Source organism: Melozone crissalis, unplaced genomic scaffold, assembly GCF_028551555.1.
Source record: "Melozone crissalis strain CALT ecotype California unplaced genomic scaffold, PUWL_Pcris_2 ptg000039l_1, whole genome shotgun sequence".
Lineage (NCBI taxonomy): Eukaryota > Metazoa > Chordata > Aves > Passeriformes > Passerellidae > Melozone > Melozone crissalis.
In genome coordinates, this window is record NW_026535817.1 from 8,483,912 (window position 1) to 8,554,088 (window position 70,177).

Consider the following 70,177-nt stretch of genomic DNA (forward strand, 5'->3'; position numbering starts at 1 on the left):
GTCACCTCAGGGATGACATTTTCCATTCTCATTAGACAGTTGGGAGAGATTTGGAAGCTTTTAGACTTCCCTTGACACATCCAATGTATTGGCTCTGATAACACATCGAAAACCAGCTTGTATTATTCAGTGGTGAATCCAGCTCTGGTTAGCAAGAATGAGACAGATCAAGCCCTGTTCTTGCCTGCTTTGTGTTGCTTGTTGAGGTTTCTAGTTAGTCTTTCATGTAAAGGATGCCATTGTGTATCTTCATTATGACATCTGCTTCAAAGTTCCGGGGTTTTTTTTCAGAAATGAAATGCTTTGGGCAGTTTGTTTTGAGCTCACAGCCATTACTGAGGTATAGCTGTAGGTAAACTGTTTAGTACTTTCAGAAGACTTAGTAAGGTTGTAGAACGAGGATAGGAAAGCCTCTGGAGCCTGAATTCCAGATACACATGAGTTATCAGCTGTTGTGGTGTGATCCTTGGGGCTGTCCTGTGCAGGGCCAGGAGCTGGATTTTGATGATCCTTGTGGGTCCCTTCTAATTCAGGATATTCTGTGATTCTTTGAGTGATTGCTTTTTTTTCATCTGCCAGTCTGCTTTTATTTTACCTTAACACAATTATGTTTATTTGTGATCGGGAAGAAAAGTGGCTTTACAAATACATCTTCCTCATGTTACTTCCAATCTCTCTCATGTTACTCCCATGTTTCTACTTTGTTAATTAGAAAAACATTACCTATCCTGTAACCAAGGCAGCATTTTTAAATGCACTTGGACAGTAATTAAAACCAGAGTATGCAAACAGGTAAAGTACCTGCATCATATTTCACTGGAGATATTCAGGTGGCATAATTTTACATGCAGATATGCAAGATATATATGTGTAAAATGTAGTTGTAAATATACATATATACATCTTCGACCAGGCAGCTGGCCACAGGATGAAAGGATACAGTCTTAAGCTGCTCCTGGGGGGGTTTAAGTTGGCCATGAGGAAGAATTTCTGCCAGGATGGATAATCAGCCATTGGAATGGGCTGCCCGGGGAGGCGGTGCCGTCACCGTCCCTGGAGGCGTTTCAGGAAAGCCCGGACGTGGCACCGAGGGACATGGTTTAGTTGACGTGGTGCCGTTCGGTCATAGGTCGGACTCGACGACCTCAGAGGTCTTTTCCAACCTGATTCCGTTTTTTAAGCACATAACGAAGAAAAACGAGTATCCCTTTAGTAACCGGGCTCCGTGTTTGGAGCGGGATGGATCCCCCGGGCCGAAGGAAGCTCCGTGCCAGGCTGACCGCCCCGGGCCGCCTTTCGTCCCCGCCGGGAGGGCACGGCCCGGCCGCGGGCGCGGCCTCGCTGCCCGCACTGCGCAGGCGCGGCCCGCGCCGGGCGGCCTCAGACGTGGCACTCGGGCGCGTGAGGCGGCGGGCGCGCGGCCGCAGGTAACGGTCCCAACCGGCCCCGGCGGCTGAGGGCACGGCGCGGGGACAGCGCGGGAGGCGGCGGGGCGGGCACGGGGCTGCGGCCGCCCTCAGCAGCGCCGGGCCCGGGGGTTGCGCCCGGCCGCCAGCGGCGGAGCCCGGCCCCGGGCAGGCACAGGTACCGACTGCCGCGGGGCGGGCGGTGGCTCCGAGCGCGGGGCCGGACCTGTTGCGAGCTTACGGCGGCGGAAAGCTCCTAGGCGATGGGGATAGAAAAGTTACACGCGTGCAAAGATGTAGTAAAGCTCGGCAGGCTTGGCAGGGAACGGAAAAAATTAAATTTTGCTTTCCTAGCTTGGTTGGCGATGTGGTACCGGAGAAGAGCCCAGAAGTAGGTGTGTGGCTGTGCTGCATGCGGTGTGTGCGTGCAGCGATGCTCGCCCTGCCTGTGTGAGCCCCTGCAGATGGAGGCGCACCCCGGGACGGGCACCGCGCCGACCCTGCCCGGGGAGGGACTGCACCGACCCTGCCTGGGACGGGCACCGCACCGCTGCCCCAGGACGTGCTGGGGAGCGCAGTGTCTCCGAACAAATACAAAGTTGATACTTCTCCTTCGGGGAGCCAAGGACTCGAGCCTGGTTTTGTTTCTGTTGTCCTACTTCTGCTTGCGCGTAGTTAACTTTTACATCTTCCCAGAGAGAGCAGAGCGTTGCATAGGTGCAGCGATCCTCTGAAAAAGGTGACAGCCTATTCGGTAATAGAGGCCAGTTAAATTCTGCAGCTGTTCCTCAATGCTGGTGTTGTTCCCCAGGTTATGGGATATAAGGTAAACTAGTGTTGAAACAGGGAGGGAAAAGTCTTCATGACCTTCTGTATGAGCTCTTCATGGTGTATTCACACCCCCACGGTATAATTTCTGAAATGCTCACAGTCCTTCAGGCAACCTTAAAACACTCATTTGTGATAGTTGGTATATATACCTATCCTGAGAGGAGAATAAGTATCCTTGGTGCTAAATAGAGTCTGGAACTGTGTTGAGGAACTTGTATTATTTCATCTGTGCTTAGAGCTTCTGTCTCACTTCAGCACAACCTCTCTATGTTTATACTGTCTGTGGGAAGTTTGACGTGGCAAGATTTTTTTTTCTTGTGTGTGTGTGAGTAAGCTGTGGAGGAAGTAATTTCCTCTGAATGCTCTTGCATCTTAAGGTGCAGCTGCCTCTAAGTGAAAGTCTCTTCCTTTACGTAGATATGAAGTATGTATACGTCTGTGCTGGTGTGTAGGTAATTTAATGCTAATTTAGTGTCTTTTGGAACAACTAAAGCTCTCACTGCCACGTCTTTTCTGATGGAGATGGGGGAGGGAAGAAGTTGCAGCTGGCCTCAGCAAGCCTCTGATTAAACATTTTTCTTTCTTCTCCCTGTGTTTACCTGGTTAGCCCATAAATAGGAGAAAACTCCATAGGATTAACTCCTGGGAGCAGTTAACCACTGCAACTGAGAAATCTTGCGCTGCAGTGGGGAGTGTGGAGAGGGCTAGGCCCTGTAACCTGCTCAGAGGGATTTCTTGTCTGATGTGGATGATCAGTAAAACTGTTGAGGTTTTTTTCTTCAGAAATAATCTGTTTAATTTGGGAAGCCTAGAAATGGGCTTTCTGGTAGGGGTAACTTTTCTCTACTGACATGTGCCAGTGCAGCATAAATTCATCGGTGTGTTCTTGGAGCTGTAATTTCAAGGTGCCTTTTTATTCTGAAACCCAATTCGAACCCAATTCATGTTTTATTTTCATCCAGTTTCCATGTTTAAAGATGACTCCATGGCTTGAGTTTAAGAATGTCAAGTACAGGTGGTTGGGAAAGCTGTTTCAAAGGAACACTCAACACCTGAAATGCTAATTTATGTTGTGTAGTTCTTTGGGATGACTGGCTTTTGTGCTTGGGACACTGCAGGAGTAGTAAATGCTTGTTCAGGTTGTATCCTCAGCATTTCTCATAACAGTTTAATTTGGGCCTCAAGAAAGTAGAATTCTGTTATTGTCAAATTAAGTCTGCTGTCAAAATGGAAGCTCTCATGGAAAAGAGGAATCTTGTTGTCAAGGCTGCGGAGTGTACAACTTTAATAACTTCTCAGATCCTTGGAGGCAAGGGCACTGTATCTGAAAACTAATCTGGTGAAATACAATCATATGGTTTGTCAATGCAGGATTCTTCAGATTTTTTGCTTCTAAAAATGAAGGCAATTACCAGGACACTCTTTCCTGAAATTTTTCTAAAATGTTACTCTGTCCTGTTAAACGAAATCTGACTCCATGAAAGAAATTACATATCTTGTGAATGCTCTCACCATTAAAAAAACTTTCTGAATTGCTGTCTATCAGACTTTAGGGGTTGCTTGTTTCATTTATTTAACAACAGCAGGATCAAGATGTGAAACATGTGGAGAAGATGCCTGCTACCAGCAAGGGCAGCATGCAGTGCTGTTGAGGCCATGGTGCCTCAGCTGTCCCTCAGGGAATGCCTTGTGCTCAGTTCTGGCACACTGGCAAGTTCTGCAGTAAAAACTAACTGCTCGGGCCTGGGCCACTAATGCAGAAGACAACCAGAATTAGGAACTCTCTGTATCCTGTACTTTATTCTCTGCTTCACCAGCATCAAAAGCAAGGAGTCTTCCATCACTTGCTTGGAGTGGGGTTGATGCAGAAGGTTTGTAAAAGGTTTGGTGGAAAACTGGTGTTGTATTCCACACCTCCTGTACAATAAGGTGTGCTAGCACAGGAGAAGCATTTACTAGGGGGAGTTTTTTGCTCTGGTCACTCTGCCTTTCCTGACTTCAGATCATTTTTTGCCTTCAAATGTGTCTTGTGTCTTTTTTGGGGGGCCAATACAATTCACAGCCTTTTAAAATACAGAGAGTGATGAATATGAGTGAATGTCATTTTCATTTTTGCAGGTTGCTGTAGAGGACACAATACTTGGAATGAGAAAATTGCCATCATGAGTCAACAAGGTTATGTTGCAGCTCCTCCATATTCCCAATCCCAGCCAGGAATAGGAGGTTTTGGACCACCCAGTTCTTCAATTCATTATGGACATTATGGGGACCCTAACTCTTCATACTCAGCACCTCCACCAGGTATTATTTTGGCTTTAGTTTTTTTTTCAGACTCTACCTTTGTATCCTGGTGTTTTGCATCTCTTTCTACCATGTGTAAATTTTACACTGATACTGCAAGTGGAAACAGAAAAAAAGTTTTACCCAGTTTCTCTAAAAAGACAGCAGGACTTGTGTTCCTCTAATCAATTGCTGAATATAGTGAGAATTCTGATAGAGATGCTTCTGGTAATTGACTTACTAGAATACTTGGGGTATTAGAGTACTTGGGGTAAGTACTGGTTTTCATACCAGATGATTTTTTTTTAATGTTAGAGTAATTTAAGGGAAAGCAGTTCAAGAAATACAGTTCCTTGAAAGATTGCTCATTCCACACTGCTGTTTACATAAATCACAGTTTCTCCACAGTCACTATAGTAGGTCTGAATTAGGAACAGTTTTCAGCACAGAGAGAGATTCTACATATGGAAGCTCTTTTTGTTTTTACTCTAACAAGTTGTTTTAAGTTTCTATTCTTACCTTGGCCTCTGAAATCAAAGGGACCTCTTGTTTCTGCCTTGAAATATAACTGGGTGACAAGGAATTAGCACTGCCCCAAACTGGCAATTGCTGTGTCTGTTTATTCATTGTTTTTTTCTTACTGTTCCTCTTGGGTTCTTTGCTGGAAAGTTATGAACTGCTGTTTGTTTGTTTGCTTTTTACTCTCTCTTAGTTTTTTGTATCTGCTTTAATAACTGAGCAGAAATCTGTGCTTTCCAACAGAATCACTGAGATTGGAAGGGACCTCTGGTCCAACCCCTTTACTTAAGCAGGGTGACCCAAACCTGTTATTCTTAATGCCAGAGCAGAGCTGCACACTTGCATTTCTTGCCCATCTTGTTCTTTTTTACAGGGTTTTACATAAAAGTGCTTAATCTTTTGCAGGTGTGTCCAAATCAACTGTGCCTTTTGGATCTCCAGCTGCTGTTGGGCCTCCCCCACCTGGTGCACAGCAATTCAGTTTCCAGAATGGCTCTGGTACACCAGGACAGCAGCCACACAGGTGACTGGGAAGGATCAACACTTGAGCTGTTTGACCTCTGTTACCTCTCTGTGAAGGAGGCAGGAATGGGCAGGGGAGAAAACAGGGACAGGTGAAAGCTGTAGAAAGAAATCTTTGCAAAAAGGTTGTGTGAGGGGGTAGCCAAGCTGTATTACACAATATTTGTGTTGCAGGTAAATATGAGTCAATATTTGTGTCAATATGCAGCTCTTTTATTTAATTCTGTCAAATATTAGTTATTTTCCACATTTCCCAGGAGTGGCAAAATTAGTTTGTGTACCCATAGCTCCTTCAGTTTTAGTGGACTTTACACCATTTAACAACATTCTTCTTGTAGTTGGTTGAAATCCTAATCTCCTTCTGTGGTTCTTAGTTTTTGTGTAGTTATTTCATTTTCTCTGTGGGAAGGAGGACCCAAAAAGACTGGTGGTCAGTTGTTCAAGATGATGTACTCATGCATAGGGAGAAGTGGTGGTTGTCCTGAAGATGACAAAACAGGGTGAATAGAGTCAGGTTGACATGACCTAGCAAAATACTGCTTCTCTACTGTAGCTTCCCATCATTGCCCTGACAGCTGCACATCTCCTGTTCTTCACCTGATCTTGGTTTTTTTTCAGAATTGCTCAGAGCTGCTGTTCTAGGCCAGGAAGTATCTAGACAAATTTTCGAGTACAGCAAGCTCTACTTCTCTTGAAATAGCTGGGCTCATCCTCAGTTTTACGTGGAAAATCCATGGTGATTGTCTCTGGGACATAGCCTGGGATCTTATTTTACCAGAGTGAAATAGTCTGGTAGAAAATGCCTTTGTAAGCCATGTGTGTGTCACTGCTTTCTTTTCTTTGATTATTTTTCCTGCATTCATGTTTTCCGTGTCTGATAGTCATGAAGTTTTTCTCTACCCACATCATCTTTTTTGCTCTACTACAGAGATTCCTCACTTCCTTTTCTTCTCTTCACAGATTTTTCTCCTAATCTTCTTCATCCATCCCTGGTAGGGAGTCTTTCTTTATAAGCTTGGAAAGGCAATGAAGTGCTGTGGTATGTTCAGAAGCTTGTGTTTCTTAATCTTCAGGCTTACAGTTATTACTGCTCTCACTTTGCCATGCAATACCACTCTGCTTCATTTCTAACAAGTGCAGACAAACATGGACTGCCTGGTTTTATTAAACAAGTGTGCAATCTCTGTGTCCTTTGTGTATTTTAATACAAGTGTACATTGTCTGAGCAGAATGTGGGCATACTCCATTAGAGTTTTGACCTAATTGTTTCAGCACCATCTTGAGGAGATATGAGATCTTTGAGAGTTGTGATTGTTTGATGTAATTTTTTTGCAAAACTGCACTGATTTTTTTTCCTTTAGGTTTCAAGGCCCTTCACCTCCAAGTAACACAGGACCTTCCTATCCTCCCTACAATCATCAGTCCCCAGCAGCCTTCCCAAGTACTGCACCTGCTTCCCCTCCAGCACAACTTGCTGACCAGCTCAGCAGCATGCAGATAAACAGCTACGGTAATTGGTTTATCTGATTGACTTCTTCTCAGTTACAGCATTAACACTATGATCATTAAAACTCACTGAGCTTCTCTATAAACAGAAAATGAGACCTTTGACCACCATCATTGGCTTAAGTTCTTAGCATTTTATCTCATCCAGTTCCTTAAATGAGTAGTATTGGGTTAAGTCTCAATGATGTTTGATGTTTGACAAACCTTCCATTAAATTCTGATAGTCCAAAAGTAGTTTCTCAAAATACTCAGTGAATGTGTCAATAGCAGCCAAGGCATGAGCAATAATATGCAGACAGGATTTAATTTTTCTCAATTTTTTATGGGTTCTCTAGTTACAAAAAGATTTTCTTTTCTTGTCTAAACGTTTTTGGGTTTTAATCTAAATTTATCTACATTTATTTTGATGTTATACCATCTCAAACCTAGGCCATAAAGATGTGATCATATGATGCTTCCATGTAAATGACTTCCAGCAATGAATGCTGATATGTATTTAAATTATGCAAAATATGTTATATAAACAATTTTAAAACAATTGTATAAAATACAGTGTTCTTATGGTATGTACTGGGAGGCTTGAATTTTACATGTAAAGATTTTTTTCAGTTAACATATGTGACAGAAGATGTATTTCAGTGTTTGTATATGAACACATTGTTCTTTTGCTTCAAACTTAATATTGGTTATTCTTCTATCTCTCTTTAAAGTTGTGTTGTCTTTGGGGGAAAATCTGATTTTAAAATGTAGGTTTTGTAAAGTAATAAGTGTTTACAGATTGTAAATCTCAAAAAATTTCTCTTTTCAGAGTTCTCTTAATTCACATTGAAATCTGAATCTTATAAACAACAAACAATTCCTTGCCAGTGTCTACAAAATAATTCCCACATGTTTCATCTTTTAATATCAAGTGGGTTTATTTTCCATCAAACCTGTAATGGTGAAATACAAATAGCAGACTAGCAAAAACATGCCACATAAGAGAAATGGATTATTGAGCAAAAAGAATGTTGTTTCACATTCTGAAATGAAGTAGTATTTTGAAAGTTGAGTGACCTATGTGTGTTCTAGTGAAGAACTGTCCAACTCTGGCTTCTCTCACTCTTTGCCCATGTACCCCAGCTGCAGGGTTTTATTGCAAGTAGAGCCAAAAGAGATGAAATGACTGAATCAGCTGAGGCCTAAAGCACGATTTGTCCTGTGGTCAGACACACAGAGTCCCATAAGGCAGCGCTGTCAGCATGGGATCCAGTATTGCCTGTATGCCATAGAAATGTGCTGAGCAGAACCAGAGCACCTTTGCCCCAGGTTTGGGAGGTTTTCATTCCTGACTCACCCGATGTCATCTCTCTCTCAGGTCCCGGTGCTGCTCCGAGCTCTGCCGTGTCTCCCGGGCACCCGGCGCCTTTCCAGGGCCCGCGGCTGCTGCCCCCAGGCCAGCAGCAGATGGGTTTGCCTCCTGCAGCACAGCTGCCTCCTCCACCGGCAAACGGTGCCAATGGCCTTTGTGCCCAGCCAGTATTGCCTCCTGTGGCCAGACAGGGTGCAGTCCCTGGGCCTGTCCCTCCAAATCCCAACCTGCAGCACCTTCCGGGACAGCCTCCAGGGCCTGGATATCATCCTCAGCAAGGTAGGGAAGGATGTTTGTTATGTGGTTGAAAACAAAGTGTGCAGGAGCAATCACTGGTGTAACTGTGTCCATTCATGACTGAATCTTCAGCTGACTGGGGAAAATGAAATATGAGCTCCCTTTCTGTAGAAGGGAAGGATGTGCATTGTCAGTCAGTACACTTGAGACAGGCTCTGCTTTTGCTCACAAGTTTAGCACTCTGTTGAGACTGTACAAGAAAAAGGAGATTAATTAGGATCAGAATCAGAATTAGTGGTTAGTAATTGGTGAAGGCACACCACACTACAGGAAAGTGTTTTTCTTACACTCTGTAAAGGTATAGGCTGCTTTCTGTCTTGTAGTAGTGTCATAAGTAACTTTCAAAAATGCTTTGCTATAGCAATAATGGATTGTAACTGAATACAAAAAGCCAGCTAATGATATCAGTTTGCATTGGCTGATGTTAGTGGAGAGATTGTCTGAGGTAATGGCCTGGTGTGAGTAGCTGTGCTAATCTCTACTAACTGTCCTACTTGACATAAACCTGAAAACTTTTGGAGCCAAAGTTGTCACATCTGGTGTTGGTCTTACTTTTTAAAAACACAAAGTAAAGCCAAACTGAGCCACAGAAATCCAGTTCTTTTAGTTGCTGAGAACAGAGGGGAAAGAGGAGTTGCACTTAGCTGAGTAAGAATTAATTGCATGGCAGAAGTTGATGCTAACCATTGATAATGGAACTTGAATACTTCAAATGAATTATCATTTGTAACTCTGCAGCAAACTATGGTCCTCAGATGGCAGCATCTCAGCTGTCCTATCCTGGTGCTTTTCCTGGTGGTCCAGCACAGCTCTCAGGCCCACCACAGAAGAAGCTTGATCCTGACTCCATTCCAAGCCCAGTAAGTAATGTGGCTCTAATTTTTTATAAATGTAACTTGCTGCTGCATTTAAAATAAAGCAATGACAAATGCTAACATTGTGTTTGTTTTAGCTGGTCGGGTTTTGCGTAACATACTTTGGCACTTACATGTGACTTAAATGGCTTGGTTCTCAACATACCTTCTAATTCTTGCAGTTTCTAATTAATGCAGTTTTGTACTGTGCTGTCAGTTTTGGATCAATTAGTGTATGAAATTAGTTGGAGTACTGAAGAGGCTTTATAACTTTATCTAACATGGGATACTAGTACATGAGTATGTCCCAAATAGTTTGTAGGAAATACTTCACTAGGAATTCTCAACAGGATTCTTAATGAGACAGTGACCAGTACTGAAGAACTGCTTGTGTTCACTGCAGCTTATCACCTTTCCTTTTCATCTGAAAAGTTGGAAGCCTTGAACTTAGTACCAGATACCAGAAGTAGGATTTGTACACCATACACAGGTACATGAACTCTGGAAGTGCAGTCCTGGCAAGGCTGAGAAGTCATGTGCTCAGAAGCCGCTTTGCCTTTTGATTTCAAGAGTTTCTCAGGCAACTGGAATTATTTGCCTGAGCCATCATTTCAGTTGCTGCAGCCTGGTGAAGATTTCAGTAGCCTGGAGTATACCTGGTGCTTAAGCTTCATGCAGGCTGGAGAGGCTCAGCTGTTGGACACTGAGCACTGGTGGGACAGTGTCTCTTCTCAGGATGGTGCTAGAGAAAAGAAGGTTATGGTTGCATCCATCTTTCTGAAACAGTCTAATTGGTGTGCAGAGAAAGGGCTGCTCAGGCACAGGCAGCATTTAACTTCTTTATTGGAAACAGCTGATGGAAATGGAAAGCAATAGTGTGCTAAACTCGTGGAGAAAATGTTCTGGTGCCCACACTTGGGGGTGGTTCTAGCAATCACCTGGACGGCTCAGAGAGTCTTCAGAGTCAGAATTCTTGAAGCAGCTTCAACCTAGAACTTGGTACTTTAAAAAAATGTTTTCACCGCTGCACAGCAGGCTAGTCTGGGTGAAGGAATTTTACACTTCTCACTGAGGCAAGTTTGCTGTACAGGAGAAACATTTTTGCAAAAGCCTCATACTGTTTAGTATGAAACTATCTTGCTTCTTTACTTCTTTAAATTTGGGTGTTCTTTTGTCCTTCTAGAAAAGATTTTTTTTTCTTTTTTTTACCCAGTGATGAATTTGATGCAAACCCCATTTTTCCCCAAATGGAAAAATATTTGTTGATAATCCCTTAGGGGTTAATGTAACAACTGCAATTGCCTCGTTAAAGGCAATTTTTAACTGAAAAACACTGTGTAAAAAAACCCCTGAATCAAGTGTCTGTATAAATAACAAATGCCCTTAAGTCAATCATTCCTAGTGTTTCAGTGCAATGCTTTTTACAGTAGAGGGATAAAATGATCTTGTGTAATTAAAAAAAAAAAGGGCAGGGAGGGAAGGAGGTCTGGCATGAAAACATGGGCTGATGTCTTGTTTCAATTATGCACACAGTATAAACAGCCTTGACTGCAACAGCCATGTTAAAATAGGTTAAAAGATTTGTTTAAGCCTTACAGAGAGGATCAGAAGGAATGTTTGAAAGAAACATGATCTGGGTCAACGTCTGTAAAGGACAAAAAGCTAATTCAGAACGAGGAATAAGTATGACCATGTGTATTTCTGTTGTTATATTTACATTATGTAATTATAGTAGTGTTGCCAGATAAATTTACTTCTTATCTGTAGCCATTGTTGATTTATATTTCTCTTCTATATGTTAGAGGCTGATATGTACCCTGACAACATCTATGAAAACTTGCATCTGGACTTTGTCAACAATTATTTCCAAGAACAATGATATATTTAGGTCAGTTAGCTGCAGAATAGCGTGGCACATTGATCCTTTGCAGAGCCAAGTCTCAGAGTGATTTTCTTTCTTCAGCCAGTGGACCTTTTTAGAGCAAAACCTTTTTCTTTCTAATGCAAGAGTTAGCTATAAGTATACAAGCCAGGGAGGCAGGGAAAAGTAATCAGGCAGAAGATCTAACAAGCTCTCTGAGGAATGTCTTGTATATTTAAATTGCAGCACAGAAAACTTTATTGATAAAAAAAAAAATTATAGGCCCCAGACTATTTTCAGTGTGTTAGGAAATACCTCTTGGACATTGATCAGTAGACTCCATGCAACTAATTTAGTTTTTCTTCTCTGTTTGCTTTCCAAAAGAGGCTTCTGAAGTTCCCTAGCTATTATTAGAAGTTCATGTGCAGTGTAAAGACACGATTCCATGAGGTACCAGCAGCAGTGGCAAAGGCAGTTTGAGAAATTCCCTGTCTCGTTCCTCTTGCCTCCCACAGCTGTTGGGCTGCACTCTAAACCAGGTTGCTGAGGAGAGAGGAGGAGTGATGGTATCAGTGATTGGATTTCTGGTGTGGAACAAAATACAGCTTTACATAACTTTGATGGTATCCTGAAAAGTGCCAGCATTAAACCTGAGTGAGGGATGTGCACAAGTAACAGGGAGCAGCCTATGGGAAAGGAATTTGGGCAGCCAAGTCAGCTGCATAAATATTTCCTGACATTATATTGTAAATTGTTATAAATGAATCTTCAACCAGAGTCTTTGTTTGTGTAGATCTTAGCCTGTTCAGGAGTGTAGCTGAGTGACTTACCTTCCTCATGCTGTTCTTGCTTCTCACTCATCAGATCCAAGTGATTGAGAATGACAAGGCTGCCAGGGGAGGGCAGGTCTATGCCACAAACACGAGAGGACAGGTTCCTCCCCTCGTCACCACCAGCTGCGTGATCCAGGACCAAGGTAACTGTCCTGCTTACTGCTTTGGCAGCCTTCTAGGGGAAATCTAATATCATTCAATTTAAAAAAGGTTAAATTCGCACATTTCTCATCTGAAAATGATGGTATTTACTCTAAATTGTACATGAAATTGCAAACTTCATTTGAACAGGAAAAAAGGGGGGAGAAGGGAAGTGGGAGCTGAGTTCTTACACCTTAACACCTCCTCTACCCTTCCTGGCCTTTCAAAGAATATGAGTAATTGAGACAACTTTGCTTTTTAATTTAAATGTTTGAAGGTATTACATTTCAAGTTAAAAATCCTTTCTGAAAATTTGAAAGGTGGACATTAGAAGAAGCAGTAAGACTAGACTAGCACTGTTACCTTTTAGGATATTAATTTCTATTCAAGTGATAGAGGCAGTGTGCAAGCTGTCTAGTTGATGTACACTGGCCAAAGGAAAAATTTATCTGCCTTTGTTTCTGCCTGGAGCCTGGGATTGCAATCTTCCACATGCTGCTCTTGACAGCAGGCTCAATATTTTAATACAGGTTAAACTGGTGGTCTTACTCAGCCCAGCAGTAATTTATCAATGCTGAGATAAATTGAATAAAATGTACAAACACACTGAGATTTTTTGGCATTATCTGAGAATGGGATAAATCTATTCTGATGATCCAAGAAATTCCTTTCAACAAACTGAGCAGAGCTGCAGTTTGTTGGTTACAAAGGGAGCATCAGGAAGCTGATTCCTGAACTCCTTTCTATGCTCTTGCCTGCATCTCACAGCAGTTTCTCCTTGAGGGGCCTGTGCTGAGTGTCCTCTTGGAACTGTGGTGGTGACTTTGCACCCTGAATTTTGCAGTGTAGGTGAGCACAGTGATGTTAAGACAGACACAGTGTTTTCTGAATCAGAGGTAGCTCATGAGAGCAGTCTTAACAGTGGAGATCAGTCTGCCTCATCCCTTTGTGTGTACTGTTGTCACGTCCGCTGGGATAGCATCCACGTGTTCTTCTAAGATCATAGATACGGGATGTTTCCAAGTAATCTCTACTGAGATCGTTCTTGCAAGTAATTGTTGGCTTATTCTTGTCATGTTTAACTCTCTGCTTTAAACTCAGTAAGAAAAGATTGAACCACAGGGAGGGGCAATGGGCTGGGATATAAGGAGCAAAGATGGGTAAAGCCTGCACGGGAGGAAAAGAAGGAACGTGTTGAATGTAGCACGTGCACTTGTTGCTCTGCGTTCCGGTTGTCCTGCTGGGTGCTGGGCTGGGCAGGTTCCTCCCGGCAGCCTCTCAGCTCTCTGTGTGCTTGCAGGCCACGCCAGCCCGCGGTACCTGCGCTGCAGCACCTACTGCTTCCCGCTGACGGCAGACATGGCCCGGCAGGCCCGCATCCCCCTGGCGGCCGTCATCCAGCCCTTCGCTGCCGTGCCCCCGAGCGAGGTACGGGCACTGCACTCACTCCGCGGGCTCTGGGCTGGTGGGGAGGGTGTTCTAGCCACGCTGGGAATTGGTACCACCAGTTCCTAAAGAGGTGTGCTGGGGTCACGGTCTAACTTCAAAGGACAAAAGTTTTCATTTGGAAAAGGTGCAGTAGTGATGACTCCCCTGGATTCCTGGTGTTTCCCCAACTGCCTCTTGTTCATGCCGGCTTTGTCAGTTGCTTACTCTGCTGGAAACTCTGTAGTTTTAGGCAAAGGTATTAAAAGAGGATGACCACAAACTGCATGAAGTTAATTTTAAGATGTGGAGAGTTGGATTTGATGAAATGCATTTTTCCGTTGAGATCTTTAGAAAATAATTTCACAATAGACCAAGAAGATAATTGGGGTTTCTGCTTGGATGAGCTGAGTCATAGAAAGAAGACAAATGTAACCAGCCATTTTTAGCACTCATTTGAAGGCACTAACCTTTTCTCACATAACCATCTCTAATGACCCTCTGTATTCAAAACATATCCCTAGTTCTTCTGCAGATCTGTTCTGCAGTATTCTCTGGTCTTCAAACAATTACCCAGGTTTCCTGGCACCCCAGAGGGTTCTATCAGTGGCAGGGATAAATCCATTTTTCTACTGCAGCATTTACCTACATCGTCTGTGGGATTATCTTGCTTGGTCTTCATCTGCTGTGTTCTCCATTGCTTCTAAATTCTTCAGGTTCTAAATTGTGCAAGGTCTGCAGAACGCATTTCCTTTTTGTTCTTAAATCAATCTTACATTGATTTACTCCTGGGTGCTGTGTCATGAGGGAAAAAGCAGGGATTTCATCAAAGTTGTAGTATGCGATTGTGTCTTCAAAAACTCCTCATAAACTGCCTGCACAGGAAAGCCTAATTAAAATTGCTAAGACATTCAGTGCTTGGTTTTGCAGTCTGATTTTTCTTTAACTTTGTTTTATTGCTTATAAATTCTTGGTAGGTTTTTTTTTTTTTTAATATATGTTGGAAAAAAGCAGATGTTGCTCTTTATCAGGATGGATAACTGCCAGTCCAGCAGACCTCTGCAGTTTGAGTTGAGAGTATTATTTCAGCAGGGTAGATTGCAGTTATCTTCTCTGTGGTCCACAGGGAAATAGGATGTATTACTGATGGCTCTGCAGATACAAAGTCTCAGCGTTTGTCTGCTAGACAGCAACTTCGGGTTTCATTCCAGTTCTTGAGGGAAATGTGCACGCTTGGCCTGTTGCCCCCCCTCCTTGCATTTTCTCCTAGATGAAGCTCCTGCTGCTGCTTCTCCAACCCTGCACTTTATCAGGCAACCTTTGCTCTCTTCCACCCTTGATCCCAGATTCTGTGCCCAAGTGGCATTTACAAAATCCATTTTCACCTTGGCTCTTCATTTGTGCATCTTGCACTCAGAGTCTGCCTCTAGTCCTTTACATTTCCCACACATGGCTTCCCTATCTCCTGCATTGTATTTGGACAGGGTGATTAATGAGTTGCTGCAATCTAAATCTCTTCTGCATACATCAGTTTGCAGTATGCCCAAACATTTGTCCTTGGCCAGGTTCAGGGGGGTTTTCCTGGGGTTGCCAAGAAGATGTGCTCGGTGAGCCGCCTGTTGTGAAGTGGGAGTGCCCTCGAGCTGCTGCAAAGGTCAGTGGGGCTCATTCATCTGGAAGGAGCAGTGTGGTTTTCCCTAGCCTCTCCTTTGGAGGAGCCTGAAAAATGGCTCTCAAAATTGGCAAAAGCCCAGTGTGGAAAATTCTAGTCAGAACAATTCTAGCTTGGTAAAGTTGTAAGAACTAAGGAGATAGTGTTGGAGTGGGAAGAGCTGGGCAGTCTTAGCTGAGGCAGTTTTTCCATGGCTTTGCATGTGCCCTTTGTCTTCACTGCTGCTGCCAAAATAAGTTCTTACTCTTAAGATATCCTAATAAAAATGGTCTTCCATATGGGATTTATAACTACTTTAATTTTGAAAAGCCACTTAATTTGAAAGAACTGGGCTTTTTATAGAGGTAAAATACATTCAGGGGCTTATTTGTGTTTCTGAACTTCCTAGTATGGTGTGTTCTGCCTGAAACTGGTGACTGCAAGGCACAGGAAGTTCTTTGTTTCAGAATATCCACCCTAGTTTAGAGATACTGTTAAAAGGTACTATCTGCAGGTGATGCTCATCACGTGCTATTGGGTTACAAGGTGAAATTATGTCTTAATTTCTTTATTTCTTGATATGCAACATGTTTTACACAATAACTGCAGCAACATTTAGTTAAGATAAAAGAAATAGCTAAGTCTTCTGGCAGTAGCAGAATTAGGAATGTGTATGAAAGGGAGAGTCCAGTTGAACAAATCTTAACTCTCTTTCTTAATTGAACACTGTCACTGTTTGGGTGGATGACTTGTAAATGTAATGGATTTTGTTTTTAGAAAATAAACTGTCAATTGCCTTCATGGAGACAGTAACTCAGCTGGAAATTGAGTTCTGGGGATTTGCTTCCTTTCACTGAGGATACAAGAGGAGATGGAGATAAAAGATGCTGGGAGCTTTCAACTAAAAGGTTTCAATCTGTGGACTTGACAGTATTCTCACACTTTCAGTTGGAAGGTTTTCCAAAAGGGAGAAGGTGATTTGGGATTTCAACAAGTCTGAAAAGCAGATTTAAGTTCATTATTCACTGTGGGTTCTTTTTGGCCAAGTGGAATGTCTACACAGAGAGACTGGTGTCCTGCCTCCAAAAGTGAAATGGAAAAAAGTGAATATTAACATGCAAAGTGAATTTATTTTAGCTAAGATCTGATAAAAAATTGTCAGGAGCAAAAAATTGTCAAAAAATTGAACAGGGATGTCTTTTTAAGAGGTGTACACCAGTTATCTCCATTTCTAGTAAGGAATGGGATACAAGTTATCTCTGTAGGAGAAAATAAGAGCAGAAAGTGAAATCATAATGTTGGTAGATAAGGATGGTAAATGGAAGGACGTCATGCATGTCTTGGAATAAATGTAATGTGTTTCAAGTGATCCCCCAAACAAACAGGGTTTGCCCCTGCAGTGAGAAAGAAAAAAATGAAAAATGTAACCTGGTAAAGCTGCACAATGAAAGTGTTGTGGAGAAGCCATCATTAAAATTGAGACAGTAAAAGGTCACACTGAGGAAAAGGTCACAAATGAAGCTTTACTTGAAAAGTGTGAAATCACACATGAGAATGAATTTAAGGCATTAGTGGGGACCACTGGGTAAAGATGGTTGTAGGGTTGTGTTTGATACCCCAAGAACAGGTGAGGTAGCAGCACTTGGCATGCAGGCACTGAGCCTCAGAAGGGCAGGTGAAAGGGATTTATTCAGAAAAACCCTCAAGCTGAAAGTTAGTGGGGGAAAATCCATGGAGAGCACAGAGTCTTTTAGAGGTGCTACAAAAAACCTGCAGCCAATCTAGAAAATCATGAACCAGTGAACATTGCCTGTGCACTATTTATCACTGGAAACAAAGGCTATTAAAACTTTCATGCCTTCCCTCCTCTGCCAGTGTCTTAAAAGCACCACAAATTTCACAGTCTTATCTTTCCAAGCCCATATTTATTATTTCTCAAATGTAACAGTTCATTTTCACTCTCCTGATTTGGATGATCTATGGAAAGTATTTGTTTGTTATAGATTGAGAGTACAGTATCATTGTTTGACAGAACTTATTTTTAGTCCACCAGTGCTTTAGCAACAGTCTGTAAAAATAAACTAACTCTCACAGTTATCATCCTAGACCAAGCCCTGCATGAATTTGTTTTGGAGATGGATGAATGTTTCCACAGCCTGAATAAACCATGTGATCTTGATTTAGCATTAATACTACTTGATAGCAAAAGTTAGTTAAAAGAGTATTTCATGTTGTAAAATCCAAAATAAACAATTCAAAATACTTATCTCTAGCTTTAGTTATTTGCCTTCTTTGCTCCTTAGTAGTTTTGTGTCATTGTGTTTTGCCATGTTCTTTCTTATTTATTTAAATTTATTAGCTTTTAGAAATATTTACTGGTGGGAATCTAATACATCACTTCCATTTTCTCCTCAGTTAATTAATTAGTTAAGAGAATGGAATTGCTTCTCAGAAATGCTGGTTCATGAGCTAAAAGCCATTTTACCTTTTCAGAATAGTGAAATTTGATGAGGCTCAGTGCAGCTGAGCTGTTTGGAAAGCCATGATTTTTACAGAGATGATCGTATGGGTTCCAGGATGGAGCTGTAAGGTCGGCAGCAGCTAAAATTGAGTAAGGTGGATAACTAAAAATGTGATTGACTCTGTGGGACCCAGGTTCTGTTGTCCCTGGTTTTACAGCTAGTGAGCAGGGCAGGCAGGCTGTGGCTGCAGTTTGAGGCACAGCTTTGCACAGACACACACATTCATTAGCAACCCTGTGCTTGTGCAGAACCTGGATTTGAAAAGAGTGAGGAATGCTTAGTCTGCAAGGTGAAACGATTGCACCTAAACATCCTGCTGAGGGCTCCTTTCTGTAAGGAATGTGTTGATAAGCTGGCTCTGAGGAGCAGAGGTGCTTGCTGATAACACCTCTGCACTGTAAAAAGCCATCATTTGGGGTTTACCCTTTGATTTGTGTCTTTTATTTGGTTACTGATTCACAGGAGGCTGTTACTGCTTAGAGCATGGGAGCTGGGCTCATTGAAGAGCTTTTAAGGAGGGATTCTGTTTGAAGGTTCTTCCTTCAGAAGGGTTACATTGTATCAACCAGGTCACGCGTATCTGCGTGGTGGCTGGCTTGACACAAATGAGGACATCTGACGTCATGACACCCCTCCATAAGAGCAGAGTTAGGCAGTAAAATTGTCCATAGGGCTAGTAAGATGATAGTTCTAAGGAAATTGAAGAAAAGAGCTGCTGTTGACACTTCTATCGTGTTGTCAGAATGGATTATTTTGCATGTTCTGGTGTCTGGATTGTCCAAGATCCAACAGGGAATGATTTTGTCATTGTGTTTGGGTGGTTGTGTTTGCTCTAAAACATGGTGGGAGTAGAAGCCCTGCATATGCGATGTACTTAATACATGTTGCTGCATACCATGCTGGTGTGAGCCTAAACACACATTTTCCAGGTATTAAAGTAAAACCATTTCCAATGAATCCTTGGTGGTGGTCTCGTTTGGGAGAGGACTGAGACTTTGGGCTCATAGTTTTCAGTCTGCTTGGGGCAGGGCCATCTTTGTTGCTCTGTCAAAGCTGTTTTATTTTCATTTTTTCAGCTAACAAGTGACAGGTTAATGTCTGGGGGTTTTGCTAAGCTCCTCTGAGGCGCCTGACTCTGCCATTCATGGTGTGAAAAGCCCAGAACTCTGAAGCACCTGCAGGTGCTTCACCCAGAAAGTGTTACACCCCACTGGAGATGAGTGCCTGTAAGCTTGGTTTCACAATGCCTAATTTAGAGGTGCATAAATCCTGTATTAGATGAGGCTTTCTTTATGGAGTATGCCCTGTGCTAGTGTGCACTTGGTAGTAAATCATTTGGAACTGGATTGCTTCCCAAGACTTCATCATCAAGGAGAAAGTTTTCTGTTAGCTTGTAACTGCACTCTGTAACTAGAATGAGCATTCAGAGGCAGGTTTAGCAATGGCTTTTGCAGCAGAGCTTCTTCTAATTGAAGCAAATTTTCTCATTTACTTTCTTCTGTCTTTAGGTTTTTAATGTACATTAAAAAGTAGTCCTAAAATGTACCATTTAAAATACTTCTGTGGTATGTTGGTCCCTGCACCACTGGTGTGATGGTAAGGATGTAATTCTGATAGAGATGAGAGCAGTGACCTGAAAATGTGACATTTATATAAATTTTATTTGTGTTCCAATCGGAGTTCCTGACTGATTTTATACAAATCTGAAATTTAAACCAAGAAGAAGCCTTTATAAGGATGATGTAATACAGTTTCTGGTAAGTCAGAAACTGTGACTGTCCTTCAGAATTGTAATGGCAGAAGAAAAGTGTGATTGTACAGCAGTACATATAAAAGGGAAATAAAAGTAATAGTTATATCTATTTAATTAACTGGCCAATAATACTGATCATTTGTTTTGCCAACAAAAATGATGCTCAAGTTAAAAATCATTTGGACCATTGATCTATTCCTTGAACTTGAAAGAGTCAGAACACACTGGTATTGAGTAAGTTCCAGAGGAATAGTTTGTATTTTGCTTTTTAAACTGGAGTTCTTCTTGCATATTTTATTTATCTATGCATATTATGCAACGTTGTATTTTGGATGCACCATGTAAAGGGTGTTATTGCATGGAAGTTGTGTGCTTGCTAAATAGAGGCACAGACCATGTCCTCAGTAGGGCAGCTCTGTGTCCTTCACAGGATTGCTTTCCTCATGTCATGGTTTAACCCCAGGCAGTTCACTCCCCCACCAGTGGGATCAGGGGGAGAATGGGAAGGGTAAAAGTTGGAAAACTCAAATCTTGAGACAAAGCTGGAGAAAGCAAAAGCCGCACATGTCAGCAAATCAAATCAAGGAAATGATCACACTTCCCATGGGCAGCCAGGTGTTCAGGCATCCCCAGGAGAGCAGGGCCCCATCACAGTAATGGTGCCTTGGGAAGACAAACAGCAGCATTCCAAGTGTCTCTTTTCCTCCTTGTTCCCCCCTTTTATTTACTGACCATGAAGTGTGGAATATCCCTGTGGTCAGCAGGATCAGCTCTCCTGGCTGTCTCCCCTCTCAGTCTCCTCCCAGTGTGGCACTGTGGAAAGCAGGAAGGGCCTTGGCCCTGGGTGAGCCCTGCTGAGCAGGAGCAGAACCATCTCTGTGTTATCTCCCATGTTCAGCACATGTCCATAACACAGCCCCATTCCAGGCACTGTGAGGAAAACAAACTGGAACTGAAACTGAACTGGAACTGCAGAGTAACTGTACCCCAGCCCAAAGCAGCACACTGCCAGAACTCAGTTCCACCCAGTTGTGACACTCAGCTGTGCTAATAAAAGAGGGGAAGGTTGCAGGTCCCATACAAATATTATTAATGTTTGAAGGTTCTGGAGTCTGCTTGAAGCATCCCAGTTACTGTAGTAGCAAAAATATTCATGAGAGAGAGACTCAGAGTGGGAACATTGTGACCTGATGTGGCATTTGTGAAGTAACAGTTAGTTTTACTGTTGACCTTCAAAACCACCATCCTAGAAAGGACTTGACTTTTTTATAAAGGCCATTAAACTCATCCCAAATGTCCTTGCTACAGAGGTGAAATTGTTCATTGCTGCTTTTTGTTCACATAGCAAAAATTCTCCTTGTACTTTCTAAGTTCTCCTGTGGCAATTGGCTAGCTCTGGTTGGCTTGGGAATGCAGCATGATGCTTTAACTATGCCCAGTTCTTACTGATCTCTGTGGAAATAAATTAATTAGCCTTAGAGGTATTTTCACTAATAAATATCGTCCAGGAAAGGCTGCACATAAGAAGAACTGTTCTTTCCATCTCTAATTCAAATAATTATAAACATTTCTATGCTTTTTTTCCTAATTAAAGTTTCTTTAATATATTTGGCAAAGATAGGAACCATACAGTTCCTGTTGTGAAAGTTCTCAGGAATGCAAACATGAATAGTCAGTTTAAAAAGTCAAAGTAATGTCTTCTAACAAAAGAGAAACAGCCTCGGTTTTGAGAAAGGGGGAAACCTTCACTCATTAGATTCTCATGCATGATCTCAGCTCAGCAATTGCTCTTCTCTCATATGCTGATAAAATACATTATGTCTATGGATACACATCTGTCTGTCCATCCGTGTGTGAATAAAAAGGAAAAATTCCCAACACCTGATTGGTCCCTCAAGTTTGCTGGCCAAAATGGATCTGAAATCCAACGTGGAGTTTTGGTTTTGTTGTTGCTGTGAAGATATGAACAACATTGATAATGTTCTGGCACAGAATTTTTCTAGGAGAGTGCTGCTTCAGAGGTCACTATAGCACACTTAGATTCATGTATAAACTGAAATAGTTGTTTTGTAAACCTAGAGCTGCATGTTCCATGAGTGCTGTTTGCAGTATTGCTTCATTGCCTGTCCTAAGGATGTAGAAATAGTCACAGCTTTGTATGCATTAAATGGTCTTGGACTTTTTAAAACAGAATTGATGTGCCAAGTAAGCAATTATCTTTGTATTTTACAGGCTGTGCCTGTGTTTTAAACTGTGCTGTTGACCTGATAATTTATTTAGCTAGCTTAAAAAAAATTATGAGAGGACAAACTCACCTTGATAAATCAGCACCATACAGTAAGAGACTGGTTCTGTCCAGAAATCAGTATTTCATGCCCAAATTCAGTCTGACATTTTGAAGATTCTCTAGAACTCTGCAGCAGTGATTTGCAGAAAAACAGAAATCATACCTGAATGAGGTGTCTTTAAGAGTTCTGTTTGGTTATCATGTCACTGAAAATCCTACTTCAATTTTAATGTGAAAATCTTATGACAAGTAAAGCTAATCCCTTGTAATTACTGCTTAGCATTTCTGTAGAGAAGCTCTGTGAGCCTTGCTGCCTTACTTGTCAGTGGTTTTACAGCTGGTGTAACAATCCTGCCTTAGAGCCTCGGAGCAGGAGTGCGGTGCTGCACCACCTGTGGTACTGATAAGGGGGGAGGTGGAGCTGTGGATTGGCACAGCCCTGAGCCTCAGCCCTGGCTCATGATAGAACCTGTGCTTATCCCCCAGGGGTGCTAACAGCAGTAGCAGTGATGTCCTGGGGCACTTCGGTCGGGCCCTTGTTCTTGCCCCGGGTTTGTGCCTCTGCAGCAGCTCTCCCCTGCTGGCTTGAGGTGCCCTGGGCTGAGGCAGCTCTGGCTGAGCTGATGGCTTCCAAGTGCTAACTTTGGAAGTGTGTTGTGCAGCACCGTCTCTGGGTTAGCAATTCCACGCTCCTGCTTCTGTCACCAGTTAATCCTGGCTGCTGGCCCTGCCTCCAGGCACAGCCTGTGCCTGCATCCTGAGAGCACTCAGCACTGCAAAGCTGAGAGGGGCTGCAGAGCACTGACCTTATAGTGCTTGGGGCTCCCAGCCTGGGATCATGACTGCAGAACTTGGGGTGCCTCTCAGGCATGGATAATGAACTTCTGTCCTTTTTCTTTTCTCTCCTTCTGTCCCCTGTATGATACATGTATCATTATTACGTGTATTTTCCCCCATCCCCAAACTTGCACAAATCCCTCTCATGCTGAATAGAGTGCGGTCTGTGTTTACACTCTTCACACTGCCAACTCTGTTCAGTTAATTGCCATATTCCCCTTAAAAAGGGAATGCTGAGTAAGGATTTCAGGGCTAGGCTGAGGTATGATACACCTCAGAAAGTGATAAATGGTTTTCTGGGTTTCTTCCTACATACTGGATCATATCCCATGTGCAGGGTCCACTTGAAATTCAGCTCCTATGCCATGGTGTGTTTTGCAGTGCTGTGTATGCAGAGGAATGTGCAGCCTGGGCCTGGAGGGACTTTGAGCAAGGAGGTTTGAACATGCTTTTGGCTTTTTTATGTGGTCTTGCAAGCAAACAAGGAAATCAATGGAAAAGAAGTGTGGTACAATAAGTAGTTGAACCTTTCAGATGAGATAGTCCAAACTGGCCTGAATCATCAGCTGAGGAGGCTGAGCATGTTCAACATCTGAAAACCAAGAGTAGGCAGAATAACTGATGCCTTCAGAGGGAATGGCTGCTGATAAAACACAGTGGGAACATCACAAAGGGAAATGCTTTCTTGACGTTTTAATGTGAATCAGTAAAGCAACTCAAAACCAAGGGATTATTTGTAGACTGGTTAATCTTTCTCAAAAGCAATCTATGATGATAGGAAAAAAGAAAACAAACCCCTTCAACAGTGCTAGGAGACAGAGACACTTTGGTTCATGACCTAGTTTTTTTCCAAAAACATCAGTGTTACATTTCAGAATTCTCTTTGATTATCCAGTGGAGGTTTTTGTCATCTTTTCACTGTGCTAATTAAACCCAACATTTTCCTGGAGCAGCAGTGCCATGCTTGGACAAAGCCTTCTCCTTTGTTCATTAGAAGGTTATGTTGTACGGCATATATTGACATTTTCCTAGGAATACTTTAGTGACCAGATTTTCATCAATGTAACAGTCAGTAACAACTCTAGAATCACTGCTTACACTGTAAGGGTGTCATAGAGACACTGATATGTTTATTTTGTTGTCTGAGAAATGGGTCATTTTCTTCAGTGTCTGTATGTGCCTCTTGTTCTCCAGAGGATCTCTCCCTTAGGACTTTTTCTCTTTCCAATGCTTTCCCAGAGATGTGCCATGATGATCTGGAGCTTCAGCACAGTCCTTATTCTTACACTTAAAATTTGCAGCTGTGGTCCACATCCTGCAGTAAGAATATGGTGATAGTTTGCAGGCATCACCCTCAGGAGCATGTCAGGACTTCATTTTTATAGCAAGCAATAGAAATTCAGCTTTCTCAGACTTTAAAGTGCAGGTTCAAGTCCCTTTGGAAATTTTTATGGATGTGTTTTATCTTGGAGCTGTGCCACCAATGTCTGTCTGTTGCTTTGTGATATTTTTCTGACTCCTGAGAGATGGTCTTCCTGAAATATTTCCAAAATGAAACTCCTCTTATTGCAGCTATATTTGGGGTTAAGTTATGGTTTATCAGATCAACACTCAGGGCTTGCACTTCAGTGAGGCCTCAAGGTTCCAGAGAAATATAAGTTTGTGCAGGTCCCTTGCAGCATTTTCCATCTTCTGCCCAATCCTCCTTTGCTTTAACATAAAATTACAATGTTGTGCCTCCCAGCAAAACTGGGAGATTCCTTCTGAGACAAGAGAGAGAAAATGCTGATACTTTGTTGGTGGAAAGGCAAAAGAAACAGGAGTATTGCATTTACTGAAAAAAAAACCCAACAAAAAAAACCCCAAAACAAAACAAAAACAAAACCCCACCAAAACAAAACAAAACCCCACCAAAAACAAAAGAAAACCAGCCCCCCCCCCCCCCCCCCAATATAAAAAACTCTCATTAAATTTTACCCCATTCCCCTGCTGCTATGAGAGTTTGCCACTGATTTTGATGGGAGCATAAAGAGATCTCTCTGCTTTTTCCTCTGGTGTACAGTGACATCTACAGAGAGTGGAGCACACCAAACAAGACTTTCCCATTCTGTATCACTTTTTTTTTTCACTCTTTTTCTTTCATGTATCCTTAATTTAAACTCGTGACTTTTTACATGCACAGTATTACTTACCTCTGTACGTTCCCACAGAAATGGACTTTATTTTAAAAGTTGTTTTACTATGACAGAAATGACTTTGATGTTTGGAAGTGCAATAGCAGTTTGCACACAGAAATAGAAATCCTTTCTCATCTGGGTGGTGGGGTGCTTGGCTCTGCAGTGCAGTGCACTGAAAGGCAGCTTTTTGGAGATGAAGTTTCTTTCCCAACTTCATTGTTATCATCAAGAAGTGGATTTTGAGTGCTTTTGGTCTGAGTTATCATGCAGATAGCTTTTCCATTAAATATTTTAATTATTGAAGTAATGTTTGGAAGTGTTAAAGAAAACACTTCAGATTTAAAGATGTAAATTTCATTTAATTTCTAAAAATTCTGATTAATAAATTATTTTAGGAGGCAAATAGGGCTGCTTTAAAAAAAATGGTTTTTAGACAAACTCCTTAATTCTGTCATGTACGTTTTTAGTTGTCATTTCTTGTTTTTTTTTTTTTCTCTTAATTTTTTGTCTTCAAGAAGGAAATTTATTACATGTGTGTAAGAATGTAAATACTTGGGCTCTGAACTTCATGGCATTTATTTTTTAATTGTTCTTGTTTATGCCTTTTATGTAAAAGTCTTAATTTTGATATATCAAAATGTGAACATTTTTGGGGAGTAATTTTTTCTTGGATATTAAATATTAAATATATCAAACCAAGGTTGAAAGTTACTGCATCAATATGTATAAATACATCAGGAGTTGGTTTAGTCTTGTTTTTTTTCCCATACCAGGTCAGATGTTATGATAATATTAACTGCAAACCCGATCCAGGTCTCATTAAACTAATACAGCAGAATGATAATCAGAAAATTGCCAAGTAATGAACAAAACCCAGAACTTTTAAACCTTATTAAGCCATTGTGGCTGATGAGCAAGTTTCATGGCCAAGGCTTTCATGTCTGAAAAATGACCCTGATGTTTGCCAGCTGGCATTATTGGTTAATTTGGGTTAAACTCAATTTACAAAGAGGAAAGAACACAAAGTAAAAGAATATCTCAGTGGAGCAGGAGGGAGCACTTAAAACCCATGTAGTAAAAATCTACTTGTATGTAGAAAATCCTTGGCAAAATGCATCCTTATGCAGCAGTAAAAAATAAATTGTATAATAGATGAAATACACCCATTCCTTAAGAAGAGACAGAATAATTATTTTAAAGAAAAAAAGAAGGTGATAGTGTGATGTGTTAGCATTGAAAAGCATTGTCAGCATTTTTCTTCTTGTAGGGGTCTGCTGTGTCCAAACTCTGGACATTTCTTATTCCTGCCTCTTGAGATTTTTAGCTGGGGATGACAGGAGTAAGGAAAAAAAGATTAAAAAGTAGCATTTCACCAAAAATGGAGCAAACTTCCATTTCTGCAATGGTTGCAAGTATGACTTTTCTAACTCTAAGAATAATCACAGGAGTTTTTCAGTTGCTGCAGTTTTTATGGAAGGAGGCATCTGGAAAATGTCTTCCCTTAGCCGTGGGTTTTGGCAGGGGCTGTAAGTGAGTGTGGTCAGTGGAATTAAACTGAAAAGTTCTTGAGGTGCTGTACTTGTTTGCTGTATGTACTTTCCTTCAAGAAATGTTAGTGTTTCTCCTAAATCTCCCCCTCTAGCTGGTGACCCTGACATCATTTCAACTGGAGTGTAGCATATAGCAAGGCAGCACGGGAAACAGCATTTAGGACAAAATATTAAGGGCTTTCTCAGCAAATACCCTTTTGCACCTGACAAGCAGCAGTAGATTTCTTCAGGAAAAGTTGCATCTAACAGAAGCCAAAAGACCTGACTCCAACAGATTTTTCTTAGTGAGCTGTAAAAATTACCCTTTGCTGGAGAAAATCAACCTGGAGCCCTAAACTTCCAATGCTTGCAAAACCTTGTGGGGTTTTAGTCTGAATCCTTGTTCTTTTTCAGATAAACATCAGAAATTTTTGTGAATTTAGCCCTGTCACAGACATGTTTTATGAAAAATCCTTTCCTTAGGATTTTTTCTCCTGAGGAGCTGAGAGGCCTCAGGAACAAAATGTAACCAATGGTTATCTGCTGCTGTGAAATGCAACAGGTGCATCTGGGATTGGTCTCTCATGTAGTTGTTTCTAATTAATGGCCACTCACAGTCAGCTGGGTCAGACTGTCTCAGTCACAAGCCTTTGTTATCATTCTTTTTCTATTCTTAGCCAGCCTTCTGATGAAACCCTTTCTTCTATTCTTTTAGTATAGTTTTAATATAATATATATCATAAAATAATAAATCAGCCTTCTGAAACATGGAGTCAAGGCTCTTGTCTCTTCTCTCATCCTCAGACCCCTGTGAACACCATCACATAGCCCCTGAGGGGATCTCTGGGGCTCAACAGCTTTTGTGTGAGTGCTGAACAATACATGATCTCTCAATCAGGTGGTCTCTAAGGAGTTAAATCTGAATTAACTCTTTGTAGCCCTCCTTGGTGTCATGTTGACATTGCTCTCTCTTCACCTCTTCCTCCACAGACCCCTCTTTATGTTGTAAACCACGGGGAGAGCGGCCCCATCCGGTGCAACCGCTGCAAAGCTTACATGTGTCCCTTCATGCAGTTCATTGAAGGGGGCAGGAGGTACCAGTGTGGCTTTTGTACCTGTATAAATGATGGTAAGTCATGTTTCTCTCAGCTGGGATTCATATCAATTCCATAAGACTAAAAAGAAACTGCATCTCTAAAATTATTTTCTTGACTTGCTGATTTAACAAAAAATAGTTCAGGGAGATGCAGTAACTAGGCTTATTTCAAAATAAAAAAAAAAACAATTCCCAAGAATAGTAGAGGGAAATATTTGTTCAGTACCGTTAAAAAAATATATGAAAAATAATGCTGACTCATGAAGTCCAGCCTGGTATGATCAAAACTTTATTTTAAAAATTTTGTGACAGCACAGGATACAGAACTGCTTGTGTTGTTAATTGAAAGCAATTTTTGTGCTGAAAGAAAACATTAATTTCTTTAAGAAATGCAAATTTACAGCAAGAAGCAAATATTTAGACCCATGTTAGCTTCTTCCTGTGTATAGCTGTGGATGCAATGGTTAAATAATCTATTAATCTTGCTGTGACAAGTGTTGGTTTTCACAGAAGATACCATGCCATATTTGTTCAAGTGTGCTGCATGTGACTCATAACTGTTCTTGTGCTCCTGGCCAAATCCCAAATCTTGGCCAGAACGAGCCTTTCTAGACATTTGTATCAAGCTGCATTTCCTCAGCTGGATCACAGGGCTGTGGTGCTTTCCCTAATACAGTCATCTTTTCAACTCTGAAACGTGAACCTTGTCAGACTCCCTCCAACTGCTTTGCTGCCTGGAGCTCTAATGTTTGTGCAGGCATAGCAGATAATAAATTTCATCGTTTGCTAACAATTTAAACTCTCATAAAGGGAAATTTAGATGCACTGGAAGCACTTCAAGAAAGACATTTAAGTTGCAGTATCATTTTAAATCATGCTGGTATTACTACAGTGTCTTAGTCAGAAAGCACTTACCAAATACGAAATCATTGGTGAGGACTAAAAATGGCTAAGAAGGTAGCCCAATGGCTAAGAAACCAGGTTGATGTTCCTCTCACTCACACACACATGCACTTTTACAGGCAAAAATGTGAAAAATAAGCATTCTGAATATCTATTCATTGAGGAACCATAGGACTGGCTCTGTGTAAATTGTTGGTGCAAACCCACTTGATTTCTTCCTGCTTTGGAGTATATCACATCTGCTGGGAGGATTTGTTGTGTTGTTCCTCTCTTTGCCCAGTTTGAAATGTTTGTTCCTGTTCTTGTTTGGCTTGTAGTCCCCCCATTCTTCTTTCAACACCTGGACCACGTGGGCCGAAGGATAGACCACTATGAGAGGCCTGAGCTGTCCCTGGGGTCCTATGAGTACGTGGCTACCTTGGATTATTGCAGAGTGAGTATTGCCAGTGTGCAAACCACTGTACAGGGCTATGGCAAAACAAACAAGCTCCTCAGAGTAAATGCACTTGTGAGCTGCATATCAGTCTCCAGGAACAGTCTAGGAAATAGAGAGAGGTGTGGAGAATGCAATGGTTTGTTCTTTTGTGCTGCAGAACATGATACAAGCAAGAAAGAATAACAAGCAGTGCAACAAAATCATGGGTGACCAGTCTTTAAGCAAGATATGTGCATGTGTTCACCAGCATGTTGCACTGTTCAGGGGATAGCTTTGAAATTCTGGTGCATTGTTGCATTTTAGATGTATGTCTTCTACTGATTTGGAAGATCAACACGTCCCTCAATTGCCTTCCTAATACCCAAAACCTTAGCAAGGGAATTTGACCTTGGAGTCTGTTCCTGGCAAGAGTCCTCTTAGTATTCTGACCAATAAGTTACAGTGGAATTGGTTCTCTCTTTTAATATCAACTCACTGAACAACTCAATCCAGAGCCCACTCATGTTATTCTAAATATTTGTAGTTGGTTTTATTACAGAACTCTGTTTGATACTTCTGGAAGCATAAATTACTTAATCTTTTTAAACTTCAGCTCATTTTACAAAACTGCAAGTCTGACATCATCTGACCACAGCACGGACACATTTTTCTGTTCTTGCTGGAATCAGGCAGAATTTTTTCCTGTGAGTGGAGCTGAGGCCATCATAAGGTTAGAAAAGGCAACTGGGTCATACAAAATCTTGGAGTAGTTACCAGTATCTTCTTCAGACCATCACATTATTGCTGGGATGAAGAAAATGAAAAGGTTTGGGTCTGCTTGCTCACTTGAGTACTGCTCCAAAATCCAGTGAGATCTCTGAGCTAACCTATAAGATTTGATTGAAACCTGGGTTAAACCCCAAAGCAGGAGAGAATTTTGGTGAAACGCTGCAGAAATACAGTGTGGGACACTCAGTGTGCATCCAGTGAAGCTCCATCAAATTCTGAAGCCACAACTTCTGCCACCTATCTTAAACCAGGGAGTTTCCTCTACAGGTCATCCAGTGTGGTCTGCCTGCTTGCTACAAAGATGCATCATCAGACTTACTGCAATGTTACAAAACAGAAATCTCTTACAAAATAGCACTCTGGAAATGCTAAGTCATTAAATGTAGCATTATTTTGTAATGGAGTTTTCACGTGGCTCCAAGTTGCAGTGGTTCCCTTCTTTTATAAATCCAATACAAGACCAGAACTGAGAAGTCATTTCCTTTTGTGCTTATCAAATGACAAGGATGAAGAGCTACAAAGAATGTTAACAAATCCCAGCTGGTTTGCATTACTGCACTCCTGCTAAGCGGATGTGGTGAGAGTACAAGTCCATGTTTCTGCCATATATTTGTCAGAACTTAGAGATTCTTTCTAAATGCTGATCTGATACAAGAGTTTACAAGCAGCTTTTGGTGCAGTCTCTGTATCCAAGTACAGTAAACAGAACAGTTTTGAAAAATCCTGCCTGGTTTTGGTTCACTGGAATTAATCCTGATTTGCATGAGTCAAATGAGTGAGATCAAGGGTATAATGTTCAGTTCAGTTTAAAGTTTGCCAGGGACTAAGGATAAGTCATAATTCAATGGTTAGATTAATTTTTCTTAACTGGAATTTTTCTAGGGTTTAGTTTAACAAGTATAATTTGTATAAGAGGTCAGAACTCTATATGAAGGAAGTGAAACTGTAATGAAAAAGCTGTCCTGAATTTGACACCAAATAATGACAACTACTCATCTAATGGGAATTAAAGAAACCCATTTCAGGGAGTCTGATGTTCACTCTTGCTCTGTTCATTTTGTATTAACTTCCAAGGTACATCTCTTGGCATTACTTTTTTTTTTAGCAAACCTTCCTCTACTTTTTCTTACTAACAGAGACTTGTGTCAGCAGTGTAGGCACAATTTGTGTGCCACTTAGACTGTGGATAAGAGGAACTCCCCAAGGAAAGTAGGGGTACAGAAAAAAAAGCCAAAATACAAAATTTTTTAAACACTTGAGTTCCAGCAGAAAAGTTGGTGCTTCATCTTATCTGATGAACTGTTACCCTTTAGATATTTTATTCCATTAGGATGCTGTTTTCCAGTGATAGTGCTCTTTTCCAGGGCTGGACTTTACCCAATATGTGTCAGCTCTCTGCAGTAATTACTATTTATGATTCACAACCTTTTTCAAACAACTGAACACTATATTTGCATTGCCTTATGGTACCACCTCTAAATGTTTTCCTCATAACAGGACACTGTCTAATTTTCCCTGTGAATGGTCTTTTTTTTTCTGTGTAGGACAAGAAGCCTCCTAAGCCACCAGCTTTTATCTTCATGATTGATGTATCATACAGAAACATAAAGAGTGGCCTAGTGAAACTCATATGTGATGAACTGAAGACTCTGCTAGACAAACTTCCAAGGTAAAGAGGCATTAGTGTGCTTGGCTTGACTCACTGTGCTGCACTTCTCATGCAGCTTTGCAGGGTGAAAGGCAAAACCAAGCTGTGGAAAATGTCAGAATTCCCAGAACAGGAGTTTTTTTGAGTGATAGTGACCAAATGTTAGTTTTTAATGCTGCTGGCAATTGTTACACTTGGATATCTGGCCTTACTGTATGAACAGAAAGAATCTGCCATGCCTTCTGCACGTGGAGCTTGTATTCTTTTCCTTGCCTGCAGTGAACTCTAGTGGTGTTATCACTTCACTGGCAGCGGTTGTGTTTGCTGGGGCCCTGCTTTTCTCACTGAATTCAACAGGGAAACACCCAAACCAGAATCCTCAGGAGTAGCCAGTCTCTCTGAAGCCATAGTGCTGGTGGCTTGTGTCTTAGCTCTTACTGTTAATTAGCAAAACTTGTATAGCTTCTTGCTGCACTGTGAGACTTTTCTGTCCTGATTTGTATCTGAGAGAACAAATCTTGTAGGCAGCAACAATTTTGTGAAATAGAGCACATGTGCTTTGTGAGCATGAAACACACAGCAGTGTTACTGCTCATCAGTATTATTGATAGTGTATGATTTTAGTTTATTTTGGTGTAAATTTTCATGTATTAATGTAGTTTTCAATAGAGTTTAAATAGCACAGACACATAGGGATATGAGAGCAGTGAAAGACTGAAAAATGAAGCAGACAAGATGTTTCTTGTCTACATATAAAAGCATATTTAAAAAAATCCATAAAGAAAATGCTTTCTAAATAACAGTGCTTGCAGAGAGAGAACAGACTTAAGAAATTAAGAGATCACTTGAGGAAGGGTGGGAGATGACTTCCTTGGGACAATGTGGGATATGTTAAAAATCTTTTTTCTTATGGCCTTCTGGGATCCCTGTGCCGGAAAGAAATTCCAGTCCAGGGTGGGGGTTTATTTTATCAGATGCCCATGTAAGGCCATCTCTCAAGTAGTTTTTCACTGAAGATTACACTGGAGGCACAAGTGTTTGATATTATCCTGGGCATATCTCAGAGTTTTCCATCAGGAGTGGTCATGACTCTGAAGAGAATAAGAGGCATGAGTGGAGTAACAAAAACATTTGGCAGTTTGTAAATTTGAATGGGGCAAGCAGAAGAGGAATGAAAGCAAGTGTATCCGTATCACAAGAGAGACATACTCATCCTTCTCACCAGCACTCTGAGAGATTTGTTGTGAAATAATTTGGGCCAAAGTTTTCCTGTCTATTGAAAAAAGCAATTAAAAACAGAAAGCCAGGCCCTTCATTTTCCTCAGATTTTTCTGTCGGCTTAAGCAATATTAATTTAAAAGAAGACAAACATAAGGCATTCCACCAAAATGTATGGTGGAAATTTTACTGTGTTGCTTAGACACAGAGGTCACTGTGTGTTCGTTTTCTGTTGCTGGGCAAAGACACCAACAGAAATATTCTGCTGCTCCCACACGAGGGAAAAGCCCTCTGCAGGGAATTCACCTTGAGCTTGTATCTTTGAGAGGAAGGACTTGGGATACCAAAGAAATCTGTGCAGGAAAAGAATTGCTGAAATTTTAGAGCAGATGTTTTCAAACCTGTGTTCCAAACCAGAACGCCCTCCCTGACTGTATCTTGAGAAATACTGAGAAATGTGTTTGTAGAAATGTGCTTATGAGTTCAGAAAACCAGAGTAATGAGTTGCGCAATTATGATTTTTAGGTATATAATTAAAAATATAAAACAAAAAGTATTTTTATGCATTTCTGTGCATATGGGTCAGGTTTCTCCTTATGAGTCTTCTGAAATAACTAGAGTGTGAGCTGCAGAGACAATTGGCTGCTTAAAGCTAACCCTTAAAACAATGATGGAACTTGATGGTGGTGGGGCAGTGCAGATTGACACTGGTAAGATCAATATCTGGAATAAAGGTCCCAAACACCTGGTCTGTAACACCTTTGGGACGGGGCTGATGTGGATGCTTCTCTTTGAAGTAGCAAAGTGCTGTATGTACAGAAATTGAATAGCACTTTGTCCTCATCAAGCTCAGTAACTAATTGTGATGCTCTTTCTTTGCCATGTTATGATGTCAACCTGGTTTATTCTTTATCTTTGGGATTTTTGACTGTTTGAATGGGATGCACCATTGATAGGGTTGATGTAACTTTATTACCTTTTTTTAAAGAGTAAACAATAGAGGAATTGATTTTATTGAGGTGTTGGGATTTGACCTAAGGCCAAGATTGAGGCCATTACATCTGCTTGGTTGTTGTTTGCTTTGTTGTTCCCAGTACAGATAATGATCTCAGAGCAGCATTGGATGTCAAAGGGATGCTTTTATTGCAAGGTCAGGATTTCAGAATTAACCAGTTGGGTTTTCTTTTTCTTACAGAGAAGAGCAAGAAGAATCCTCAGCAATTCGAGTTGGTTTTGTCACTTATAACAAGGTCCTCCACTTCTTCAATGTAAAAAGCAGCTTAGCTCAGCCTCAGATGATGGTGGTCACAGATGTGGCAGAAGTTTTTGTTCCTTTGCTGGATGGCTTCCTGGTTGACTTTGAGGAATCCCGATCAGTTGTTACCAAGTAAAGTGCAATTATACTTCATGAGAGTAAGCTGTCAATGCTTATGATGTGCATTAGTTGGGTTTGGGAGCATACAGGTGACTGTTGAAATACTTCAGAAGCCTGCATATGCTTCAAGCCCTGTGTTTGCTCCTCTGAGGCAAAGAAAAAGCAATAGCCATGGCATTGCAGTGCCAAGCTGGAATGTAGGCCAGGTGTAAGGCACCTTTCAGCTGTGCTGCCCCAGAGCTGGGAGGGGCACGAGGCTCTGAGCCATGTGGTGTTTTCCCTCTTGCAATGCACATGATGTGCACCTGCATATGATGTTGGAGCTCTGGAGTCCTCACAGCACGGCAGAACTACTTTAATGGTTAGCTGTTCATTTATTGCGTGTTCCTTTAGGTTTCAGGCTTTAAACAGTGCATCTCATGGATATAAAAAATGCATATTTTCTTTTATTCTGGCTTAGATCCTAAGAAACTGAACAAGGAAAATTTGTATTATTTTTTGCACTATAAATTTTCATGATCAACATCTTCCTGTGTGAAGACAAGGTGTGTTTGTGGATTACCTTACACTGAGCAGCTGAGACACTGATCCTTTCTCTTTCATAGCTTGTTGGACCAGATCCCAGAGTTGTTTGCAGACACTAACGAGAGTGAGACCATCTTCGCTCCAGTTATCCAGGCTGGCATGGAGGCACTAAAGGTTAGAGCATTCCTCTCTGTCACAGAAGCAGCCTGAAATCAGGTTTGCTAAAAGCCAGACCCATCACAACTGGAAATTAGGGAGAAAAAGGTTGTTGAGTCTTTCCAGCTCTAATGTTCCGTTCTTCTAACAGTACCTTCCAACCACTGCAGTCAGAATAAGAACTGACAAGCATAACATCTGTTCCCAGATGTTCTTATTGAGGGAAACCAGTCCCCAGAGTCTGTTCTGTGTAGGAGAGATGTTTAGGAGAAGATGAGGAGCATGAGTCAGGTTCTTGTTCAGCGTTTAAGAAAAATAAAGACATGTTCAGTTACCACAGCAGAACAAATCCATACTCCTGTGTCTGCACAGGTACCCAGTCCTTGCACGTGTGAAGGGCAGGAAAGTAATAATCATAATAATAATAATAGTAGACTTCTACAAAACAAATGTAAATTGCCTTTGATGATGGCTATAAAAGAAAGCAGCTCTTAATTAAACATTTTATTTAGCTCAGGATTTTAAAGTTATAATTTCTAAGGATTTTCTCTCTGAATTATTAATCTGCAAATACCTTTGCTCAAGAAAACAGTTCTTGTCTAAAAAGAATAAATGGCTTCTGTTAAAAATATGTATTTTAGAAATTTTGTCAAACTGGTATCGCTAATTCATCTGCATATCAGGACAAACAGGTATTTGGGAAGTCTTTCAGCCTTCAGCAGAAGTCTTCTTCAAAGAAATTGAAGAAATTGTCATTGCTGATGAAAAGTAATGGTTCTTGAAATATCAGGGGTGAAATTTCAGCCCTTTGAAAAGTCAGGTGCTGCCTTCAGTTGTGTTTCTGCCTTAGCAGAGAGACTTCTGGTTTTGCCAGAATGCCACAGCTGATTTTGAAAGGTGGAATATTTTGTGAATATGCTGATTTATGATTTGTGCCTGCATCCTGGCAGTGTAGATTTCAATGTGGAACTTGCTACAGGGATGGAATTGTCACCCATTTATAAAAATGTATGGAACACCAGTGTGCCTGAACTGAATTTTTCTGCTCAGTTGCATTTCCTTTTAATTTGATCCAATCTGACTGTTTGTATTGTGGTGCCCATTGCATAATGCTTGTGTCCAATTGGAAAGTCTCCAAGAGAGGAGCTCCTCCTTTTGCCTCTGGAGAAAGTGCTGCTGGAATGGCTCAGGCAGCAAACCTGTGTGCTGGAGTGCTACCTCCTGAGAGAAAAGGCCCCGTTTCCCTGGGGGTTTATCCCATCAGGCTGTGAGCCTGGAGGTGAATTCCTGAGCTGAGAGGAGCTTGCAGGAAGCACCCACTGTTCCCTGAGCCCCCAGGGTGTGAATGTGGGCCCCTTAACCCTGCAGGAATAAACGTACCAATGTGGTGTCTTTGGAACAGGCTGCAGAATGTGCTGGGAAATTGTTCATCTTCCACTCTTCTCTGCCAACTGCCGAAGCACCGGGGAAGCTGAAAAACAGAGATGACAAAAAACTGCTCAATACAGATAAAGAAAAGGTATTTTCTGCTCTGAGCAAAGAGGGGACTGCTGTTACACTGCATTTCTCTAACAGGGCATTGGTCCTTTTTAATCTTTTTTCTTTCACACAAAAGTGTTTGTTTATATGATACCTCTGTAGTGATGGGTGCTCCAGGAACGTACTGAGGTGTTCCCTGTATCCATGGGCAGGGGAAGCATGTTTTGGATGACAGCCATGCCTCACTTCAAACTTCCACTTCATCCTTTTGTCTTCATCTGGCCCTTTGAGTTGTGATCAATATCTAACATGGTGGCACTTGTATTTTTATTCCTGTGCAGACCCTCTTCCAGCCACAGGGAAATTATGAGGCCTTAGCCAAGGATTGTGTGGCCAATGGCTGCTGTGTCAATTTGTTCCTCTTCCCAAATCAGTACATGGATGTAGCCTCCATGGGCCTTGTCACAATGTACACTGGTGGAACACTGTACAAGTACAACAATTTCCAGGTCAGTGGCCTGGGTTTCGTGCCTTTCACATAGTAACTGCTGGGGGGTTGCTATTGTTTTTCATCTCATTTCAGTGTGTCCTTGGACATTTAACTTAAAAGCAGAGTGAGTCTGGAAAACCTGGTTATCAATTACAGGGGATAAAATCCAAATGTAACAATGGCAGGTCAAGCTCAACTTTGGATCTCGAAGTAGCAATAAACTGGTTGGCATCCTAAAATTTTGCTGAAAGATTAAGTGCAGGAATGTCCAGTTAATGTTCAGGCCTGGTGATGAGTGATGGACACTTGCATATACTGATTCTGTTAACAATCACATTTGAAATACTTTTTAAAGGACTCAAGAGCTGTGAGCAGATTTGCTGTGGGGAGATGGGGATCATGGCAGGGGATGTTGGGTCACTGCTGTGCTGCTGCCCTTGGGTGTTGAACCTCTGAACCTTGTGCTTTGTGTTTGCAGCTTGAAACTGACAGCCCCCAGTTCTTAAGTGACCTCAGGAAGGACCTCCAGAAAAAGATGGGATTTGATGCAACAATGAGGGTTCGGACAAGTACAGGTAATGGGAGCCATGGGAATGAACTTGAAATAATGTAGTGCCATGCAAATCGCTGGTAAGATCAGGCTGGTTTAATTTCATTTTGTACCTCTTGAAAATTAATAGACTGACAAAATCCATGGCTGTGTGTGTATATATTGGTACTTGTATACATATATATGTACACACACACACACACACACACACACACTCTCTTCCTGTATGTGCCTCCTTAATAACTGATTTACAAATCTGAAGGCTTCTGCTCACTCTACACACAGCATTGACTGCAAGGAAGTTGTATAAAAAGGTGTTGCTGCTGGATACTGCCCTGTGCCTTCATTGTCGTACTCAAATGACATTCCTGTGTCTATCCAGCTTCTTTCATTCATTCTTAGCTCAAATGCAAGTATTAGAGAAAGGGACAGACCCAGAAGCCAAACCAGCAGGGCAGAGGCTCTGGGTGTCCAAGTGACAGCTTTTCTCTTTCTCCAACTCTCAAAAATGCCATCAGCAAGGACAGTTGTTGGGGCTCCTGAGGCTGTAAAGCCCTGAGGGAAATGGCTCCTGCTTCAGTAAGTGATGTCAATTTAATTTGCCATTTTTAAATTAAATGCTCTGTTTTAATCTGGCTGCAGGCTTCAGGGCTACAGACTTCTTTGGGGCCATTTACATGAACAACACCACGGATGTGGAGATGGCAGCGGTTGACTGTGACAAAGCGGTGACAGTGGAGTTCAAACATGATGACAAACTGAATGAAGACACTGGGGCCTTAATTCAGGTAAAAACCCCTAATTCATGTATAACTTAAAATGGTAAGCAAGACTTTCTGCAGCCAGAGTAGAAAAGTGATGGTGGAACAAGGCACAGCTTGCACAGACTCTTGTGCCATAACACCACTAGTAAAAAGTGTGTTCCCCTACATTTGTGCTGCATGTTCTATTCAGGGGTACCCAAATCCTTTCTAAACACTCACTGAGACCTCATCAGCTGTTCATTTTTTCCATTTCTCTGTAATTAAGTTTATGTGGAGACAGAGACTCATTGCTACTTATATGACAATTGTTATTGCTGTGGCATTCCTTGTGACCTCTCTATTCAAGAGCAGCTCTATTGCTAAACCTCACTTCCCCCTCTAGGGACTGTAGGATTTTTAATAATTTTAATATGAATAACTTAATCTGTAATGTCTGATAGATGTCCCTAAGAACCACCAGTGCTGCCAGCAGCACTGCCAGGCTGCCCTGGCTGCAGAAGTTGTCATCTGCCTTGTGTGCCCAGAGAAGGTGGCCCGTGGTGACACTTTGTGCCTCTGTTGCAGTGTGCTGTCCTGTACACTTCGATGAGCGGGCAGAGGCGAATCCGCATCCACAACCTTGGTTTGAATTGCAGCTCCCAGTTAGCTGATGTCTACAGGACTTGTGAGACTGATGCCCTGATCAACTTCTTTGCCAAGTCAGGTACAGCAGCAGAGCAGGTTTTCCCTTTTTTCCTTTGGCATGGATGAGGGGAAGGAAAGGGGGCTGAAGTGATTACCTAGTGGGAAATAATTTTTTTCTAATTTGCTGCTCCATGCCTGAGCAATTCCTGAAGTATTATGAAATTGAAAAGACAAATAATTACCGATTTTAGACAAACTGCCATGACAGTAGTACTTGTGTATAGGTAATACACAGAACAGGGCAGGGTACAGTATGTGGCAATGGACATCCTATCGCAGTGTTGGGGGTTTGGTGGGGTTTTTGGATGTCTGTAGAAGAGACTGAAAAGCAGCCTCAGCCCTCAGGTCTGTAAAATCAGAAACTAGCAGCAGACAAAGATACTTTGAGAGAGTGTCTTTTCTAACGTGCACTTTTGTTCTGTGCTTGTAGCTTTTAAAGCCATTCTGAGCCAGCCCCTGAAGACTGTCAGGGACATCCTGATGAATCAGACTGCTCACATGCTGGCCTGCTACAAGAAGAACTGTGCCAGCCCAGCAGCTGTCAGCCAGGTAAAACCTGCACCCAGTCTTACCCACCCCGGCTTTGCCACAAGTGCACAACCACCCCACAACATCAGCAGAGCCAGAAAGCAAAATTGCAGGACAGACTTGTCCTTTTCTTTCAAACAGAATTAATGACAGGTGGGATTCTGTGGTGGCACTTAGAGCACACAGAAACTGTTGTTCTGGAACAAAAGGCAATGCCACTGATGAAACTGACGCCTGTACTCACACAAAGGAGCTCAGCCAGCCTTTTTCTTCCTGCTGGAATTACACACTGACTCACAAAGCTTTCATTTTTAATTCTTATGTTGTTATGGATGGTTGTAGTATTCTAATTTTTCACTAAGCAGAGTGACTTATTTGTTTCCATTTAATTTATTCAGTCACATTTTAGTGATTCAATTCAAAGAAAGACTCGAGCTTTTCTATCCCAGAGGTGCTGCCAGTAACCACAAGCCTGGGCAGTGAACTGTTCATTGTTGATGAGGACCAAATATGTCAAAAACCAGAGCCATTTATTATGGACCACTATTTCTCTTCTTAGTTCTCCAAAGAATGCCCCAAAAACTAACAGTGTTCCAGGGACATGACAGCAGCCAAGACAGCAACTACAGCTTATAGAGCAAATAATTTCTGTTGGATTCCTTTTCAATGTGTTGTTTTCTCAGCTGATCCTGCCAGACACAATGAAGGTGCTGCCCGTGTACATGAACTGCCTGCTGAAGAGCTGCGTGCTGGCCAGCAGGCCTGAGATCCCCACGGATGAGAGGGCTTTCCACCGCCAGCTGGTCATGGCCATGGGGGTGGCTGACACACAGCTCTACTTCTACCCCCTGCTGCTGCCAATTGTGAGTCGCCGGTCATTTTTTCACTGTAATTTCTAACCCCTCTGACCTGGAAGGGAGCCACTGTGATGTACCAAGCCTTTCAGTAGTTACTTTCCAGGTCATTTGCACAGCTCTTGTGTCTCCTGCCCCACAGCACAGCCTGGATCTGAAGAGTGACGCGGTGCCGGGTGCCGTGCGCTGCTCCGAGGAGCGCCTCTCGGAGGGAGGGGCCTTCCTGCTGGCCAACGGGCTGAGCATGTTCCTGTGGCTGGGAGCCAGCGTGTCCCCAGAGCTCATCCAGGGCCTGTTCAACGTGCCGTCCTTCGCACACATCAGCACCGAGGCCGTGAGTACATGCACGCTGGGAATTGAGCATTTAGCAAGACCGGGTCAGAGAAACAAGTGAGGTCTTTTCTCAGCCATCAGCCTTAAAAGCAAGAACAGGTGACCAGCAGAAGGTGTTTAGACATCAGAATTGCTTTTTAGTTACAGAAGCTTGACACTTAGACCAACACTAAGAGGACAGAAGCTTTCACAGCTTCTTTAATCTTCTTACAGTCCTTTCAACTGTGTATTACTAAAATTAGAACAAAACACTTTGCAATGGTTAAGTTTTCCTGGTGATGCATCTTCACATAGTAATTATTTTAAACTGAAAAATGAGTCCTCAAGATGACACCTTCTAGTGAAAGACATGGGTTTTCCTGGTTTAGTGTGAAATGCACAGTTAGCATGTAACTATCAGCAGCTAGTCTTGGTTAAAGATGTGGACTATAAAAACTTGCTTTCCTTCTGACAGACATCCCTGCCTAACCTGGACAATCCATTTTCTAAGAAACTGAAGTATATCCTGGAGCAAATCCAGAGCCAAAAGCCCTACACTATGAAGGTAACTGCTTTTTGCCTCAGCTCCTTCTTCATACTTGTTCAAAGGAACGTTCCAGGCTTTGCCAAAACTTACCAGTGGCTGCAAAAGGTTTTTTAGGTATCAGTCATCTTCCTGCACGTAGATGAGTTCCAGCATGATTTGTAGGCACAGGCATCTCAAATGTGCTTTATTCCAAATCAAGACTGATTTTCAAAGGTACTCAGGTTTAAAGAATAACCATTTAATTCTGCACTCTTCAATTCCCTTAGTCTCTCCAGCTTCTGCAGTGTGGAGATCTATTAGTTTTGGGGGTTTTCCCCAACTCAAGAGCATCCACTGTGTCTCTTACTATGTCACAGTTTTCCTTACATAGGAAAACTGTGCTGCCATCTAGTCTGACTACATCCTAAAATGATCTGGCTGTATCTTTTATCTCTGCAGCTGATGATAGTGAAGCAGCGGGAGCAGCCAGAGATGCTTTTCCGCCAGTTCCTGGTAGAAGACAAGAATATTTATGGAGGAGCCTCGTATGTGGATTTCCTCGTGTGCATTCACAAAGAGATCAGCCAGCTGCTCAGTTAAGGCAACTAAAGTAAAATGTTCAGTTCCTTTTTGCCTTTGCAGGAGGGACAGTTTTTGGTGCCTGAAGGCTGGCCCACAGCTCCACCAGACCCAGGCCTTCTGCTGTGCTTTACTGACCCTTTTCTGTGCTCTTTTTGTACAGTTTCATTTGATCTCACCTCTCCCTGAGTATTCTGCTTACTTCTTAAGCTGTAGAATAGGAAGTTCTGCACTCAGGTATTAATCTTCTGGGAGTAGTAACTCTCTAGATGAATTGCCAGATTTCAGACTACCAGTGCTTAAGAGCATATATGGTATACCTTTCTTAAAAGACAATTTAGAAAACTCTCAGTTATTTCTTTTGCTAGTCATAAGTTGTACCAGAGCTGGGAAAGATGATCAGAATCTGTACAGAGGATAAAAAAAGACAAAATACTTCTTTTTCTAAGTGAGGACATGGAGTTTAATGAGATTTGAAATAAACATGTAGTTCAGTTTGAAGGATTTCAAGGTCCTTCCTGTGAAGCAAATCTCTGTAAAGTAAATCCCGTTTTCCTTGGAAGGGACAAGTGTTACTGTGTACAGAACTACAGCTCTAGGGACCCTTCCACAGCCAGGGTTATCCAGGAGACAGAAATGCCTCAGTTTTGTAACTGGACTTGAGTAAGTGTAACAACAACAGGGATCACAGGAAGAACAGTTATCAAACAATCCTTTTGCCACCTTTGGCAGATGGTGTCACGCTATTACGGTACAATTCTGTCCACTTGGGGGCAGCAATTAGCTTAGCGTACTACTTAATTACATTCTCAAAATTGCACAGGTTAGGCTTTATTTAGTACATTTGCTAACTGGAATATTCCCAACACAACTCAGAAAAACCTGTCCCTCAAAATTTCTGTGGCAGATCAGCTGTGAGACAGTTGACACATTAACCAAAGGTTATTTGTGGTGCTATAAAACCTCTTATTTAATACCAATTCTATTACAGTGACCTCCTCTCCCATGACTGATTTAATCAATGGTCACTGCTTTGAAAAACTAGCCTTTGCTAATACCAATTTTGAAGGTAGTATTTGGAAAGCCAGAGCCTTTGGAATGGCTGTTTACCTCAGATACTTCATCAGTCTCTCTGTCTCTTTAGGACCAATGCCTCTGAACATGAGGTTTGAACTTTGCCAAGCTTGGAAAGCTATTATTAAATAAATTAGTGTTTCAAAGAAAGCCAAAAAACACTCATAAGTAAGGCTAAGCCTCAGTAAAGAAAAAAAGTGCCTTTAAACATGTTAGTGTTGCTACTTGTATTAATTATTTAATATCCACAATAAGCAGTGAAAATGCATAGTTTTTTGGTTCAACAGCTTACCTATACAGCCATTCTTGTCATTGACCAAGAGCTCTTGAAATAAGTGGCTGTATTACAAAAGGGTCCTCAGCCTGAATTCAGCTGCCAAGACAAGCACTTTTTAGCTGTAGACATTACCCTGTAAAAAGTATTCGTTGCCATTTCATTTGTAAAATGACACCAGCAACATTTGTGTAAAGAAATAAGTAATTATTAAATATATAATCTGTGTGTGTCTTTATTCTTTCATGCATCCCAAGTTCTCCATGGTTTTAAGGCCATGGCATCCAGCAGTGAGTTCACTGTAGGTCACCTTCTCCTACCGTGACTCTCAAGACAGGCAGCTTACATGGCCTCAGGCATTTTCAGTGTGTTGTGCTGCTGTCACCACCCATGGCTATGGTGAGAAGACACAATCCAAGTGAAGGAAATGTCTCAAAGAGGGGCTGTTCAGAGCCAAGCTCAGGTAAGTCAAAGCTGTTGCTGCTGGCAGAGCTACTGCAGCAGAGCTCTGGCCTGCCTGGGCAGTGTTACCTACAGTAAGGCATCACACGGTGCAGAAAACAGCACATGGTGACAGCAGTCATGGCAGTGACAAGCATCACACACACATACTACAAGTGCAGTGCTTGGCTTCGCCATAAACTGCAGGGCTGGAGTGTTTAACTCAGTTTTACACAAATTAGGCCAATTTTACTCAAAATTACTTTGTGTTTCACAGAACTTGCCCATTGCTTTCTTTTCAGCCCATGAAAATGACCCTGTTATGAAAAGGATTAGTGCATCTCTCTTCCACATTAAGTTAATATTGAGCCCATTACACAGTTGCCATTTCTGTTAAAGCAATAAAGTTGCCACCAATTTCAGTAATTTTGCAAGGAGAAAAGACCTTTTCTACTATATACAGAAAGAGTGAGTTCATTTATCTGTCGTTTTCAGATTACTCAGTTTATCTTTATAAAGCCACGGGATTCAGATTTTTTCAGTGCAATGGGCTTGAAATGTTCATGTATCCTTTTTTAGAGTGCTCTCAGGATATTAAAATCTATAGCAGGGCATAGAAAACTAGCTGAATATTCTAAAATTAATTCCATTATTTACTGCCAGTTAACTTCCATGATCATCTCAAAACTATTAATTCAGTTTTGGAGCCTGAATTCCACTCCTCTGAACAGAGCATTCAGCACCTATGAACACACACAAAGAACTGGTGCTGGGGAAGGACAACCCCCTGAGAGCATTGACTGCCAACGTGCACAGCACACCAGCATTCCAGCCAGCTTCATATACCCAACACTGTCAGAGAGTGCACAGAATTCTCCAGCTGATGGCTGATTTACACACAATGATCTATACGTGACCGGGGTCTTAAATTCCCTCTGAAGCCAAATGCTGACACATCCTGAGTACCTTGTCAGTGCAGATGTTGAATCCTTCACTGAATTCACAGGGTATGAAATAATCCAAGGATTTTAAGCCTGCTCCAGAATGGAAAGACGTGACAAGGTCTAGACAGGCAGCACAAATCAGACTGGAGGCATTATGCATTTAATAAAAGCAGAAAGGAAGAAACTCATCAGGCTTTTTATCTTCCAGGAGAGCATGCTCAAACTAAGCCTTCATTTACTTGTGGCAAATGAAATACTCATCAGCTAGTGATTCTGAACCTTATCCTCCCCTTCCTCTGCAAGTGTTACAAGTGAGAAATTTCTGACAACTGCTACTGGGATTAAAAGCTTTTAATCTTTAATCACCATTTCTGTATGGTCCAAATCCTAGAGACTGAGAAAATAAGCTGATGTTTTTACAGTCTAATGGGGCATGTGGTCAGTCGCTCATTAACAACATGGATTTCTCAAGTTGCTGGCAAAGTTTGCCTATCCAGACAGCTCTAATCTAACCTAAAATCATTTCAGTGGCAAAAAAAAGAGCTGGTTCTGCTGTTTCAGGGGTTGGGGGGGGCTCTGAGGTCTGATGGGTGTCACTAAGGGCAGTAGGTGTAGAGGTGGCTGTGACACGGCTCAGAATCTCGTGTTTTTCACCTAAAACTTGGTATTCTTGATGGAGGAATTTTCCAAGGAACCATCATATTTCAGTGCTGGTTGCTGAAAGCTTGGATTCTGAGGCGGTGGGAGCTGCTGTGGCTGGAAAGAGCCAAACCCTGGGCCCGGCTCGGAGCCGCCTCAGCCCGGAAAGAGCCGAGCCCTGGGCCCGGCTCGGAGCCGCCTCAGCCTCGAGGGCAAAAGCCCCTCCCGGTGTCCGTGTGAAAACGGGAGCGAGGGGTGGGAGCTGCCGTCCCTGGCCGCTCTGCTCCCGGGCTGCCTCCCTGGAAACCTCATTGCTGTGGATGTGGGGGATCCCAGGATCCTGTGGAAGCCCTGGCTGCCCTTCAGACCGCCCCGAGCCCGTCCGGCCCTGCCTCGGCATCGCCGCCATCACCGCAGCCCCGTCAGCTGCGGTCAGTGTTACAGCCCCGCTCCAGAGCGGGAATTCCCTCGTCAGGCGTGGAGAAAAAATATACGTAATTGAGTTTATAGCTGGAAAAGTGGTAAAACAGCCCTTGAAGAAGTCATTAAACGTGAATGGACTCAATGATTTCTGCCTGAATCATCAGCAAGCTTTAAAGACACGCAGTGTGTGCGTGAGGGGAAGGCAGAAGCCCCGGCCGAGTACTGTTCCTGAAATCCCACTGAGTTTGTAGATTTTGTGATTTTATTTGTATCTGTCACCGAAACGTGACTGGAAAACTGATAGAAATGCTTTGGATAGACCCAAGGGGTGAAGGTGCTAAGGACAATGATATCCCGCACCAGCGTTCCTCATCCTCTGCCTTCTGCTGGAGCCGGGACTGTGGCACCGTGACCGGGTGTGTGCTGCGTTTTTTAAAGGTACTTTGTTTTTATAGTGTTAATTATAGATGGGCAACAGCTGAGAAAGGAAGCAATTGTAAATATGCTCAAACTTCAAAAGTTTATTGGAATTTTTCTGGTCTGTAATAGTTCTGATGGTTTTGTGTGATCTACATGATAACTATTTTTCAGTAAGAGAAAAGCTTTTATGAAAGTGTTTCAGTATTATGTCTCCATTTGGTGTGGGAGGGTTTGAGGGAGGCTGAGGGCGATGGTAACTTGCAGCCTTCAGGTGCTCTCAGCAGCTTATCCTTTAAGCGCAAGGTTTTTGTCTAATTCATGGAATGTGAACTTCAGGTAGCTAGAAAATGTCTTGGGCTTTAATTGCTACATTGTCTCCCATCCCTAAATCTCCAGCAAACAGCCAGTGTAAACTACAATTTAAATGAGGATGACTAAGAAACAGCGTTCCCCTTTCAAAAATATCAAGAGATCTTTTTTCTTCCCCCTAGAATTGATGTTAATGTTTAAACCAAGTGTTTCCAGATAACATTTATACTTTGAGAAGGGAAGATTTTAAATTAAGCTTTATTGTGTAAATGCTTGCTCTGCCCTTAGTATGTCACTGTTGTGCACACAGTGGTCCCTGCTGAGAGCCAGTGGTTGGGATCCACCATCTCTCCTGGCAAGGCTGAGAGTCACAGGCTGGAACAACATGGAATCATTATGGAAATGATTGGCATTTAGGAGCTGTTCTGAGAACATGATTAGAAGGTAGAAGAAAGGAGAGGTCATTTTTCCCTAAAGAACTTATACTTGCAGAGTGAAATCTTACCCTTTGGGATTGAAGGTTGTATACAGTGGGTGTGTATGGTGTGTTAGTACTAGTGCCAGCTAATAGTTGGCAAAAAGAGGTGAGCACGGGTAAGTAGTTGTATTTAAAATTAACTGGAAACCTGCCAAAGAATCCAACCATGAGGGAGGGCTTCAGCAAGGAGGAAAGCACCTGATTCGTGACTCTGCACATCTCTCAGGTAAGAAATTCAATGTTTTTGTGTCCTCAGGGGCACCTTTGTGGGCTTTTTAATACAGTTGAAAGGAAAATAACTAGCAAAAATATTTGTTTTTATTTTCTTTTGCGGCTGCATTTCTTGACTTTGTGTTACATATCTTTGTAAAAGAGATATTTAGAGGTATTCAGCTAAGTGATGCTTTTCTGTTTGTCTGTGATACTGTGAAAAATGTGGAGCAGCAGAGCTGGGATTCCTGAGTTACAGAATGCCAGTTTCACTTGTTGGTACAGAGAACTTTGTGGCATTTCCTTAGAATGAGGGCAGAGGAGAAGCTGGGCCGCAGCTGTGGGCGTGGGCACAGAGCCCCCAGTGGCTCCAGGCTCCCCACGGGCCGGCTGTGCCGAGCTGGGCTGGGCTGGAAAAGCCCGCGATGAGCGGGGTTGGAGTTGCTGGAATGGTTCGGGCACAGCTGGGCCGGGAGCGGTTCCTGAGCCGGGACCGGGCGGCTCTCGGCCAAATAATCCTTTCTGTCTTTGCTGGGCACGGCCTGGGGCGCTGTCCCCTCCTGACTGGGACAGGAGCTGTGAGGGGGAGCTGGCATTGAACGGGGGGAGGAAATGAAGGGCTCCTGCCATATGGGAGACTGCACACGGGCTGAGAGATAAACATAAACCAAAACCTGATTAAGTGGGTGCAGGCACTTGGAAGCATACCAGCATTTTCATGTTTACTTAGACTCATGCCTAATCAGTTGAGTTGCTGTAAATTTCTCTTGAGGGAGTAAATTATTGAAAGAAATCCCTTCTCAAATATTGTATTTAGTGAGGTGAAGTGGCAGATTAAAAAAAAAGTACGTTCTCATGTAAAGGATCATCCTGGTTTTTCCAACAGGAAACTTGTTTTGTAACAGGAAAAAAACTGGACCAGAACTCCAAGAAAAAGAGGCTACTTTTGACATTTAAAATCAGTATTTAAGTGAGGATGTGGCAGGGCAGGGCATGGCATGCCTCTGGAGGTGGCATAGTGCATCTGCTGCTCTCCTCTGGCAGAGAAGCCTTGGAGTTAGACCTTGGTATGTGCTCAGTAAATGTCCTTTTCCAGGGCTCCCAGCACAACTCAGACCTGGGCAGAGAATTGCCTGAAGTGCTGGGCAGTCTCTAAATGTGTCCTTGCTGGGGGAAGTTCAGTTTGCTGGGACAGGTTGAAATTTTCACCGGATCAGACTCCATGAGATGTGCTGGAGCTGTCATTGCTTATCACTGAAAAATCAACAATTGTATTTAGCAAACAATGTCCCTGTCCAAAGGCTCTGCTGCCACCATTTCAGCACCTGTGGGAATTCCAAAACCCTGCTTGTTGCAGCAAGGCATGATCTGTGTAATTAGTGAGAATGCTGTTGTGTGCATGAGCAGGTAGGGTTTGTGAAGAGACAAAACTTTTATTAGAGTAAAATACATAGCTGGGAAAAGCACAATCCTGTTTGGATCACTAATACATTTCTAGTCTGAAACAGAATAACAAGCTTTCATCTAAAGATGGTACTTAAATATTTTAATTCCATAACAGGTGAGAAGAAAAGAACTCACATTTTTCCTTTCAGGTAAAACTATTGTAAAATATTGGTATATTTATTTTTGTTTGTGCTAGTTTAAAAAAAAAAAAAACCAAACATTTTTAATATATCTCTTGTTTAATATTCTATTAAATTCTAACAAAAAGGAGCTTATAGCTGTCTTTGGTCAGCAAATTTTAATTCATTATAAGGGAATTCAACAATGTCCTTCAGTAATTCAGTTAGTGGCTGAAATCCATTAGCCTTATATGCCTGGATTCCTCGGTGTCCTCTCAGAATTCTTCCCCTGCAGCTGAGCACTGTACACAAAGCTGTCCCTAATGAAACCCCATCATTGTGGGTAGCTGCTGCTCTGGGAGAGGAAAGCTTTCCCTGTGGAAAAGCAAGCAGCCCAGTTCTGCACAGAGAGCACAGTTCCTCCAAACGTGTCCTGTGCAATGTCAGAGCACAAGCTTTAATGAATGTGGTGGAACCGTGGTGCAGGTGTTCATTCTAAAGAAATGAACATGGAAACAATTTATTTTTGATGATTCAGTTTATTAGCGCACAGTTCCCTGTGCGGCCAAGCCTAAAATAAAGCGGGTTTGGGGCTTTTATCCATGGCTTAGTGAGGGCTCTTTGAGTTGCCATTCAGCTCAGCAATGTTCCCGAAATGCCTCAGTTCCAGTTTCACTCTGTATTCCCATTCACAGGGCTTCCCCTCCCTCCCCCTGCCCTGTACTCTCTGGAGATCCTAAACAACCTACACAAATTCCATTTTATTGCCCAGGGAATGGTGTTATTTGAGGATTCAGATTGTTTAGGTGCATCCCAAGTAGGATATTTGGCAAGTGCTGGAACTCTGAAATTGTAGGGAGAGGAAAGGCAGGGCCCTTGCTGCTTCTGTTCCAGACTGAAGCTGAAATTCTGATGGCTTCTGACTTTGCTGACACTTCTCTGGGATTAGATTGGTACGAGCAGCCCAAATTGAAACACAATTCAGTTTGTGGGGTTTTTGTTCATATGTTTGGGGTTCTTTGTTTTTGTTGGTTTGGTTTGCTTGGGAGTTTTTTGTGTTTCAAACCAAGTCATGAGTAATGTTAGCAGGTCTGTTAGCAACACTTAACTCCCACTTGTTTGCTTTTAAGAGTTTTTGGATTTCAGATTTCTGGGCAGAAAAACTCACTGGGAATCCCAAGTTGCTGCTGATGGTCAGGATTTTGTAATGCCAATTTGTGATGTGTGTGTGGATATCACATGTAAGGAACTGGGAATGGTAATGCTGTTTTAATTCATTATTGAGCTCCTTTTGCAGTGACATTCCTGCAGTTATTTGTGAATTATTTGAAATACTTTCATTTCTGAGCTGTGTTTTCTCACTGTCTAAGCAAAATAAATGCCATCCCACCAAAACCTGCTTGGGTCCAGAAATCAAATCAAGACAGATGATTTGATTCCTGGGAAAGTACAAAACTTGGGCTGGCTTTACTGCACTCCGTAACATTCCCCCTGCTGCCTGAAGGGAATGACAGGAAAATTCCACATGAAATGATACCAATGTTAGAGTATTTTAGAAAATATATTTATTGTGAAAGCAAATAAGTATGTAAATAAGTTGAAGTTACTTTAATATAGGTAACTTATTTTTCAAGTACTTAAATATTGGAAGGGACTGGCAGGAATGACAAGGAAATGTGTTTTTTCAATTCAGAAAAGCGCAGTAAACCAAATTCAAAGAGTATCTTATCTTAAAAAACATGGCAGTTACTGTTCTCAGGTAGTTAATTTTGATTAATTCAGGATAAATTGCCTCGATCACAGCCTCAGGACTGAGCCACGATCGCTGCGTGTGCCTTCTCCTGAACGCGCTGCAGCCGCTGCTGTGCCCAGAGCGGGGATTTGTGTGCCGGCCTCAGCGGGCTGCAGTGCCGGAGCTCTCTGTGGGCAGGAACGGGCTGCAGTGCCGGAGCTCTCTGTGGGCAGGAACGGGCTGGGCTGCCTCGGCCGGATCCGATCTCCATGGGGACTCTGCGCTCCCCGCGTGCGGCACTCCCGGCCCTTGGGACAGGCTCCCGGCTCTGCCCTGGGACTGAGCCGGAGCTCTGGGACACCCAAGGTTTGGAGCGGCCCCCTGAGCCTCGGCAATGTGTGCGGGGGTGAGGCTTCCCTGGGCCAGGGGAGGGAATCCCTGCTCGTTCCCAGGCGGGAATTCCGGGCTGGAGCAGCTGGGAGGCGCGGCCGATGGACGGGGACGCGAGCTGAAGGCAAAGAGCTCCGGGGAAAGCGGCGGCTGCCGAGGGAGCCGAGCCAGAGGCAGCCCGGGCAGGGCACAGGATGGGAATCCTGAAAGGTGAGCGTGCCCAGACTGGCAAAGGGCAGAGAGCAAAAGCCCAAGCAAGCAAAAGACAACAGAAACCGTGGAGATTAAAAGACTCTCGAATTTGCCTTTTATTCGTGAAATAAATACAGCTGGAACAGCATAAATAAAAGCAGCTGGAAGGATCGTGTCAACAGGTGGGGTTTTGCTCACCTCTGCTTTGCTTTGAGTCCACTACAAAAAATCAAGACTCATCAGGAAGATGGAAATGAGCACACGGGTTGATCCAGGAGCAGTGGAAAGGGGGAATGAGGCACTTTTAGCCCCGCGAATGGCTCTTCCCTTGTGCGCTGAGAGAGCTTCAGCAGCAATTCCTGCTTTGGTGACATTTTACAGCAAGGTGTGTTTTCTACAGGGGAAGACTTGAAAAAGAGCAGCTCCACGTTCGGATCATGTGAGAGCTGCTCGTGAGTCTCACAGCTGCAGCTCCCCAGAAGCTGAACTGTTTATTGCAGGAAGAGGGAGAGGCAATTGGTTTTGCCATTGTCAGCGTGGGAGCAATGTGTGCCCTGCGAACGTCACGAGCAGAGGTGGCAGCAGGCTCTGGTGTGAGAAGCAGAACTGGTTGGAGTTAGGGCACCCTAATGAGATTAGAGTGAGACAAAATCCGAGAGAATAGGAGAGAGGAGCACGTGGATCCATCCTGGGATTTCTGTAATGGAAAGCTAAATATGCAAAGATCTGGCATCAGGTTTAATTTATGGCTGTCATCTCTCTGCTTCTGAAACCTAGTCAGTGGCACGGTATTGGCCAGAGTTTTAAAAAGAAAATGGCATCAGGTGTTATTAATCTTAGCTATGTGCAATCGCATAAAGAAGGAAAGGAGAACAGCGTTGTTTGTCTTTGTTTTGAAGCCCGCAGACATCGTGGCTGTTTTGCATCACGCACGTTGCTGTCGGTCGGTGTGCGATAGTCTGTAAAATGAATATTAAAGCTTCTGGCCGTCCCCTAATCCCGCTCAAGGAGCACAGACAGAGCAAGTTCTCCCCTCGGGCCCAGCGCTGTCGGCCGGCAGTGCCGGCTCCTCCCGGGCACTCCCGTCCGCCTCCTCCTCCTGGCGGAGCCCGAGCAGAGACCGCGGGGGGCTCAGTGCCGGCGCTGCCCAGCCCCGCCCGCCGGGGCTCCGGTTCCTCTCCCAGAGCTGCCGCTGTCCCCGAGAGAGGCGGGGCGGCTGCCGTGGCACGGGAGCGCGGCCGTCCTTGGGGAGCCGCAGCTGGGAGCTCCCTCGGCCCGAGCTCAGGGCCCGGGCGGGAGCGCCCGGATCCTCACCCGCTGCTGCCGCTCCGGCCCGGGCACCGGGCACCGCTCCGGTTCCCGCGGGCCGAGCGGATCCGGGGCTGCTCCTGCGCCGCGGGAGCGCCGGGAGCCGCGAGCGGCATCGCTCCGTGAGCCGGAGGCGGCACAGCAAACCCGGCTGGGATAACGGGATATGGCACTGCTGGGATAACGCGGTATTGCAGATGGGCTGCGTTCTGTGGCGTCCTGTCAGGGGAGGCTCCCGGCCTTCTGATCCCACCCGTGGTTTTCTGCCAGCCTGAAGCAGTTCCCACAACAGAATCAAACGTGTGAGAGCTCCATTCCCCGCCACCGTCTGTGGCGATGTCCGCAGTCAATTCCACGACCCTGTGAACTGAGACTAATAAATCGGGCATTTTTCTGGTCTCAGAATCGGAGTCTTAAGTCCTGTGGGTTGTTGTTTTTTTTGTGCTGGTGAGGGTGAGGAGGGCTCAGGGACACAGTCTCCGCTGCCGGCACTTGGGCCCAGCCCCATCTGGCCGGGCCCAGGGCTGTGAAGCGGGGACTCGAGCCCTGTGTTTGGGGAGTGCAGAGCGAGGCTGGCCCAGGCCTGAGCACAGAGGCCAAGCGCTGCATTTTGGGCCCGGGCACAGAGCCCGAATCCTGCGTGCGAGCGCTCGGAACGGGAGCCCCGGCCCGGCGCTGTCCGGGCCCGGCCCCGGCCTCACGGGGGCGGCTTCGGGGCTGAGAGCGGCGCTCGGGCGCTCCCTCGTGGGGCTCCGCAGCGGAGCCCGAGCTGCGGCCGAGGCTCTTCCCGGAGCCGGGACACCGGCGGGGCCTCTCCCCGGCGCCGATGGGCGGCGGGTGACGAGCCGGGAGCGCGGCGTTCGGGGGCTCGGGCCGGGCCCCCGCCGCGCTCTCGGGCTCCGGAGGCCCCGGGGCCGTTCCCGGGGAGGTGCCGGGGGCAGGAGGCGGGGCGGGAGCCGCGGTGTCCCCGGGCCTGGGCGGTCCCGGCCGCTGCTCGGGGACCCTGGGGCGGGCAGGCGGGCCGGGGCCCGACGGAGCGGGACGGGAACGCGGGGCCGGCGGTTCTCGCTCCCTGTCCGCCTCTCCCGCCCGCGGCGCCGGGACGCGGAAGGTGACACCGGGACGCGGGGGAGACACCGGGACGGGGCTCTGCGGGCTCAGGAAAGCCAGGCTCCTGCCGTCCCGGTCCCGATACCGACGGGCGACAGGCGGCACCGCCCGGGACCCCCGGCAGACCCAGGCGGCGCTCGGCCCCCGGGCCACGGTCACGGCCCCCCCGCAGCGCCCCGGGCTCCGAGCGGTCCCCGCGGGAGCGGCCGTCGGGCGGGGCTCGCACGGCGCCGAGCGAGGCTCCCGAGCGAAGGCCCCGGGACTGGCGGGGACAGGGGGGCGGGGCCGGCACAGGTGCGAGGGGCGGGGCCACGGAGCGCGGGCAGGGGGCGCCGCGGCGGGGCCACCGCCACCGTGCCCGGGCCGGGGGGCAGAGCGCCGCTGGGGTGTGCCGGGCCGTGCCGCCTCTGCCCCGCCGGGCGGATCGAAGCGGCACCGGGCCGGGGATCGGTTTGGGGCCCGGGATGGCCGCGGGCACGGGGCGCTGCCGGCTGCGGGATCGCGACCGTTCCCCGGTGCGGGCGCGGAGCCCCCGTGTAGGGCCGGGACCCCGCAGGGCGCCCTCTGGCGGACACGGAGCGCGGTGCGAGCGCGGCGCCCCCGCGTGGCCGGGGGAGAGCGGTGCGGGGGCGGGGCCAGCACAGGTGTGAGGGGCGGGGCCACAGAGCGCGAGGCCGTGCCAGAGAGCGCGTGCGCAGTTCGGGACAGCAGAGCGCGTGCGCAGTTCGGGACAGCAGAGCGCGTGCGCCGTTCGGGGCAGCAGAGCGCGTGCGCAGTTCGGGACACCAGAGCGCGTGCGCAGTTCGGGACAGCAGAGCGCGTGCGCGGCCGTCACAGGTGTGCAGGGCGGGCCCAGCTCAGGTGTGCGGGGCCCCAGTGCGGCTGCGCGGGGCGGGGCCGAGGTTATTTAGACCCCGGAAATCGCCGCAGCCGCCATTTGCTCACCCAGAGCTCGGTGCGGACGGAGCTCCCTGTGTGGGCTCCGCAGGTAAGGGCGGAGGTTTAGGCCTCCCCTTCTGCCCCTCTCTCTACCCCTCCTTCCTTCTCCGCGTATTCCCCTTTCTTTCTGCCCCTTTCCTCTCGCCCTGAAACTCTCCTTTCCTCTCCTCCCAAACCCGACCGCCCCCCACTTCTTCCTGTCCTGTCCCTTCTCCGCTTCTCCCTTCTGTTCCTCCTCTCTCCACCGTCCCACTTCTCCCCCCTCGGCCTTTCCCTTCCTCTCCCGCTTCCCTCCTCACTCCGACCCCTCTCCATTCCCGTCCTCAGCACCCCCATCTCTCCTGTCTCCCTGTCCTCCTCTCTCCTCCTTCCCTCGCACCGCGGGGCTGGGGCTGCCGGGCAATAATAAAGGCCAGAGGCCCGGAGTCCGGCGCCCCCGGCCCCGCTGGAGCCCCGCTGGTGTCCCCATGCAGTTCCATGGTTGAACGCAGGGGGCGCCGCCGGGGCTCCGCTTCCCCCATCCCACGGGGGCCCCTCGTTTGGAGGGGGCCCCGGGATGGGGGGTCGGGTTTGGGGACCCCCTTGTTTGGAGGGGGTCCCGGGGTGGGGGGCCCCCTCATTAGGAGGGGGTCCTGAGGGGGGGTGTTAGGAAGGGGCCCCCTCATTAGGAGGGGGTCCTTGGGTGGTGGAGGGGGGGTTAGGAAGGGCCCCCTCATTAGGAGAGGGTCCTTGGGGGGGGGGGGGGGGGTAGGTAGGGCCCCCTCCGGAGGAGGGGGTCCCGGGGGGGGCGGGGCGGGCCCCCTCCGGGGGAGGGGGCCCGGGGGACGGGGGCGGGGCGGAGGGGGGGCATTCCCCCCTCCAGACCCCGCCCCCCTTCCCCGGGCCCCCTCCTCCGGACGGGGTCCCGGCCCCGCCCCCTCCCGGGGACCCCCTCCTCCGGACGGGGCCCGGGGGGGGGAGGGGGGGCGGGTGGGGTGGGGGGGGAAGCAGAGGGGGGCACGTCACTCCGCGCCGTGAAACACAAACACATGTACACGTGTAAAAAAAAAAAAAAAAACACGGACACGAACAGCGCACACACGAACGGCCCTCCCCGTCTGGCCCCCCCCACCCCACCCGCCCCCCCTCCCTCCCCCCCCCGGGCCCCGTCCGGAGGAGGGGGTCCCCGGGAGGGGGCGGGGCCCGGACCCCGTCCGGAGGAGGGGGCCCGGGGCAGGGGGGCGGGGCCAGGAGGGGGGAATGCCCCCCTCCGCCCCGCCCCCCTCCCCCGGGGCCCCCTCCCCCGGAGGGGGCCCGCCCCACCCCCCCTCGGGACCCCCTCCTCCGGAGGGGGCCCTACCTACCTACCCCCCCCCCCCCCCCCCCCCCCCCCAAGGACCCCCTCCTAATGAGGGGGCCCTTCCTAACCCCCCCACCACCCCCCCGACCCCCTCCTAACGAGGGGGCCGCTGTAACCGGGGCCCCCCGCCCCAGGACCCCCCAGTGTGATGTAGGGACAGCCGGAACCCCGGCGGTGTGGGGCGGTGCTTGAACTGCAATGGGGGGACCCGCGGAGCGGCTCCGGCCCCGTGTGGGGACCCCAGCGAGGGCGGGGGCGCCGGGCTCCGGCCCTCGGGGCTTTATTATTGCCCGGCACCCCGCGCCCCGCGGTGCGAGGGAAGGAGGAGAGCGGGGAATACAGAACGAGAATAGGGGAGCGGGGGAGAGGTCGGGGTGTGCAGGGCGGCAGGGGACGGGGCGGGGGGGAAGGCAGGGTGGGGAGGGAAGGGAGAGGACGGAGGAATAGGGTAGGGTTAGGTAGGAATGAGTAGGGTAGGGATGAGTGAGGGAATAGGGCGGCGGGATGGGAGGGAGGGGCGGGGGGCGGCCGTAGGGGGGGAGGGAGGGGGGGGCTAGGGGGGAGAGGGAGGGGGGGGGGGTTTGGGGGGGGGGGTGGGTGTGGGGGGGTGGGGGAGGGGAGGAAGGGAGGGTGGAAAGGAGAGGTGTAGAGAAACAGGAATAGTAAAGAAAAGAAACGCAGAAGAAAAGAAAGAGAAACAGAGATATAGAGCCCCGACCGACAGCAACCTACCCCACCGAACGCCGAGGAGCAAATGGCTCCGCCGGGCCCCTCCCGCGCCTTAAATCCCCCAAGGCCCCGCCCCGCGCAGGCGCACTGGGATCGCTCACACCTGCGCACGCCCCGCCCCTCGCACCTGTGCCGGCCCCGCCCCCGGGGCCCCGCCTCCCCCCCGCCCCCCCTCCCGCCCATAAAAGCCGCCGGGGCCGCGCCGGTCCCGCTTTCTGCGGGGCATCTCGGCTCGGGATGCGGCGGTCGGAGCGCGGTGCGGAGATCCGGATCGGGGGCTGCTGCTGCGGCTGCTGCGCGGGGACCGAGGCGCTCAGGTAGGATTGGGATCTGGGCCCGGGGATTCGGGTCCCGGTCCCGCCGGTATTCCCCGTGGGAGCTGGGCCGAGCCGCTTTTTCCTCGGCGGGCAGGGTACTGGGGTAGGTACCCGGGGTGCTGGGGCCGAAGGATCGAGGGGGGATCCGGGCTGGGATCGGGACCGGCATCACCGCGGGCGGGAGGAGCCGCTCCGGGACAGGCGGCGCCGCTCTGGCTGCGGCCGGCGCGGGGCTGGGTCCCGCCGGGGCTCCGGGCACGCTCCGGCTGCGGCGGCAGGGAGCCGGTGCTGTGCCGCTGCCGCGCCCGCCAGGAGAACGACGCTGCCCGGGAGCGGCCGCTGGATCGCAGCGGGAAGGACACGGAGACCGCCCGTACCGGCCCCGAGATCCCATCGGCATCGCCGTTCGCTCAGCGCCGCTGCCCGGCCCGGTAACCCCGGGGGGACACCGAGCCCCTCCCCCGGCCCGGTACCCCCACGAGCCCCGCGCTCCCCCGCAGCCGCAGCGCCCGCAGCCCCCTCTCCGTGCCCGCGCCCCGGGGGCTGCAGCCCCGGCCGGGAGCCGCCGCTCTGGGACGGCCGCTGGGACCGAGGCGTTGCTGCTCCCGCTCCCGCTGTGCCTGGGCTGGGACCGGAGCCCAGGGAAACGCTGGGGAAAAACAGTGAAAACTCTTTGCTCTTTATTTGCAGAGCTGCGAGGATCACCGAGGCAAACGCTGAGCAGCGACCGGCCCGGCCGCCCATCGATCACAGACTTTTGGCCTTGCCAGCGCCCTGCTCCAAACACCTGGGCCGATCCCAGGGCTGTTCCAAAGCCTTGCTGGGATGGCAATGACCGCTGCCAGTAAGAGAGCTCCCCTACAAACGCAGCTCCTTCCCTTCTGTGAGTGCTGCTTTGCACACCGGCCCCTGCAATGGCTGCAGGGCAGAACCGGCTGGCACTCAACCTGGCAGCACCGAGCTCTTCCCCATGACCCTGATTGTTCTGCCCTTTCCAGGATTTCCCCAGCACCTGTAAATGTGCTCACACCATGTCCCTTTGTTTCCCCAGGAAGAAGCGAACCAGACGAGTGCTGAGGGCTCCTCTGGAGAGCGGCAGGGGGCGTTTCCTGCAGGTGAGTGCTGCCAGCTCAGAGCCACGGTGGCTGCCGAGGCCGGGGCTGTTCCCCCGGCCCAGAGGCGTCGGTGCCTCCTGCTCGCTGCCAGCCGCGCTCCCTGCTGTTCCCTCGGGGTGTCCCGGCTGGCCGGGAGCGCGGGGCAGGAGGAGCCAGAGGCTCCTGAAGGCAGCGGCCCCTCGTGTCTGTGGGATCTGCAGCAGGAGCTGTGCCTGCACCGCGGCTCCCGGGCCAGGGGCTGCTCTGAGCAGGCCCGTGGAAATGCTCCGGCCCACACGGAGCACCCGGAGCCCGGGAGGAGCCCAAGGAGCAGCTGGCATCACCTGGCACCGGAGGCACGGCCCGTCTGCACGGGGGCTGGCACAGCAATGCCCGGTTCAGAGCTCCCACACGGCTGCAGGTACGTCCCAGCCACCCCACATCCCTTCCCTCCTCCCCAGCCTGAGGCCATCGTCCCTCAGCAGCGTTAAAGCCAAGGCAATCTTCCCCCACAGATACTGAATCCCAGGCAGGAGCCCTCAGAGACACCCGAAAATCAGCGGGATGGAGTCTGGAGTGTTCAGGATCCAGCTGCAAGTGCACAAGTGATGGAAAGCTCTCACAGGTGGGTCCCACTGGAGGTGTGCTGAAGACAGGGATGTGCATCCCGTTCCTGAGGGAGAAGAATTTGTAGAGGCCACTGCTGAGGCTCTGAGAGGAGCTGAGCTCCTGCAGGGAGAGATGTCCCCCCTGGGCACAGGGGCTGCCCCAGCACGGGCTGGGAGCACATCTGGCCACTGCCTTCTCCTGCTTTAAACACCACCGGGATGTTCTCCATCCTGGAGCGCAGGGGGTGACACCAGCTCAGTTCCAGGCAGCTCTGTCCAGTGCCCCCAGGGACATCACCGGGGTGAGGGGTATAAATGCCAGTTCTGTGCCACAGAACCCTGTCCTTGTCCCTGTGCTGCTGCTGGGCTTCCTTGGAAGCTCTGCTGCTCCTGGCACAGCTGCTGCCCAAGGCAGCAGCCCTGCATGGCAATGCCCAGCTCCATGGGGCACTGGGAGGTCACTGCAGCGGCAATGGAGCAGGGAATTTGGGGCTCTGGGTGTGATTCAGCACAGCTGACAGGGAACCCCAAATCTGGGCACCACACAGAGAACAATCCTTGTCCTGCCCGGTCAGGACTTTCTTCAGTCAGTGAAGTCTTGAGCAGCACCACAAACTAATACAGAGGCACTTCAGATCCAATAGCTTTTGACCCTCCTCTTGCCTTTAGCCTAAGTGTATGGTAAAAGCAGCTCATTCACTGAACTACCAGTATTGGGCATGTAATTAAAAGGGGGAAATGGAAATTAATGTTTTCTACTCATTGAAAAACAAGAAAATACTTTTCTCTGGCACAAAAGCAGGGGTCCTAAGGTAAAATCTCTTTACTTTTCAAATAACAACATAATTAGGGCAAAAATCACCCCAAAAAAGTGTCCCTACTAGGGCATTTACCTTCTCTCAGGTGCGTTCCATATAGCCCTGGCAGACTTCACCAATGACCATCAACTTCATAACTCCCCTCAACTTTAACATCAACTTTAAAACTCCCCTTCCCAAATCCAGTCACTGTACAGATATGCACATATGGCAGAGGAAGAAACAAGCTGTAAACAACAGGCAGTTCCCATTGGCACTACAGCAATCTCCTGCTAAACATAACCAAAGCCAGAGGGTTCCCCAGCCCATCAAAATCTTTAAAATCAAAAGAATAGTTCCTGTCTACAACAGCACAGAGGAAACCACTTAGCAATGCCAAAACCTCGAGGACAAGAAACACACAAAATGTTAAGAAAGATATTTAAACATCAGCTTTGATAAACATGTTTAATAATCCACTACTTTACAGGACAGTCATTTAAAAGCTGGGCTTCAGGAGAAACATTCAGACTTAAATGCCAGTTTTCCAAAACCCTCACCTAAGACACTGAGACATCAAAAGCTGGGTTTGTTGAGCCTACCAAGAACTGCACGAAAAGCTCAGAGTTGTGGTTTTGCTAAAAACAGACACCGTACCTAGGGAAGGGGGTCACTTTCTTTCCACACTGCACTGGATCGGCAACAGCCATTCTCAAATGTGGGCCACACCCGCAGGGCAAGGCAGCACTTGGCTCCCTCAGCGGTCCCTGTTTCAGCAATCACACACCCACGCCACCTCCCGGGGCAACCCTCCCTCCAGCCAGGTCTCTGGGACCCCTCTGCAGTGACACTGCTCTTCCCTCCCAAGCAACAAGGTGTTACAGACACACACTGGGGGAGAATCCCCACTCAAGGAGCAGCCCAGACCTGTGCACAACTCGGTGCTTTCCAGGAAGGACAACATAGACCTGCACAGAATTACCAATGTCCCCGCTACTGACACGACAGGTGAGTGCATATACACCACAAATTAAAAATTAACCTTTTCCTATTCCCAGGAATAATTTGGGAAGTTTAAACCAAATAAGAAAAAATAGATTTCTATTTATTTCACTTACTCCTTGGTTTCAGAGAAGTTAAAATAGGTGTCAATACAGACACAGCTCTTTTTCTTCCATAGGACAGCAAGTCTGCTGTGGCCATGCGATTCAGAACTGCATTTTATGCCCACTCCATCGTATTAATGCAAGTCAATCCAAACCCAAACCTCCAACGATGGAGGAGGAATCCATGTTTTGGAGAAAATGAAGCTGAAATAGAAGTCTCCAGCTTGCAAGGTTCCTAAGTGGAAAGCAAGGGGGTAATTTCCATCCTACCCGTGGTGTAAAGGGCTGAGACTGCAAGGCCGACTATCCGGAACGGCGTGCACCAAAAACAATTGTAAAAGTCATCTAGCTTGAGTCCCCAGAGGAAGGAGGAAGTTTTTCACTGTAGGAAAAACAAGACTACAGGAAAGATTCCCAGTCAAGGCGTAGGCAGGGGAAGCAGCCGTCACCTCCTCAGCGGGTGGGGAAGCCCCCTCGATGGGTCCCTCCACGGCCCCCTCTGAAGCCTCCCCGCTCACCGCGGAAGTTGGTTCTGTTCCTCTCCCTGCCCCTTTCTCCCCGTCCTGCCGAAGTCCCTCCTCTTCCTCCTCCCCTGGGCGCACCCCCACCCCGGTCAGACTTGGATTTGGGAGGCGGGGACTTGGGCCGCAGCCTCTCGATCTCCTCGGTGCAGCCGGTCAGGTGCGAATTGGGAGCCGTGAAATACGAGGAATACGTCTCTGCGTTGAAGTTGCTGTTTGTGAGGGTGGGTCCCACCGTCAGCCAACCTCGGGAGCAAAACCACAGTGAGCAGAAGCAACAACAGCCTTCACTGAACAGAATGAAGAGCCACCTCTAGAGTTGCTGCAAAGTTAAGATTCATCTGGGTATTTCTAAGGCCTTGTTTTTCTTTTATTTTTTAAATTTATTACTCATGGCTGTGGCAACATTCACGCTGTGCTTTCACAAACCCCTATCCCTTCTTCTTACTTGTCCTTACACCACAGCAGTGCTTTTAAAAAAGACTGTGAAGTTCTACCAGAGTAACCTGACTGTGAGACACTGACATATAGAATCCCCTGGCAGCAGCACTGAAGGAATACCTGAACAATGTGTCCTGATCCATGTATTTCTTGCATTTTGCATCATGCCAGATGCAGCACCCACTGTGAGATACTGCCACTTCAGACACAGGCAAGAGCACTAAGCTCATAGGGGTTGAAAATCAGTTGGAAAAAGAAATCACTTTTCTGAGAAGCATAAACATATGGGAGAAAAGCAATCTCAACTGGATTTTGTTATGCTCACTGATGCATTAAACACACAGGCAAAAATATTGGTAAGCAAGAATCTCTTCTGGAAAAATTACAGAAATGAGAGTTCTCATAAACTTTCTAAACAACAGTTCTGTGACTGACAGATCTTCACATACAGCAAAAAACTATGTCCTTCAGATCTGCTGTCTGATCTATGACATAGATATGGAAACCTCTTTAGGACCCTGCAATGCATTTTACTGTTCGGTAACACAACGCAGCAGTTACCTGGTCGAATTGTGCTGTCTCTCCCGAAGAGGTGAAGCCGCCGCCGCCCGAGGCAGAAGTGCTCAATGATGTGGAAAATCTCCACAGGTTTCTCTATGTTGCCGATTTCAGGCTCCTCGGTGATGATGAGGTCGATGTCAACGTTGGCGTGGATGAAGTCTCCGTCGGTGCTGCGGCGCACGGTGCCCTTGATGCCCATGAGGCAGTGCTCCTGCAGACACACAGAGCTGTCACCTGCCACACCCACTGCTGTGCCAGGTGAGCACAAGGGACAGCAAGGACAGTTCTGAGCACATTCCACTCTTACAGGAGAGAAAAGTCTGAAACAAGAACTAGAGCAGAAAAGCTGGAGCCACAAAAGGAGCCAGCTGAGAACAAAGCAGAGCAGTACTTTAAGCAGAAGCTTGATAAACTCCACTAAGAGGTGGTAAAACTCAAATCAAGGCTGAAGTCAGCTGCATGGACTTTTTCAATTAGAGAACTCTAGGCTGGAAAGGCTGAGAAGTCTCCACAAGGCAAAAGAGAAAAACATGATGGCAAGAGCAAGGAATGGTTATTAATTCTGATTAATACCTGTCTTAGCATTCTGATCCTAACTTCATTCATATAATAACTTGAAACAGGCAGTGGAAATAATATGTACTTTTTCATACTGTACCTCTGTCAGTAAAGGGACCCTCAGAATTCCCCTCAGGTTCCTTTCTAGAAGATATTACTGCATAAAACCCCACAACCACCATCACACTCTCAGGCAGCTCATCAGCATTAGAAATGCTCTTGAGCTGTAACATGCATCATTTTCCTTCCTTCTACAACACTGAAGACATCTGAGTGAGAGAAATGTGGCACCCATGAATGAAAGTTGTTCCAGAATGAAAAGGGGCTCCTACATACTTATTTCAGAGCTCTGTTTCTGGGAATATCAATCTTGGATGAGCGATGTTCCCCAGGATCAAATGCTCTGACTCACTAAGCGCCACCAGATGGCTCAGGAAACAGCTGCAGACAAGAGAATGTAACCATTCCTGAATTTTGGAAAGGGTTTGCAGAGTGAGTGGGTAAACATGAAAGGCACAATATCACATCTGTCAAATCTGTGCAGGTGGTGTTGCACTCATGCAACACGGCTTTGGACCTAGAATTTACCTAAGGGAAAGGCAGAATACTGCCAAGCAAATCACCCACCAAGCCAAGCCTCCTCAGTCTAGTCCTCAGGAGAACTATCCCCAACCTTTTACTTCCATACCACAGGGTATGTCCCTCACAACTACTGGGATTCTCTGACAGGTGGCACAGCACCGAGCATCCCTGGAGAGATGCCTCAGCCAAACACAACAGAACACAATTCTGCTCTAAGCACTGGCAAACACAGCTTGAAACAGTGTTTGTTTAGTCAGAGCAAACTCACTCCGTTTTCAGTGTTTATCACAAACAGTGACCTCAGCTCAACTCTCGCTCCATAAACAGGAATTCCCCCATACCAGAAACTATTTTTCTGTGCTAAACAAAGACATAAGTCCCCCCAAATCCTCCTGTGTTAGTTTAACCTTGCCCTCATGAGCAAACTGCACATATTTGCAGTACTATATGCAATAAACACACAGTATTTATACTTTTAAATATTTATAACTACTACAACACACCTTCAAACAAACTTCAGATTAATGTAAATGCAAGTCAAAGAAAGACTCCAGATATCCTAAAGGGAAGTTTATACTCCTAACAATGGCCAATTTTAGACAAACTTGAGGATGTTTAATGCTAATGAATGATTAATGAATAAGGAAGGAGCCCTGAGGTTCACTGACAACTTGAAATGAATAAATTGCCAATCAGCTCTCTGTACTCAGTAAAACTTCCAGTTACACTCACATACACCCAAATTAACTATTTATGAGTCTCATTAACATTTCTCCAAGTTTCTGATCAACAGACATTTGAGTCACAAACCAGAACTTTTTTTTCTCTGTACCTCCTTCAATACACACCCTCCACAAAACATCTTAAAACAAAAGTTTGGTTTAAACCAAGCTGATCCATTCTGTCACTTGTGCTATACAGTCATCTCCAGGAAGGCAGGACATGCTCTGGTTCCCCCAGGCTTCTCTCTGGTCCAAACTCGGGCGCACGCTTTGTGTGCATTTAGAACCAGTAGCCAATCTTCTATAGCTGTTTTTTATTAATAGATTCAGTTAAAATCTACAGATTTAAAAGACTTTTGACATTGACTTTAGTCAGATTCTATTGCTAAGTTTAGTTCCATAAAATGTACTTTGCAGAACAGAACTTGCAAGTCCTCCTGTTGGCTTTCTCACAAGCCTGTCACCAACACTGGCTGTGTCATCGGCACAGAGACAGAATGGAAACAGAGGAGGAATGGAGCCAATCCTTTACCTTGGTTCTTTGGAAGACAGCCTTGGGGTCTAGAGTCTTGGTCTTGCCAGGGTTGTTCTTATTTGTTTTAATCCAGCAAATGTCCTCACATCTTCTGTAACCCCATTTGCGCAGACACTAAATGTTAGAAACAAATAAACCAGTTCACACTACATAAAAACATCAAGTGACCTGAATTGAACACTCACTTAGGCTCTTGACTTCTCTTATTCAAGGACAGCTACTACAAACCTGTCTAGGACCAAGCCCAGTCTATCTGGCCAACTTCAGACTGAAAACAGCAAAAGCAAAGAGATCAGTAATCACAGCTACCCTTAAACAGTTGTCTGTGAAGTGTTTTCATGCAAAGCACTGCTTGAACTAAATAAAGAAGGTTTCAGCACTGCAGGAGCCAATTGGGAATTCTTAGTGCAGCATCCCCAACACGAGCAGCATTTCCCATGCAGAAAGATGACAATTGTATCCCAATTTTTGAAACAGTAGGACTTTCTCCTGGCATGCATTTCATGCCATTTCTGGCAGAAAACTACTGAGAGTTCCATTAAAAAATTGTAACTTGGCAACCTACTCCTCTGTTACCACACATACATCCAAACCACAACCCCAAGGAATTATGCTTCCTCACACAGTCAGCGACTCAGCTGGACATTTACAGTATCTAAACAGTTAATGCCATTTAACATCACATATCCTCTAACACAGTAACAAAACATCCCTCAGTAGTTAGGGCTGAGAATTCTATACAGGGAAAAGTCAAAGATAAAAATAAACTCTTAAGCCTGTCCCTGATAAATTGAATTAAAACAACATCTTACCACTCGGCCAAGATCCAGACCCTCGCCCGAGCCGCACCACAGAAACACGAATGACCTTGGGGCTGCAATTTCTTCAATTTCCAATTTCATGATCTAATAATAATAAGCGCAATAAAAACATTTCTCAATTAAATACAAATCACCAGTTCCATCAGGAAGAATACTAAGTCTTGAGGCATTGTCACAGAAACCATCAGGAAGCACAGCTGGGGGCTGCCCAAGGGAAGCAGGGAACTAATTCCTTGTTTTGCTTTACTTGTGTGCTAAAACTGTCTCAAGGTTTGAGTTTTCCAGCTTTTACCCTTCCAATTCTCTCCCTGATCCCACTGGTGGGGGAGCGAGCGAGTGGCTGCCTGGGGCTAGGCTGAAACCATCACAAACAGAAATTCTACCTGTATCAGAAATTCTAGACTTAAAAGGCCAACACAATCCACATGGTCTCCTCCTCAAATCTCTGCTTTATCATTCCACTGGCAGCAAAAATATTTAATACAGAAGCAACAGTACTCTGTTTCTTTTCCTCTCTGTAAGTACTCACATGAAGGTTGTGAAGTACTCACATTCTAAAAATCTCAGCTTAATTCCTATCACTAAATAGGAAAGACATTCTCTCCATTTTCACTTTCAGGAAAAGCAGCCAGAATTTATGAGAACAGTGGTTCAACAATGGCAAATGAGTAACATTCAAGATGAAATAACTTGGGATGCAAAGCATCTGTTAGTCATCACAAATTGAAAGGATTCATCTCTAACTTGCTAACACATCAAATCAAGCTTCATTCAATGCCATTCCGAGGAAAAATAATGCGGTAGGAGCCATTCTAGGAGGATGTAAGTCCACACTGGGAAGATGAGTCCTGCCTCCCACACTCTAATTTTTTTGTTAGGATGGAATGTTTTTTCCCTGGGCAGCACTGGTAGGCACCATTTTTGAATAAATACAAGAGAAAGACTTCCACAAATGAGGTTTATCTATTTTGTTACGTTTCTAGGGATTATTACTGGTTTGACCATCAAAATTTCCTACCCAATCAATACTTGGAGAATGGAGGAATGTCAGTAAAGCAAACTAACCTGCACTTTTTACTAGAAGAGCAGCATATTAAAAAACATGCCTTAATAATCTCAAGAATTTCAAGAAACAAGGGAATCTTTTCAATTCAGGACAGTCAGTATTTCAACAGCCAAAAATCAAAGAGAAAGCTCAGTGGAGGTAAGGGCAGACAGAAAACCCACTATTACTAGGTTCAAGTTTTCAGCCAGGCTCAGAGAGAACAAAAAGTTGTATTTGCTAAATTAAACCCTGAAACTATTTGCTTAAACAGATGTATGAAATGCTCTTCACAGCAAAACAGGTACTTACATCATCCCAGGTCCAGCATTTTTCGTTGGCAGTAATGCCAGTCTCTCGGTAATATTCTTCCAATGGCGGCTCCAGGAGAATCACATCAAATTTGGACTTCAGTTCCCTAATATCAAAGGCTTCCAAGTCTGCTTGCAAATACCTGTTTAAACAGATGATGCCAGACTGCATCAGACAAGGTTCAACAGTGAACTACACTCCACACACTTCTGTGCAGCCAGTTAAGAGCAGGGTCTCCTGGGTGGGTTGTACATCTCAAATGCTAGATCCATTACACATCCTCACTTGAATCAAGGCTGGATGCTACTGCATTGTGGTTTTTAAGTAGTCTTAATAAACAGTTTTTAGGCTTCCAACTTAGCAAGCAGGAAACAGATGTCCACACAGACTGTACAACAATACCTAGTGCAGACTCACTGCACTCTCTGTACATCCATGGACTACAATAGCAGGAAACATTTCAGAAGCAAACACTCACTGCCTGGCTAACTGGGAAAGTGTCATATTTTTAGAATTATTCCAAAGACTCTAAATACTGGAAACATTGTTACTTTTTATATAGTTATACATGTATTCCATGTATTTCCCTATTCCTGTACCAAGTGGAATTCTCCCCCCATTGATTCCATTAAATACATGCTCACACACACTCTTATGACTCTCCTTCACACCTGCACACCACTCACTGCTCCATCACTACCAAAAAATGACACTGCTCTCCCCTAAATTCCTTTAACTTTAGTAAAGCTAGTAACAGACCACCACCTTTCCCCTTCCCAAAAAAAGATTCCATGTGTACTTGGTGTTGTCAGAAGGCAGCATTTGATTACTGGTTTTCCTACTTTTGTACTTTATGACCAAAACACATGCCTAGCCTAAAAGAGCAGGTTGAGTTTGCAGTTTGCCCTCAGTTGTTTAGACAACTATTTCATAGGGTTTTATGTGACTATCATTAAATAAGGAGGATTTGTGGTACAGATCAAGACTACTGCACGTGCCAAGCATAAGGTTAAGTTCAGAAGTTCAGAGAGGTCTGAATCCCTGCAGCAACAGGCTGCACACTGAGGCTGTGTCTGGCATTCAGCAAAAACAAGGACTTTTAGTTAGCCTAAACATTTCTGCCTTCAATTCTGAAATAACAGGTGATTGATGGACACTGAGATAATAGCTGAACACTATACAGAAACCAGCTGCTACAAGAAAAGCTAAGGTTATATTAAGAGGCAATTTTTTTTAAGCTCTTGTTATCGTAAACCACATGATAACGTGAGATTCACCACCACATGATATTCTTAGTTCCCAAATTAAAGCCTTCAGCCAAATCAGTTGACAATTTGGCCTTAAAAAAATCAAAGCTTTAGAGACTATAAATAATCACACACTGGAAAGAAAATCTGGTTTATACACAGTATTAAACATCTAGATCAAACTAACAACACCAGAGTGAACTTATTGTTCTATGCTTCAATTGATTCATTTGTATACACAAACAGAAAGAGAAAATGTAAATTCTAAGCAGGTGCTGAAGATAGAGATTTGCAAAGCAGACAGCTAACTTCAAACAGGTCTGGAGAAGAAAGGCATTTTCCACAAGAACACTTACATGGGAGGAGTGTTAGATTTACATATCAGCTCATCCTTCAATCTGATGAGCTCTCTAAGTTTTGGATATTCTTCAAACCTATCTGCTAAGCCTAAGAAGAAGAAAACATGAAGTTAACAACTACTTAACAGAGTAAATCTCTATCAATTAAGCATTGTCCAGTATTCTAAATAGGTCCAAATGTTAATACTTAGCCTAAGTTTAATTTTTGTTAGAACAAAGCAAACCCTTTAAAGCAGTTTTTGTTCGGTACTTGACAAAAGCCTCCTGCCCTCACCCAGCCAAGCAGGGCTGTTACTGATGCAGTGTCTATGCTCTGATCTTCTCTAGAACACTACAGTTGATCAGGAATTCACAACAACTGTTACCAGAAGGAAACAACCTTTCATTTAAACTGAAAGTGCCAGGATGATGAAAGAAACTATTTTGGTTTTTCCCCATCTCTAAAATTTCTATTAAGATCTAATTAATATTAATTCACAGCATAGTCTCTGTAATCTTTGTGTAATCTTTGGACTGTTTCCAAAGTGGCACCTGGGGTGTGGCAGGTTCCCTGAGGCAACCCTCACACTGAGATTTGGTGCTGTGTTGGCAGTCATGAAGATCTGAACGCATGCTCTGACATTTAGTTTTATGATGTCAATTTTCCAACCTTTCATGTGCACAGAATGCAAAGGAGAGAGCCCTCATTAGATCTTTTGCAGAAAACGTTGTAAAAAGGAAAATGTTCTTTGAAGTATATTTCATTCTCGCTTAGATACTGCCAGCAGCAGGTTCAGCATAGACCAACAGGGCACCATTCCTGCTTCCCAAGCAGTATCACTTCAACTTAAGTAGGAGTGATTTAAAAGGCTTCGGCTTCATGTTCATTTCAAAGTACAACTTGGAATGATTGGGGAAACAACAACTAATAAATTGGGGGGGAAAAACTTCACCCAAACCCACGAACCCTTCATCTCTCTCCTTATTTCAATTCAAACTTCTTAAGTCCTAATCCTAGGAATGCAATGATAAAAATGAAGTTCTGAGTACCTAACCTTTATTATCTCTTTCCAGTTGTGCATCAAACACCCAAAAGTTCTTTGTTCTTTTCATCTTTTTTTTTTGCATCTCCACACCAACTCTGCCTGTTTGTCCTGTCCCTTCCCTGTTCATCTCCACGCCAACTCTGCCTGTTTGTCCTGTCCCTTCCCTGTTCATCTCCACACCAACACTGCCTGTTTGTCCTGTTCCTTCCCCATCCATTACACAGCAGTCATGGCATACAACAGGGGCTGCTGTTTCTCCATTTCCAAGAAGAGTGCAGAACTGCCTCAAGTACATAACTGTGAAGGCCTAGGGCTTTTGGCATAAAGATCCAATTGAGTTAAAACAGCCCAGATGTGTTTCACAGAACCATTCACAAAACAGAGAAGAATAAACTAAAAGCCTCTGGAGGCAAATCAAACCTCTTTGGGCTGCCATTTAAAAACACAACCCCCTTGCCTTGGCAATCTTACACTAGAAAAAATATAGAGAACTGTTGCATAAAACTGCAGAGGGAGATGTCCCGCTCCTTTTAAAAGCCAAATGCCAGGCACCTATTCTGGGAAACAGGACCAAACCGTGCCTTAGTTTTAGCAAGTTTAAGTTCAGGCCCAGTGCAGCATCATTTGAGTAGTAAGTTATGTCTGGATACATGCAACGTCCTCTACACCTGGGCATGCTAACGAGCTGTCAGCAGTTACCTAACTTAGCTGAGAAACATTATCCATATTGCTTCCTGACTTAAATGTCATTATTTCCCATACTTTACATGCTTAAGAGGCAATACAGCCCAGTACACAGCTGAACTGTAAACTTCCGGAGCTTTCAAGATCTCCTCATTAAACTCATCTACTTTCTGGAATCAAAATAGCTTAGGTTGGAAAAAAAGTCTTCCTGGTGCAATACTCTCAAGTAAAACTAAGGGTAAGAACAGCCTTGGCAATAATGACCTCCTAAGTAACTGCAAATAAAACCATTCATGTAGATGCCTATACTGGTAGTATGCACACTGAGACAAAAAACTAGGAAGAGTTTGTGTACCTACACTTCTCAGAAACTGTAAGAAATTACAAAAGGGGAGGAAAAAGAAGTGCTATTGAATCAAATGAGTCATCCTCAAACAGTTCCTGGCTGCAACATACCAACGTCTCTGATGAAGTTCTGGGGTCTGTGCCCTGTATCCACAAAGTGCTGGCAGTAATCATTGTGTGGATTTAAGCTCTGAGTGCCCTGGAGAACAGGAAGAAGTTCAGTGAGAACAACAGGAGACAAGTGGACATACATAGACACATTGTACATGTTAGTCTGATAAATGAGAAAGGAGCAGATTGTGTTTTCAACATGCCCTTATATTTCCCCTGGTCAAGACCATCCTTTTAGCTCCAACCCAGGCCCACCATTCCTGCAGCCCAGTGTGAGGTGCCTCAGAATAATGCAAACACCAGTTATAGTCAGAACTGTCACAGGCAACTTCTTACCTGTGAGCTCCAAGCCACTACTTCAGCCGTTAAAGCTGTATTTCAGATCCCATCAGTTGCAGAA

At 45.3% G+C, this 70,177-nt stretch overlaps 3 protein-coding genes across 3 annotated transcripts in view; 1 reads left to right on the forward strand and 2 right to left on the reverse strand.

Moving 5' to 3' along the window:
- The first annotated feature begins 4,363 nt into the window (after positions 1-4,363).
- Positions 4,364-42,839, forward strand: SEC24D (SEC24 homolog D, COPII coat complex component). Its single transcript, XM_054283863.1, has 22 exons — positions 4,364-4,538; positions 5,442-5,559; positions 6,920-7,068; positions 8,422-8,694; positions 9,451-9,572; positions 12,292-12,403; positions 13,702-13,829; positions 27,573-27,711; positions 28,899-29,014; positions 31,330-31,454; positions 33,847-34,038; positions 34,632-34,725; positions 36,110-36,226; positions 36,528-36,695; positions 37,155-37,251; positions 37,869-38,014; positions 38,555-38,693; positions 39,105-39,223; positions 39,886-40,065; positions 40,199-40,390; positions 40,844-40,933; positions 41,354-42,839. The coding sequence occupies exons 1-22, from the start codon at positions 4,400-4,402 to the stop codon at positions 41,492-41,494; spliced, it is 3,096 nt and encodes a 1,031-aa protein (XP_054139838.1). The 5' UTR covers positions 4,364-4,399; the 3' UTR covers positions 41,495-42,839.
- Positions 42,840-51,567: 8,728 nt separating this feature from the next.
- On the reverse strand, positions 51,568-56,706 carry LOC128941809 (basic proline-rich protein-like). The gene is made up of 3 exons (XM_054283767.1): positions 56,222-56,706; positions 52,464-53,244; positions 51,568-52,143 (listed from the first exon to the last, which is right to left on the reverse strand). The coding sequence occupies exons 1-3, from the start codon at positions 56,704-56,706 to the stop codon at positions 51,568-51,570; spliced, it is 1,842 nt and encodes a 613-aa protein (XP_054139742.1).
- A 3,654-nt stretch (positions 56,707-60,360) lies between these two features.
- The window catches only part of METTL14 (methyltransferase 14, N6-adenosine-methyltransferase subunit), a 16,128-nt gene continuing 6,311 nt past the window's right edge, over positions 60,361-70,177 (reverse strand). The window contains exons 5-11 of the mRNA XM_054283865.1: positions 69,778-69,865; positions 67,610-67,700; positions 66,007-66,148; positions 64,644-64,736; positions 63,829-63,945; positions 61,435-61,645; positions 60,361-60,678 (exon numbers count right to left, since the gene is read on the reverse strand). Of these exons, the coding sequence (XP_054139840.1) occupies positions 60,365-60,678; positions 61,435-61,645; positions 63,829-63,945; positions 64,644-64,736; positions 66,007-66,148; positions 67,610-67,700; positions 69,778-69,865 (1,056 nt within the window). The 3' untranslated portion in view covers positions 60,361-60,364. The remainder of the gene's footprint in view (positions 60,679-61,434; positions 61,646-63,828; positions 63,946-64,643; positions 64,737-66,006; positions 66,149-67,609; positions 67,701-69,777; positions 69,866-70,177) is intronic.

Bases quoted from the DNA above. Each gene is read 5' to 3' on its own strand.
- SEC24D (XM_054283863.1), top strand. From the start codon at position 4,400: ATGAGTCAACAAGGTTATGTTGCAGCTCCTCCATATTCCCAATCCCAG. The intron at 12,404-13,701 runs GTAACTGTCCTG...GTGTGCTTGCAG, and splicing joins CTGCGTGATCCAGGACCAAG to GCCACGCCAGCCCGCGGTAC. The intron at 39,224-39,885 runs GTAAAACCTGCA...TTGTTTTCTCAG, and splicing joins GCCCAGCAGCTGTCAGCCAG to CTGATCCTGCCAGACACAAT.
- LOC128941809 (XM_054283767.1), bottom strand. From the start codon at position 56,706: ATGCCGATGGGATCTCGGGGCCGGTACGGGCGGTCTCCGTGTCCTTCC. The intron at 53,245-56,221 runs GCCGAGATGCCC...TGTCCCCGCCAG, and splicing joins CTCCGACCGCCGCATCCCGA to TCCCGGGGCCTTCGCTCGGG. The intron at 52,144-52,463 runs GTGCTCAGGCCT...GAACTGCTTCAG, and splicing joins AAATGCAGCGCTTGGCCTCT to GCTGGCAGAAAACCACGGGT.